This window comes from Bos taurus, chromosome 27, assembly GCF_002263795.3.
Source record: "Bos taurus isolate L1 Dominette 01449 registration number 42190680 breed Hereford chromosome 27, ARS-UCD2.0, whole genome shotgun sequence".
In the NCBI taxonomy this organism is placed as follows: Eukaryota; Metazoa; Chordata; class Mammalia; order Artiodactyla; family Bovidae; genus Bos; species Bos taurus.
In genome coordinates, this window is record NC_037354.1 from 39,415,978 (window position 1) to 39,488,066 (window position 72,089).

Below are 72,089 nucleotides of genomic sequence, written 5' to 3' on the forward strand. Positions count from 1 at the left end.
AGAAAAGGCAATGGGACCCCACTCCAGTACTCTTGCCTGGAAAATCCCATGGATGGAGGAGCCTGGTAGGCTACAGTCCATGGGGTCGCTAGGAGTCAGACATGACTGAGCAACTTCACTTTCACTTTTCACTTTCATGCATTGGAGAAAGAAATGGCAACCCACTCCAGTGCTCTTGCCTGGAGAATCCCAGGGATGGGAGAGCCTGGTGGGCTGCCGTCTGTGGGGTCGCACAGAGTCAGGCATGACTGAAGCGACTTAGCAGCAGCAGCAGCAGCGCTGTATTGTTGGCTGCTATAAGTAGCATAGAGATGATTTAAAGTGGCCAGGAGGATGGGCGTAGGTTAGTATAAGGGACTTGGACATCCAAGGACTTTGGACCCTGTGGAGGGCCTGGACCCAATCCCCTGTGGATGCTGGGGGGAAACTACGTGCTGAGAGGTTCTAGGATCAGGACAGGCTAGCCAGACGGATAGGAGAGGCCCCACATGACTGACTGAGAAGTCCAGGCTTTGCCCTGTGACGGTGGGGGCTTTCTGAGTAGGCGTGTTTTATCTTCCTTCTCAGCTTCTTCTCAACCTACCTCAGTCCCACGGATCTAAATTTCAAGGCTCAGCTCGGACCCCACCTTATCATGGTGATGAACCTTGGTCACATCAGCTGATGGACTCTCTCCTCTTTCTCCTCTGCATCCTGAGGTCATTTTTATTATTTACGTCTTTTCTGGCACCATTGCATGTTGCAGAGAGTTGCTGAGTATCTGTCCATCTGTCGATGTTTATCATCTCAGATAGACTTCTAGCTCCTTGAAGAACTCTAGGTACGATCCATGTCCTGTAGCTCTTAGCATGTCTCTTGTGGGTTTGAGGTGTTCCCATGTTTTCCAAACCAATTGCAACCAGGACCGCCTTGTGATAATGAATCCCCAGGGGTAATGGTGTTAAATTGACCTAGCGGGCCACCTGCCCCCATCCTAGTGAGCCTCCAGCCTGGGAACAGCCCAAGCTGGAGCTGGTAGAGCCGGCTCTCATCAGTCCTGCGTCCTCCCATCTTACACCATCGTGAAGCAAAGGAAACCCAGCCTGGAGCAGCTGAGCCACCAGAAACGTCAGCACCATGCTTCGTTCAGTGAAATCACTCCCAGCCTGACTCAACCCCAAAACGTTTCTGAAAATGTGTTTGGCATCAGCAACTGAAATTCCGGTCTCTGGGATGTGCCTGCCACACGGATGTATCTTGCAAACAGCACTCAGGAGAGACCAACTCAAGACAGGCTGTTTATCCCAGGAACCTGGGGGATGCTCTGTCTGGGTCACGTAGGTCAGGCAGGGTCAGGCTATCCTGTCTCCAGACCATGGAGGGATGGATCCAGGGCAGGGTGGCCTTAGCAAGGATGCAGAGGCCAAGGACGGGGTGGTCAGGGTCCAAGGGCAATGTCCTCGCCCAGAACTTGCTCACAACTGCTTTCCAATACAGCAGAAGCTGTGTGGCTGAGAGCTGGCAAAATCACTAATCTCTGGTTCCTAGAGGAACTGGACTCAGTGGACATGAACTTGGGCAAACTCTGAGAGACGGTGGAAGACAGAGGAGCCTGGCGTGCTGCAGCCCATGAACACGACGAAGCCATGGAACAACACAGCGACAACTAGTTGCTAACCAGGGTAAACCAGTGCTTAGACCATGAGTAACCAGTTAGACCATGAGTAACCAGGCCCTGAAGTGTGACGGGAAGAGAGGCCTGGGCCACATTTCCCCCTCCTGCTGGAGACAGAATGTGGTTGTCATCCCGTGACAGACAGGGGCTTTGTAGGTACACCCACCCAGCGTCACTGTCCTGGCTGAGATGATTCTGTGCTGTGTACTCCAGAGTCTGCGGGGGGCTGAGCCCCAGGAGTCAGCCCAGGACCCCGGTAGATGATGACACAGCCTCTGTGAGCGGCTCTCCCCTCTCCACCCCAACCCCCCAACCTTGCTTCCAGCCATCACCTTTCCAGTAAACCATCTGAACTCCATCTCTCTCGCTCCACAGAGCTGAAGGATAGAATCTGGCCCCCAAAACTTTTTTTTTAAGTTTTGGGTTTGCTGCATCTCCTTTGTGGTGCTCAGACTTCTCTTGTCTGGAGCACAGGCTCCAGGGCGCTTGGGATCCCTCATTGACCCCATGGAATATGGGGTCTTAGTACCCGGATCAGGGATGGAACCCACATCCCCTGCATTGGAAGGCAGATTCTTAACCACTGGACCACCAGGGAGGTCCCAGCAGAGGCAGAGGGGGCGTTTCAGACATTTATTGGTGTCTTCACAAGAGGCAGGTTCTCTGCCTGCCACTTGCCCTGTCTGCCTGCATGGCAATGCTCACCCCTGCGGTGAGGCGGCTTCAGCCCTCCTCAGACCGAATGCTCCTGAAGCAATTCCCAACTGCATGGTTGGCAGCCAGTGGACAAGTGAACCCTTCACCCCTCAGAGACACAGCTTTCAGGCGCATCTGGCCCACTTTCCCGAAGGCTCCCCCAGATCCGCGTCTCCTGTGCGCGCAGTGGTAGCCTGACCTCAGGGCACACCTGGGCACTGCCTTCCCTCCCCACCCTGGAGCCTCTGGACCCCTGCCAGTGCCTCCTGAGACCACACACGGTCCACATCCAAATTCTTGCCACAGGAGCTGCTTCTGGGGGAGGCCGGCACAGGACCACGTATGCATTTCACTGGATGCCAGCAGGGAACCGCTGAGTCCAGTAATGGAGTGATGATCATGATCACTTACTCTTCCAAGGGTTTTATGTGTGTGAGCTCACCTCATTCTCAGGTTACCATAACGATCTGAGTGTTATTATCTCTATCACATCAGAGATGAGGAAAGCAAGACATACACTATCTTATCCTTGGTCAGCCACCTGGTTACAGAGGAACCAGGATTCTAGGCAAACGGCCTGGGCACAAGAATCGGTGCTCATTTTCATACAAAGAATCAAGGTTCAGAGAAGTTAATTAACTTGCCAAAGGTCACACAGATGGTAAGTGACAAGCCGGAGATCAGAACCCCACGTCTGTCTGCAGCTATTGCACGTTGTCTGCTATAATTAACAAAATTCCCCTGGAGCTCTCTGAATGCATTCAGCCTGGTTCTCTGAAGGGTCAAGGCTGGACATGTCATCTAGAGCCCCATTCAGAGGTGGTCAGCATCACTCCACCACACAATCCCGTGCTGAGAGGGAAACAAGCCTATAGGGTAGAACAGAAGGAACCTCTGAGCCACCATGTAGTCCATCCCTGTCTGTGCTCCCATCTGGATGTTTTTCAAAATGTGAAATTCCTTAACAAGAAAAAAAGGAAAGATTTTGCTTTTAAAGTTTCTGATCCTTGATCCTACCAGCAAAAATGCTGTTTGATGAATTTATTGTTCTTCAGAAGAGCGGGGAGACAGAGTAAGGTTTGGGCTTTAAGAAAACATCAAAGCCTTCTTTGAAGAACATCAAAGGGCTTCAGCATCCTTCTCTGTATCTCCTCTAAATCACTGACCACATCTGTAAGAAGAAAGCACTTGAGAGTCATAGCACACTGGCACGAGGTGTTATGGCCCTTCTCAGCTCTGTGAATTTAGGCAAACCACTTCACCACTCTGAGCCTGGCTTTTCACAAAATGAGGGTCATAATAGTGAAACGGAGGCAGACCCTATGGGGCCTTCCCAGGATAGACCCTCATATCCTCTGCCTGCCTCTTATTTGTAGAAAAGCTGCAGTCTCCTAGGCCTCTGCTGAGTCACAAAAGCCTGGCTCAAGAATTAATGAATGACCAGCTGGTCATAAAAAAATAGCACTTGGGCATCAATAGAATTGAGGACAGTTTAAACTATAGATCAGACATATAGCAGTCACAGAATCGTTAGTTCCTCCCTGAAGGACATGGATAACAGTGTCTGATACACACTCCTGAGTTGTTTCACAGACACAAAAATCCACACCAGATGAAAGAAGCTGACTGCATGATGACTATGAGCACACAGCCCGAAGACCTACTGGAGCCTGAAGTTGATGATAATTTAACCCCCTGTGACACTGCCCTGCAACCTCACTGTCAACCAGTCAGGGAATTGATCACATACCCTGTGACTTTCCTCCCTCCCCCAGCCTTTAAAAAACCTTGCCTGAAACCCATGGGGTGGGCGAGAGGGGATCTTGAGAAGCCGCCCATACTCCTTTCTTGACTCCTGTAGTAAACACCACACTTTCCTTCTTCACACCCCCATGTCAGTAGGTTGCCTTCCCTGCATGTGGGTGAGCAGACCCAAATGGGGTTGTGTCACAAAAGTGCTGGCTATGCCAGCCTAAGGTGGGATCATGATGGGGCAGGACCTACAAAAGATGTTGTAAGATGCTAGGGAATTGCAACATTGCAAAGCATGTTGTATGTATCTACTTGTAATTCTGGTTTCCCTAGTGGCCCAGAGGGCAGAGAATCTGCCTGCACTGAGGGAGACCAAGGTTCTGCCAATACTAATATAACGAATATTCAGGGAGTACATATGAAGTACCAAACAATGTTCTAGGCTCTGACGACAGGGAGTAAATAAAACAATTCCTCACCACACATCCTGGTATGGACAAAAGAAGCAAAAATTTAATTTGTTAGAGGTGATAAGTCCTGAGGGGAAAGAAAAGAAGGGAATTGGACGGCCAGTTCCAATTTTAGGTAGAGTGGCTAGTAAAGACCTCCCTGAGAAGGTGTCATTTGGATAAAAACTTGAGCTGAGAATTCAGACCTTGAAGGAATAATTCAAAGTGGTCAGGCAGCCTGGGGTTTCAAGAAACACACTTTGGTAAATGCTAACTGGTGACCAGCCAAGCTCACCTTGGCAACAAGCAGAGTCTGGGTCAACAGAAAGAAAAGTGGCTTCAGCTGGCCCTGATTCTGAGACTTGCTATTGTAACTTACGGGGGTCTAGGATGTGTGTGCATGCTGAGTCGCTTCAGTCGTGTCCAATCCAGTGTGACCCCATGGACTATAGCCTGCCAGGCTCCTCTGTCCATGGAATTCTCCAGGCAAGACTACTGGAATGGGTTTCCATGTCCTCCAGGGGATCTTCCCAACCCAGGGATTGGACCCAGGTCTCCTGCATCGCAGACAGATTTTTTACTGCTGAGCCACCAGGAAAGCCTGGAGTCCAGGACCCACTCCCCCAAATATTATATCTCCAGCATATTAATATCTTCAGCTGAAGGACTTTTTTTCAACGGCAGAAGCCAAAATATCACTCTGACTCCACCCCTCGCCCTTCTTCTGGGAAAGCAGGAGATAAATCTGCCCTGTGGAAGGTGCCCCCCTAACCAGAAAGGAGGCCGGCATTCTCATCCCCTGAGACAGGGGATCAGGGGCAGAGACAGCTGCACAAACCTCGTACAACTCACCCTTTTCCTCCTAGTTCCCTTGTCGCTTCCTACTCCTAGCTCGAACCTTCTTGCAGGTCTTTACAAATGTATTACTTCTTTGTCTTCCTGCTCTAGTTATTCCTCCAGGTCTCCCTTGCCTGTGAAGGCTCCTGTGTACATGTAGACATTCAAGCAAATGTGTACGCTTTTCTCCTAATCTGTCTTTGTGAACTTAGTTTTCACACCCATCCAGGGACCCTAAGAGAAGGGAGGAAAATGATCTCTTCCCTTACATAAGCCACTTGCATATCTGGAACCCCCGTTTGAGAAACTTGAGAAAATGACCGAAAAATCTGGCATGAAACTGGCAGCCCGAGAGACCCCTTCTGCAAAACTGGCCACCATCGCAGACTCTTGAACTTCTGTTAGGGCTGAGATCACCACATGGAGCAGAGGGGCTTGTGGAGCTGGCGAATCTCCCCAGTACTGTCTGCACAGGGAAGCCGTGTGCTTTCCAGCAAGCTCCTCCTGACCTGAGAAAGCGGGCAGCATCCCCAGTGCTTTGGAACTGTGACCAGCCTGCAGCCCCCCATGGCATCACAGAGCCACGAGGAGGGCCGCGTGTCAGTATGTCAGGGTGTCAGAGCATCAGGGTGTCAGAAGCGACCCCAAATGGTGAAGCTGGTCCAGATCGCATCTGGGACCCTGGAGGGTCACTTGGATGCAGAGCCTTCGTCTGCAGGAGCTCTACTGGCCTGCATTTTGCACGTGGACATCAGGAAGCAGAGCCTTGCCAATGTTATGTGGCAGCCTGTATGGGAGGGGAGTTTGGGGGAGAAAGGATATGTGTATATGTATGGCTGAGTCCCTTTGCTGTTCACCTGAAACTATCACAACATTGTTAATTGGTTATACTCCAGTACAAAATAAAAAGTGTAAATTAAAACAAAAAAAAGAGGCAGAGTCTTGAGCAGAAGTCCTAGGTGAAGCCTTCAGCCTGAGTTTGACTTTAAGTGTTGGGCACACATTGCTATGCTCAGCTTTCTTTTGAAGCAAGAAGAGGAGGTTGGAAGGGCCTCAGCTGCTCTGGGGTGCGTCCTTGGGGTTCAGAGATGAGATAAGAGACTCACAGTCTGAGAGCAGGACCAGGCTTCTCGCCCCACACGTGTCTCTCCAGAAACCTCCAGCCAGAAGGCTTCAGGGTTTCTCTCTGTACCCTGGGGACTCATATCCTCATCTCTGATGAAAATTTTTCTTGAGGATAAACCATTTGTGTTGTAAGTAATCATTATGTTACTTAAAATGGGTTCTTTTCCTAATCAGTTAAGTGCAGACACAAAATAACTCAAGACCTGTAAGAAAAAGAGAGACATTTGTTACACTTGCGGATCCTAGAGAGGGGTGCACAGCTCACCACTCAGAGGCCACATGGGATGAAGGACGGATTTGGGGCAGCACCAGAGAGCAGCTTCCCTGGAGGCTCAGACAGTAAAGAATCCGCCTGCAAGGCAGGAGACCCGGGTCAAGAAGATCCCCTGGAGGAGGGCATGGCAACCCTCTCCAGTATTCTTGCCCAGAGAACCCCATGGACAGAGGAGCCTGGTGGGTTACGGTCTATGGGGTCGCAGAGTCGGACACGACTGAGTACATTTCACTTCACTTCAGTGAGCAGCAGCTTGAGGCACAATCTTAGTTCCTTGACCAGGGACCAAACCTGGTCACAGCAGTGAGAACGCCATATCCCAACCGCTAGACCACGAGGGCCAGAGTCTAGAGTCTTGGCCCCAGCTCTTGTCTGCATTGGAAAAAAAAAAAAATTAAGGAGACAGCAAGTACACAGGAAAGTAAGGTGTTTATCAGAAAAGAATGTGGACAGATGCGTGGCTGAGCTCAGACAGGTGTGCCTTGGGGAAGTTTAAGTCATTTATACAAGGCAGTCTTTGTTTCCCTCTGGCCAACCGTCTTACTTTTTCTTTGACTCAGGGCCCTCCTCTCTGTGCATATGCATCCTTTAGCAAGATGGATTTCTGCCCAAGGGCCTTTGGGAAGTTATTAATGGCAAAACTTACTGTGGTCTGGAGTCCGCTCCCTTTTTGACCCCCAGGGAGTCTTTCTTTCTGTGCAGGTGCAGTGGAGGTCTCCCCACCCCCAAGGATGGGAAATATGTGACCTCGTGCTGCTTTACCCTCTCAGAGTTAGCCCCTCTACGTCCTTGTCATTGTTGTTAATGTTGTGTAGTCTCTAAGTCGTGCCTGACTCCTTGGGTGTGACTCCATGGACTGTAGCCCGCCAGGCTCCTCTGTCCCCGGGATTCTCCAAGCAAGAATACTGGAGTGGGTTGCCACGCCCTCCTCCAGGGGATCTTCCTGACCCAGGGATCCAACCTGTGTCTCACGTCTCCTGCATTGGCAAGTGGGTTCTTTACCTCTGTGCCACCAGGGAAGCCCTTACTGTTATCTTAAAGCATCCACAGGAGACAAAGCCCAGTGATTTACTCCTGCTGCTGTTGTTATTTCTACTTCAGAGTATAACCAGGAGGCTGGTTGTAACTGTCTACACTGGCCCCCATCTCTGCCTGGCTCAGGACTGGGGAGCCGACTCCACCAAACAGAAGGGAAGCCGAGAGAGAGTGAGGACCCGGAGCAACTGCCTGTCCAGGAGCTCAGGGAGGAGAGCAGGAGACAAGGACAGGAAGGGGTGTCCCTGGTGTATCTGAATAGCACCAGGTCACAGCAGGGGAGGGCAAGAAGGCGAACTCGTGGCAGGGACCCACCTTCTAACACCTACATACCCGGTCGCCTGGGAGAGGTGCTCACAGCCTGCTTAAGGAGGTGTGGAAGTGCCAGGAAAATAGGAGCAATCTCCTTAACAATTTCCAACACAACATCCTTAAGGAGAAGACGTTGTTCACATCTCCCTGAGCCAGACCTCCCACCAGGACAGGGCCATCAAGCAGAAACCTTCCAGGTCCTGCTGGCAAGCTAAAAATCTCTCCATGTGGATTTATATTTCATGCATAAATGAATCAGGCCCTGGGGGCCCCTTCTGGGTCACCACACAATCACTATTTTTACCAGCCTTCTGTCCATCTCATCTGTACCGCTCATTGGATTCTTGCTAGTCAACCTGTTTTCTCCAATCTAGAAACTATTTTCATGCCAAAGGTAGATTAAGGAGGTGTTTTTAAATTTTTAAAATTAAAAAAAAATGTAGATTAATATCCGGTGCTTCTTTAAGTTAGTTATGAGTTAATGAGCACTGAACTGTCATTGACACTAGGCAAGCCCAGTATTAAGTGTGCCGCTTACCTCTTTTCCCACTTAATTATATCTCTGTGAGGTCAGAATTATGAGAGAAAGTGGATATTTTAAATGAGGAACCTGGGGCTCTGAGAGGTAAAGAGCCCACAGAGTCACACAGCCAGAAAGGAGCCACGCCAGCCCCAGTGTGCTGATTTTTGACTCCCTGATCTAGCTGCAAAGCTGTACTAGTTAACTGTTTCTGCATGAACGTTACTCCCAAACTCAGCAGCTTAAGATAACAAACCTCGATGACCTCATTCACCTTCTCAGGACGAGGAGCCAGGGAGACTCAGCTGGGTGGTTCTGGTGGACGGGGTCTCCCTAGATGTTGCGGTCAGGAGGTTTCCTGGGGCTGTGGTCACCCGCTCCTTCCCTGGATTAGAAGATCCCAGCCCACTCACCCGGTGCCGGTGGCAGTTTCACTGCCTCACCACGTGGGCCTGCCCGCGGGGCCGCTGACAAGGTGACACCTGGCTTCCTCTGAGTGAACCGTCCAAGGGAGAAGTTGGCCAAGACGAAAGCTCTAGGGCGTGTCTGAGTGAATCTCAGAACTGACAGGCACTTCTTCTGTTAAGACGCGATTGGCCTCGGAGATCAGCCCCTGTGGAACATGAGGACACGGGCCAGCTGTGGGCTCGTGGGAAGCCACGGATGTGGAACTTCATTGTTGTTTCTTGGGCTAAGTTGTGTCTGATTCTTTGCGACCCCGTGGACAGAGAAGCCTGGCTGGCTACAGGAGCCCACCAGGCTCCTCTGTCCATGGGATTTTCCAGGCAAGAACACTGGAGTGGGTTGCCATTTCCTTTCTCCAGGGATCTTCCCCACCCAGGGATCAAACCCGAGGCTCCCACGTTGTAGCCTGCATTGCAGGTGGATTCTTTACCATTGAGCCATAGGGAAGCCTGTGGGACTTCATCACCTGCCAGCATTTGATGTCAGCACCTGAAAGGGACCCGACAGCCCCCGTGATTCCAGGAAACAGGAAGAGAGGCATGCTATCTAAAATTCTCTCTTTTAACATCATTCAGAGTGCCTCAGGTAACATGTGATACGTGGACGGCAGCTAACTCTTCTTAGGACACACACACTTTTTTTTTTTAACTGAGATCCTTGATGAGTTATAATTTACATATCATAAACCTCACTCATTTACATGCATAATTCAATGTTTCTTTTGCAGTTCATTACATTTACGGAGTTTTGTCACCGGCGCCACAGTTCAGTTTTAGAAAATTCCATGCCCACCCCAGCTCCAAAAGCACCTGTTTGTGGTCAGTGCTGTTCCTGTGCTCAACCCCAGGGTGATCTACTTTCTGTTGCTGGAGTTGCCTTTTCCTAACTCAGATGGTTCAGAATCCACCTGCAGTGTAGGAGCTGCAGGTTTGATCCCTGGGTCAGGAAGATCCCCTGGAGGAGGGCACGGCAACCCACTCCGGTATTCTTGCCTGGAGAACCCCATGGACAGAGGAGCCTGGTGGGCTACAGTCCATGGGGTCGCAAAGATTTGGACATGACTGAGCGACTAACACACATGCAACATACAAATAGATGGAGTCATATAACATATATTCTTTCCCAACTGACTCTTTTTTTTACTCAGCATAATATTTTTGACCCTTAAATACTTTCAATCTCTTTCCAGCTATATTACTTTATATTTATTGGAGTATAGTTGGTGTACAATGTTGTCTTAGTTTCAGGTATACAGCAGAGCAATTCAGTTATACAGAAACATACATCCACTCTTTTTTAGATTCTTTCCCCATATAGCTTATTACAGAATATTGAGTTGGATTCCCTGTGTTATACAGTAGGTCCTTGTTGATTATCTGTCTTGTATATAGTAGGTGTGTATCTGTTAATCTCAAACTCCTAACTTATTCCTCTCCCTACCACGTTTCCCCTTTGGTAACCCTAATTTTTTTTTTTTAAATCTGTGAGTCTGTTTCTCTCTTTTAAATAAGTTCATTTGTATCACTCACCCATTTTTGACCGGAGACAGAAAGAAATAGAGAGCTTGCTTTTCCAGATTCCCTGGACACAGACTCACCATCAGATTTTGTACAGTTTTTCTCATAACATGGAGGACACAATCCAGCTCAGGAACTAAGAAAATGCGATGGTGAAGGAAAGGGATGAATGAACCGTAATGGCAATACACGTTTGTCTGCAAAGGCTCCGAGCCTACTGTCTCTGGGCTGTAAAGGGAAACCAGCAGGTTCCTGAAGAGTGTGAAAGCCTTTGAGCACATCTGGCAAACTTCTCACCTAGGAGGATGGAGGTGAAGGTGGAAAGGGAACAGGCCTGGTGATGCGGAATCTTGTGAGTGAGGCCGTCACCACAGGTCTCCAAAGGGGCCCTCAGAGCTACCAGTGGTAAGGGTGCCCCAATTAGGGGAACCCTTTAGGAGTGAGAGGAAGATCTTTTAAAGGTTTGGGGGAAGAAAAGTTACCCTTGGAGGACATCTTTCTGGCTATATGATGAGGGCCAAATTGATGGGACTGGGACTGTTGGCCAGAAGACCAGCCCAGGTCACAGGTGACATTGCCAAGGTGACGGGTGATGCAGCCCAGGTGACAGGTGACACAGTCCAGGTGACGGGTGACACTGCCCAGGTGACAGGTGACACAGTCCAGGTGACGGGTGATGCAGGTCTGACTGTGACCCACTGTGGAGACATGGAGGAGAGACATCACTGATGAAATATTCAGGGAACAGAGATCATACTTGAGACTGACTTCAAAAATAGAATCTAAAATGCCTTCCAAAGGTTCAACTTGGGGATTTCCCTGGTGGTCCTGTGGTTAGACTCACACTTCCAACACAGGCCGTGTGGGTTCGATCCTTGGTTGGGGAACTAAGATTCTGCATGCCATACATCAGGGTCAAAAAACAAAGCATTAAGAAAGAAAGGTTCAGCTTGAGTAAGAGGAAAAACAATGGCACCACAGAGACAGAAATCTCCAGGTGATGTTTCCACTTCTCTCCTCTGAGCATGTCTAGGCCTCCTCTCCTAGGCTCCTCCTCTGATACTGAGGTTTCTCTGACCTTCAGGATGCCCCCACAAGGCCGGGGAAGAGTTCATGATCCAAACCCCTCACCCTGCCCTGGAAGGTCCCACACCACCACTGGACTGCTCTCTGCCCACTTCACGGCTACTGAACAGCTGAGAATCGGCCAGAGGGAAACCTACCCGGGAGGAAAGCACCTTCACAATTCATCCAGAGAATCCCAGGAATCCAGGCAGGGCTTTTAGGAGCTCGTCAATTCTCTTTTTCTAGCTGGTAGCTAAAGGGTGTAGACAGAGAAGCTAAGGGCATGCCTTTCCATTTCAAATCATTTCTTTTTAAAATTATTTATTTATTTTTGGCTGTGCTGGGGCTTCATTGCGTCACCCGCGCTTTCTCTAGCTGAGGCCAGGGGACGCTACTCTCTACTTGTGGCTCACGGGCTTCTCATTGTTGCAGAGCATGGGCTCTAGGGTGCACGGGCTTCAGTACTTAAGGCTCCCAGGCTCTGGAGCGCAGGCTCAGTAGTTGTCATCCATAGGCTTAGTTGCTCCATGGTACGTGGGAGCTTCTTGGACTAGGGATCAAACCCCTGTCCCTTGCGTTGGCATGCAGATTCTTTACCACAAAGCCATCAAGAAAGGCCTTAGGTCATTTCTTAGTGCTGTGGGAGGAGCATTTTCCTTGACCTTAGGCTGTACTACTTCACTGCTGCTTCAGACCCAAGTCTTTAATTGCTACAGAGGGATCCCTGCCCTTGTCCCAAGGGGTTGGTGGTCTTCACAGCAATTTGCTATCCCAGAAGTGACTCTATCCATCTTACTCTCTCTGATCCAAATGAACATCACAGCTGGCAGCCACAGCAGAAAGTGGCTAATGAACTAGCTCACACCACGGTGTAAATGGCTTTGAATAGGTTTAGCTGTCTCACATGAAGCAAAAAAATTAATCCAAAGAAATGAATATATTATGCGGAGTTTCAGATCCACAGGACTTTAGTTTGAAATGGAAAATACATCTTTTTCTTTTCTGTGTGTGTGTGTGTGCTCAGTTGCTTCAGTCGTGTTCAATTTTGTGACCCCATGGATTATAGCTCCTCTGTCCATGAAATTTCCCAGGCAAGAACAGGAGTGGTTGCCATGCCTTCCCCCAGGAGATCTTTCCTGCCCAGGGATCAAACCCATGTCTTCTGAGTCTACCACATTGCTGGTGGATTCTTTACGAGTCACTGGGGAAGCCCTTCCTTTCTGTTTGTGTGTGTTAAATCACTTCAGTAGTGTCCGACTCTGTGTGACCCTATGGACTTCGGCCTGCCAGGTTCCTCTGTCCATAGGATTTTCCAGGTAAAAATACTGAAGTGGGTTGCCATGCCCTCCTCCATGGGATTTTCCAGACTCAGGGATCGAACCTGTGTCTCTTATGTTTCCTGCATTGGCAGGAGGGTTCTTTACCAGGAGCACCACCTGGGAAATCCTCCTTTCCGTAAGGCTACTCTAAATCAACAGAAACCAAGGCATCAAGTTCCATTGATTGGCTAAGAGGTGGTCTATACAAGATACTCCCAAATGGATCACAAGCAGTGCGTTTTCAAGACCAACCATAGGGCCAATAAGTCCTGAGATAAAACCCTCTCCTATTTCAGAGAATGATCACATCCATATCAGAATGAAAACTTCTCATTTGGTGATGCTTTACATTGAATGCACACTGCAGATAGTGGCAAAAATAAATGGAAGCTTTGTGAAAGAGCAAAATATTTTATGTAACTTTGTTAGTGGTGGACTAGTGATGTAATTTGACATTTTATATGGAAATGCAAACATATTAACTGAATAGGAAGATGGAAGGGAACTGGAGAAAGTGACAAACCTTTTAGGAATGAGAGGGGACTTATGGAGTTCATTATTTTGAGAAAACAGTGGTTTTTCTTTCTCTCAGTTTAAAATATGTCAATTTCCTTTGAGTCGGTCCCTGTTGACAAATTTTCTGCTTGAACATTTCCTACTTGTTGATTCAATTTTGAACTTTTCCTACTTGAAAATATTGCACAGAGTGTTTCTAATTAGGTTTAAAGTACTTCTTAGTTCTGAAATGGAAGGCCATTAGATGTTGAAAACTGTAGCTATTCAGAACCCAATAGGTCAACAAGTAGACCTGTTCCCTTTAACTTTTGGAAGGAGAGTAGCTTAAACATATAGCTGTGTTATGGTCCTCTACATGGAAGAATATAATTTAATGATGGGCTAAAGAACACTTTTTTCCCCACCAAGTTATGTTTTTCTGGCTCAGAATTACCTTCTTTGACATAGAACTTGTTTTTTTCAGTCAAATCATAGACTCCTAAGACAAAAAGGAGCTTACACATATATCTATCCCATGGCAGGGCTTCCCAGGTGGCTCAGATGGTAAAGAATCCACCTGCAATGCAGGAGACCCAGGTTCAGTCCCTGGGTCAGGAAGATCCCCTGGAGGAGGAAATGGCAACTCACTCCAGTATTCTTGCCAGGAAAATTCCATGGACAGAGGAGCCTGGCGGGCTATGGTCCATTGAGTCGCAAAGAGTCGGATACGACTGAGCGACTAACACACTCTCAAAGATCCAGAGAGCACTGCCCTTTCAACTCACAATTTTTTCATTAGCTTACACAGGTGCACAAAACAGATGTTCTCTGAAGGCAGGGGGTTTACTTCTGATGTTCTATTCACTAAAGTGCCTGGTACAGTGTGAAGCACAGTAGAAATTCCACAATCATTCATTGACCCATTAAGTTTAAATGCTAAATCCTCATTTTTGAGAGAAAAGAGTACACACCACAGATGCCAAAAAACAGGTCTATCATACCAATATCCTAGGCCATAGAATAAGTTTCACTTTATACCAGTTATAGTCACTGAGTTCTTGCATTGGTTCTTATAAGCATCATAGCTGATGCGTTGCCTCAGAACTCATAGGCTGAGAGGGTCACTTGCAGCCCACACCCCAGGGAAAAATACATTGTTGTCTAGGTCCAGGGTGTGGCAGCCAGCAAGTACAAAGCAGTGGGCTGCCCTGGGTTGGTGCAGGATCCAAGGGGCTAGCTCCCGAGTCTCTGCTCACACCCCATCTGGCCTGATCCCACTGTGGCTGGAGAAACCTTGAAGAAGAGCAGGAAGCTCGCTGTTCTTTCCATGGAGTGGCTGGTAGGACAACCTTGCCTCCAATCCCCTCTCCTCATTCAACCTAAACCTCATCCTTGCTTAGACAAGCTCTCTTCTCCTGACTACAGAAGAAAGGGAAAATTCATGTTGTATGGATAGAGAGGAAAGCAATTTAAATACTGCATGAGGCGTCATTTTACAAGTTAAATCTCTTATAGTTGAGTCAAGTGATGCTTGAATTTGACCACTTAGAAGCTGGGTGTCAATGGTAGTGGGTTTTGTTTCCAAGTCCGTGGTTCAAACCCCTTGGCTGTTTATCAAGGTCACGGGAAGTGGAGGGGTGCTTTTGATGATACTAAAGTCTGCACCCACGCAACTGCAGATAATGAGTTTACTCAGGCATGTGGGGCTCAGGCATGTGCATTTCTTTAGAAAAGATCCCCAGAGAATTTTGATGAGCATTCAGAGTTGGAAACCATCATTTCAAGATAGCACCATGGGGACAGTGCTTAACTGCTCAGTTGTGTCTGACTCTTTGCAACTCTGTGGACTGTAGCCTGCCAGGCTCCTCTGTCCATGGGGATTCTCCAAGGAAGGATTATTGGAGTGGGTTGCCATTCCCTTCTCCAGGGGATTTTCCCAACCCAGGGATCAAACGTGCATCTCCTGCATTGCAGGCAGGTTCTTTACCATCTGAGCCACCAGGGAAACCCGTGGGGCTTGGACACTGAACAGAGAAAGTACACAGAGCAGAACAAACAAAAGAGTAGGGTTGGGCCAAAATGGAGACATAGTAGGAAATGTTTTGAGACTCCAACAAAGGAAATTACCCTTGGTAGAGGGAGGCACTGTTGGAATTCGGTCAGAAGGATGCCTTGATAGCACCTGGAGCAAGAGGCAGGCTGAGTGGGCTGAGAGGGCTGCAGAGATAATTGGAACAGGTATCATTACAGGACTTTGGGCAATGAGATCCCATTTTGGATGGGAAAATTTCCTTAAAATTTTTTTATTATAGTTGATCCAAAATGTTGTGTTCATTTCAGGCATACAGCAAAGTGAATCATCTACACATATACACATGTCCACTCTTTTCTAGATTTTTTTTCCATATAGGTCATTACAGAGTACTGAGTAGAATTCCCTGTGCTATACAGCATGTCCTTGTTATTTAACTATTTTATATATAGTAGTGTGTAAAAAGTTGGCTTAAAGCTCAACATTCAGAAAACTAAGATCATGGCATCTGGTCCCATCACTTAATGGCAAATAGATGGGGAAACAGTGGAAACAGTGGCTGACTTTATTTTTCTGGGCTCCCAAATCACTGCAGATGGTGACTGCAGCCAGGAAATTAAAAGACGCTTACTCCTTGGAAGGAAAGTTATGACCAACCTAGACAGCATATTAAAAAGCAGAGACATTACTTTGCCAACAGAGGTCTGTGTAGTCAAGGCTATGGTTTTTCCAGTGGTCATGTATGGATGTGAGAGTTGGACTATAAAGAAAGCTGAGCACAGAAGAATTGATGCTTTTGAACTGTGGTGTTGGAGAAGACTCTTGAGAGTCCCTTGGACTTCAAGGAGATCCAACCAGTCCATCCTAAAGGAGATCAATCCTGGTGTTCATTGGAAGGACTGATGTTGAAGCTGAAACTCCAGTACTTTGGCCACCTGATGGGAGAGCTGACTCATTGGAAAAGACCCTGATGCTGGGAAAGATTGAAGGCAGGAGGAGAAGGGGACGATAGAGGATGAAATGGTTGGATGGCACCCCCGATTCAATGGACATGGGTTTGGGTGGACTCCGGGAGTTGGTGATGGACAGGGAGGCCTGGCATGCTGTGGTTCATGGGGTTGCAAAGAGTCAGACATGACTGAGTAACTGAACTGAACTGAAGTGTGTATATGTCAATCCCAATCTCCCAATTTATCACTTTTCCCCACATCCCATAAATTTGATTTAGAAATCTGTTAATCTGCTTCTGCTTTGTAAATAAGTTAATCTTTACCATTTTTTTTAAGATTTCATATATAAGCAATATCATATGATATTTGTCTTTCTCTGTCTGCCTTAGGTTCACTCAGTATGACAATCTCTAGGCTGGACGGGGAAAAGTACAAAAATCAGTCTTTGGGGATGGCGAACATTGAAGAATGAGTCAGAGAAGATGCACCATTTCCAGGCCAAGGAAGGTGTAGACCATGACAGCGATGTTGGAAAGATACACCAACGTTTGCTTCTAAAGCCTTGAGTTCGAAGCCATTCTAAGCTATCTAAATAAAAACTCCCAGTTGGTAGTTGAAGAAAAGAGATTGGAGTCTGAATGAAAGACAGCTTGAGATTTGGATTAAGAAAACATCAAAAGAAGAGCATGGTGATGGGGGTGATGGATTCTCTAAGACAGAAAACCCAAGAAAAACGGAGCCAAGAGCCTCAGGCTCTCGGGCAGCCTCAACAGAGGGAGCCGTAGCAGTGAGCTGCTTCCTGCATGGTTTTATTGAGATTGAAATCTCAGCCTTTCACCCAGAGCAACTCCGCTTCATGCGATCAGTTCAAAATCTTCCATTCAGAATGAAATGCCATCTATACACTTTCCTGATGTTGACCAATTAGCTCTAACCAGACGTTTTGTCAGACAGAAAAGAAAATGTATACATAACAAGGACACCTTTGAAAACTGTGACCTTTCATTTTTCATATTTTATTCATCTTTTTTAGCAGAGAAGGTTAAATGCATTGTTATTCAAACTGTATTACTAATTCATTCAATTCACAGGAAAGACTTTGACACTTAGTAGTTCTAAGGATTTTAAGCATTTTATTTAATTTTTAATTAACCAATTAATATTTTTTCTCCAGAGCTCCTTTTTATTTTAGGCTGTAAAATAATGGAGCAATCCAGGAATGGTTAACAGAGGATCTATGTGTGATGGCATCAACAGGAAATTATACAAAATAATAATTAGCCTGGGTCTGCACATGGCTCAGCTGTCCTGTCATCAATTTTCCTAGCTGAAAAGTAGGACAGCAATAGCTACCTGGCAGAATATTAAGTATAAATTAGTATGCATCTTTCTGATGGCATATACAATAACCAATGTTAGTCAAAAATATGAAAGGTCCTGAGGAAAGACTCATGCTATAGAGTTAAGTGAACACAGGAAGCCACGTTTATCTGCAATATGAGTCCAATTTTGTAAAGTACCAAATATTTTATGCACAAGGGCACTCATCAGGACAAATCATACTTAAAAGATTGTGATTAATTCTAAGTGATGAGACAATAAATCACTTCTATCTATCATTTCTTCTTTTTTAAAGTTTTCTGCAAAGAGCTCGCATTACACTTGTATCCCTGGCCCTGCTCACAGCGCCCCTTGTCTTGCTGTGTCTCACCGTGCACACTGTTCCCTGAACCCGTGGTAGGCAAGGCAGGAGCTGAGAGGCTGGAAGATTCGAGGAGCCCTAGGAACTGCAGACATGTTTATTCTCTCCTGGCTGGCACAACGTAGCAGCAGACATAACATAACACAACATAAGGGCACACAGCCTTCCGGGGTTTTCCGGGTGAAGCCCGTATATACCTACAGAGCAAAAGCAGCCGGGGCCAAGCGAGTACCTTGTGAGGCGCATGCGCAGTGCTTATATGTGCGCTCAGCTGCTACGTAATCATCGTTCACAAAGCGCGGGGCGAAAGGGACAGGCCGCGGGGAGAGAGCATGACCCCGCCATCTTGGCTGATTTGCTCTTTTCCTACGACACGATAAACAGAAAAAAGACACGTTTTATAAAGCCCGTTTTTCAGGGCTCTTGTGAGGGTAAACGATAATTGTACCAAAAGAAAGTATCTGTTCGAGTGCATGACACAGAATATGTGGCTTAGTTGCTGAGTCGTGTCAGAAGCCCATATGATCATTTAAAAACCAAGAAAACGTTAGGGACTTCCATGGTGGTCCAGTGGTTAAGACTCTGTGCTTTCAAAGCACAGGGGAAAGGTTTTGATCCCTGGTTGGGGAGTTAAGATCCCACATGCTGCGTGGCTTAGATGGTAACCAATCTGCCTGCAATGCAGGAGATTCAAATTCAGTCCCTGGGTCAGCAAGATCCCCTGGAGAAGGGAATGGCTCCCTACTCCAGTATCCTTACCTGGAGAATCCCATGGACAGAGGAGCCTGGTGGGCTACAGTCCATGGGGTCACAAAGAGTGGGACCCAACTGAGTGACTAACTTTCACTTTCATGCTGCGTGGAGTGGCCTAAAAATAGATAAATAAAAACGAAGAAACTGTTATTAAACATTACTGAGTACTTAACTATATTTCAGACAGGGCACATAGCACTTTACTTTTTTTTTCTTTTAATTTTCATACTAGTCTTCTGTGATAGGTACTGGCCGTACCATAATTGTAGAGATGTGGCAAGTTCACTGAGAATAAAATCCAGTTCCTTCTTTTACTTTTTAATTTCAGAAAGGGAACATCGTTTTAATAATGGCTTCTTCAGTGAAATGATGGTTAAATTTGATGTCAAAGAGCAGGCCTCTGTCAGCAGGCCCTGTGGGGGAAATCAGAGGGGCCCAGGAAGCTTTCCGTGTGGCCTGCAAAGTCAGATTTCCCTCCATCTCGGAAATGCAGTTATCTGTTCCAACAAAGGAAAGCCAGAGACGCCTATCGGCCTGCAAAGACCTCAGATCCCAGGGATGAGAACAGAATCGGAGGCTGCTTCTTAGACAGCTCTGCCTCGAGCCACGCGACAACAGCAATGGAACAGGACGGACCCAAGATGAGCACAGCCTGAGGAATAAAGGACAGAAGATTCGTGCTGGGCAGGATGGCGTTACTGCGTTTTATCTGTTTCACTAGCAGTAAAGCTGACACCCTTCCCGTGTTTCTTTGTGGTGGCGGTTGACGTCCTGTGTTCTCTTGAAGCATTTAGGACTTAATTAAAATAGCCTAAATAGCCATCGTCTGTCAAGCTTATAATTCTCCTCGAAAATCTCTCTGTTCACTCCTTCATGAATTTCATTATAAGAAAATCAAAGAGAAAAGCTCTGGAAACTGTCACCAGGAAAATAAATGGGGAAAGGAGTGGAGAAGGGAGGAGGGGGCAGCGTCTGCGTTAGTTTGAACGGCAGCAAAGCCATTCATATTTTCAGCTTGCTTCTTTTCAGATGACGGAGTGCTCCAGCAGCTGTCTGTAGACAGCACTAAGTCTGTTTATTCTCCTGCCGCTCCTGTGACTGTTCTTGTTGGCAGGAGAGGACCGGAGGAGGAGAGAGAACTCCGCCTTTTCCTGTTGCTGCCCCGACCCCAAGGGGCAGGAAGGCTTGTAAGCTCTTTGAACTGTGCTCCGTTTCATCTGATGGAGGCTCCTGAGTGGTCCTCTGTGGGCCAGCAAAAGGCCTGTGTCTAAGACAGAGCACAGTCAGGATCCAGAAACTGTGGATACTGGAATTCTCACTGGTGGCTTTATATGTGTCGCTTTCATCCCTTTTCAGTATTAAAAAAGCTGAGAGTTAAAATGGCCTGCTTGTATTGATTTTAACATTATTCCTAGCTTCATTTTGGGGTACTTTCCTAAAGTTTACCTACCTTTCCCCTCACTTTTCCTGATTTACATTCTCTTGTGGCATTTTATGCATTATTATGAGTTATCTTAAGTTATTTTTAGAAAAGAGTGAGATATTTTTAAAAGTTTAAAATATTGCTTGTGGGCAATATGTGTGTGTGTGTGTGTGTTGGGTGGGGGTGGGGGCAGTGGTCCACTCAATATTTGGAAAGAAGGTTGTTCTCTAGGAGTAAAAATTTGCAACGAGACACGAATCTCACTTTCACTGGGATCATAGTTATTCACTGAATTTTTGGCATTGAATATAGATTCAATGGAGAAGGCAATGGCACCCCACTCCAGTACTCTTGCCTGGAAAATCCCATGGACGGAGGACGCTGGTGGGCCGAAGTCCGTACGGTCGCTAAGAGTCAGACACGACTGAGCGACTTCACTTTCACTTTTCACTTTTCTGCACTGGAGAAAGAAATGGCAACCCACTCCAGTGTTCTTGCCTGGAGAATCCCAGGGACAGGGGAGCCTGGTGGGCTGCCGTCTATGGGGTCACACAGAGTCGGACACGACTGAAGCAACTTAACAGCAGCAGCATGGATTCAATATAATCACGGCACTTAGGTAAAAGATGTTTAACACCAAACACTGATCCTGCCGATGAACTGAAGATGTCTAGTTTCTCTGTCTCTTTGGTTGAATCCCAGTCTGTGTTTATCAATTCATTTGAAAATGTACCCTGGGAGGCTTTGCAATGGCCAGACCATGGCCTTCCCTTGGTCTGTCTTTGGCTGGATTTCCACGCATCCTGAGATAACGTTCTGACTGTAATTAGTTCATTTTGGAGTCGACCCTTAGGAGCACCAGAAGGGAAGAAGAGGGGTAAGTCAAAGAAGGGAGGAGGCCTCTGTGGTCACTTGAGCTTCAATCCGCTTGGAAGGCTCTCAAAGACCTTGTGGGGTTGCCTCGGAGCTGTCCCCCCGACAGTACTTATTCTCATGACTTTCCTAGGTGGCTGAAGATTGCTCCCAGGGGATTAACTGCACAGGACATGGTTCAGGCTGAGTAAATTTCTTTGGCCAAAGAAAGCTTTCAGGCACAGAGTTGCTGATACTGGCTGTAGAAGCTCTTGGGGTGCATGGGAATAGTGACCTCCGACAAGATCTGGGGGTGGGCATTGGCTATAGAAAGCTTCAGTGATGCCTGCGTAGAAACTGCATTCTTTAAAAAAAAAAATTATTTGTTATGGGTCTTGGCTGTGGCACGAGGGGTCTTTCTTGCAGCGCACAGACTCTCTAGCTGTGGCTCAGGCTCAGTAGTTGCAAAGCACAAGCTTAGTTGCCCTGCATGTGGAATCTTAGTTCCGTGATCAAGGATCGAACCTGGGTCCCCTGCATTGCAAGGCAGATTAACCACTGGATGACCAGGGAAGTCTGGAGACTGCGCCCTTGCTTTCCATGCATCTGCCTTCTGCGGCTGCCCTATTTATTCACTGCGTTCATTGATTTTGATCCTGATTGTCACATTCAGCTTTATGAGATTGATCCATGTTAAATCACTCAAGAACACTGAGGGGTCTTAGAGTAGTAAGAATACTTTTTAAAAAAGATTTTAAGAGAAAAAGCACTGAAACTGTGGTCATGGCAGATAGCACAATTTTATCAACCCTCCTTCCATGTTAGAGTTGTTTTCATTTGAACTATACATGGTGACTGGGGAGGCTCGGTAACCCGGCTCAGGGCTGCTAACAGGGCTTCTAACAGGCTTCTAGCACAAGAATAGTAATTCAAAGAGAGTAGCAGGCATAGGCAGCCAAAGGCAAAATAAACCCTAAAAATCAAAACAAAAACCTGAAAATGGAAAAGGAATGCATGAATGGTAAAAAGGGACTGGAGGAGGTCTAGATGGAATACAGCCAGTGTCAGCTATGCAGACTCATTACGCTTCAAATAAACATGTATAGGCTCCTTTGTCAGTCACTTACCAAAAGAAGCTGTAGTTGATGCAGACAGGAAAACTGAGGGCATAAAACGATGGTGATCATGAGCTTGGTGCTTTCTGCAAAGCTCAAGCAGTATTCACATGTAATGCTACATGTGAAATGCTCTAAAAAATTGAAAGCGTGGTGTGGTAGCCACACTCCAACACTGTCCCCAGTGACCCCCTCTTCTGCTCTTTTACACCCTTACTTAGGCTGTTCCACTGAATAGAGTTGGCCTGTGAATCCAAGCAGATCCTGCAGAAAGGATGGGGTATCGCTTGTGAGATTAGGTCACAAAAATCACTGTCGCTTCCATCTTGTTCTTGGAGACAACACGCTCTTGAGGAGATCAGATACGGTGTCATGGGAGGAACACACGCAGTTGAGCAGCTGAGCGGTGACCCGTTTGCTAAGGAACCGCGGCCTTTACCAAGAGCCAAAGGCATTCACATATTGGTGAGGAAGGAGCTACTTGAGGAGTGGATCTTCCAGTACCAGCCAGAGCTTTCTTCTGAGCAGTTCTGGCTGACATCTTGACTATAATATTTGATAAGAGACCCTGAAGCCAAATAAGGCCTCTGTATCCCAACACCAAGGTAAATCTCAGAGACAAAGTTTTGGGTGAAATAGAAAATACTTTACCTCTCTGACAGGCCAAGAGGGCCACAGTGGGCTAATTCCCTCAAAACTGCCTTGGAGGGTGCAGTGAGGAATCACAGTGTTCAAGGAGCACGGCTCGATCAGCTCACACACATTCTTCTGATTGGTTCAATTCAGTGCAGTTGCTCAGTCGTGTCTGACTCTTCACGACCCCAAGAACTGCAGCACGCCAGGCCTCCCTGTCCATCACCAACTCCAGGAGCTTTCTCAAACTCATGTCCATCAAGTTGGTGATGTCATCCAACCATCTCATCCTCTGTCATCCCCTTCTCCTCCCGCCTTCAATCTTTCCCAGCATCAGGGTCTTTTCAAATGAGTCGGCTCTCTGCATCGTGGTCAAAGTATTGGAGTTTCAGCTTCAACATCAGTCCTTCCAATGAATATTCAGTACTGAATATTCATCTGATTGGTTGGTGATGAGGTAATTGGGAGTCAGCATCATCAACCTTCTGATTCCAACTGATTTGGGTCTACATGTTTGTGGGCAGCAAACAGGTAAAACTTTTCCCCCTGATGGGGGTTTCTGTATCTGCAAAACAGCTCGAAGACAATGTTGCGTGTGTCCCTTGAGGGGGAGCCAAGGCCCTGCCCCAAGGCTGCACCGTTCTTTCTTCCCCGTTCCTCCCTTGTCTCTACATTCCTGCCCTCCCCTGATTAGCAGGAGTCTGAACCTGCCTCTTGGAGCTCATGGAGGTCATGGAGGCTGGATGAAGCCTGTTTTCTATAACCAAGAAATGGGGCAGGACTTCCCTGGTGGTCCAGCGGTTAAGACTCCACACTCCCAATGAAGGGGGTCTGGGTCTGATCTCTGGTCAGGGAACCAGGCACCACATGCCACGGCTAAAGACCCCACATGCCACAGTGAAGATCAAAGATCCTACACGCTGCAACTAAGACCTGGCCACAGCCAATAAAATAAAATAACTGCTGAAAGAAATGGGGGACATAGAAAGGCTTTCTTGCCCAATAGCCCCACAGGGTCCTGCTAGTTTTCAACCACGGGACAGCCAGACAGCTCAGCTATGCCACTTTGGAAGTTCTGTTCCACAGAAACTGTATGAGACAAGAAATGTTGTTTTAAGCTGCTAAATTAGGGGGTCCATTTTTAAGGAGCAATAGATAACTAACACACGTGGTAAACCACCTACATATATATATAATTCCCAGAAGAATTTGTCCTTTCCATATATATATCTCCCAAGGGGAAGTCTACTGTTTTGAAGCATGAATACCTTCCCTTATCTCTTCCTTCCTTCCTTCTTCTCTCCCTTCCTCCCTCCCTCTCTTTCCTTCATCGTGGACCAGGAAATGAGCCAGGTACCTGAGTATATTGTCCCAGTTCTCTAGAGGCTTCATCTGAGGCCTACAGATTTCCTGAAAATCCCTGGGCTTGCCTCAGGTTTATCAGCTTCTGCTCTCAGTATTCATGGAGAATACAAAGCTGATTGGAAAAGCTATTTGCACATCTAGCTAAAAGCCTGAGCAAAAATGAAAAATGTTAAAACGAAGGCAGGCTCTCTAACCAAATACACTTAAACACATGATTCTGTCAAAAACCAGTGAATCTGTCTCAAAAATGATACCCCCACACTGACCTAATGGCACCAGGGAAAAGCTAAGTCACTGCCGTGTATCCAGTGTCGGGTATCTTTTTTTTTTTTTTTTTTTCCCTTTTTGACAAGGCTGTTCAGTTTTGACTTTGTACATGTTTTCAGAAACAGTAACTCCCTCGTGGATGGAGGTAATTGTGTGCAGTACCCAACACGCTCTCTGTTCAGAGTCTACTCCACACAAACAGGCACTTAGTGCCTTTTATTTGGATGAGGATCCAGCTGCAATACTATGGAAACTCACGAGCACAGTCCAATATGCGAAGCCAGAAGCTCTGATGCTCTCTTTCCCAGAAGAATTTGTTCTTTTCAAAAACAGTGTTAGTGGTGAAGCCATAAAAACACTAATCTGTCTAGTTTTTTTATTTTTTCAACTTATATACTTCTTTTATTTCCCACTTCAGGGAATGTAGTACTAGAACTGAGCTCAAATGTCCTGCTTTGGGCCTTCCCAGGTGGCTCAGTGGTAAACAATCTGCCTACAAGACCGGAGACAGGGATTCAATCCCTAGATAGGAAAGGTTCCTTGGAGAAGGAAATGGAAACCCACTCCAGTATTCTTGCCCGGAAAATCTCATGGACAGAGAAGCCTGGTGAGCTACAGTCCATGGGGTTGCAAAGAATCAGACACAACCGAGCAACTGAGCACTGACACATGCTAATCACTAGTGATCGTCAGCCGTCCTGTGTGACTTTTTTGCCATCTGTATATCTTTAAATCTCTCACCCATTTTTTTGACTGTCTTGTTTTGTTATTATTTAGACAGTCGATTATATATTCTGCTTGAAAGTCCTTTAATAGATGCATGATTTGTAGAAACATATCTTTTTATTCTTAAGAATGACATCCAGAGAGATAATCCTTACTTTCAATGAAATCCAGTTTTATACATTTCTTTTACGGATTATGATGTTGGTGCATATAAGAAATCTTTGCCTAACCTAAAGTCACAGAGAATTTTTTCAGTGTTTCTTTTATTTGTTCTATAGCTTTAGGTTTTACATTTAGTCTAACTTTTAGTCTATCACCTCCTTGAGTTATTTTTGTGTATGGTTTAAAATAGAAATCAAGGCGCTTTTTTGGGGGGACATCAATTTTGGTTTGCATTTTTGAATGTTAAAATTTTCAGGTCCTTTTATCGAAGAACATAACCTCTCCCCGCTGTATTGCCTTTGCATCTTTATCAAAAATCAGTATATCCTATATGTGCAAGTCTACTTCAGGACACTATATTTCGCCCCACTGATCTATCTGTCTAAATTTATGCCAGCATCATACTGTCTTGAAATCATGTACTACAACCTATCTAAATTTGTCATATTTTGTCAAAGTTGTTTTTAGCTAATCTAGGTCCTTTGCATTTTCAAGCAACGATTTGAATCAGCTTGCCAATTCCTATTAAGTGTCTTCTGGGTGACTGAATGACTGAGCACACACATTTGGATTTTATTTGGTATAACACTGAATGGATAGATAAATTTGAGGGGAAATGACATCTTACACATATTAAGTCTTCTAGTCCTCAATAAAGGTACATCTCTCCATTTGCTTAATCCATCTTCTTTATTTTCTTGCAGCAATATTTGTAGCTTTCTATGTACAGGTCTTACATATTTTATATCACACTTATCCCTATTTTATATAGTGATGGCATTGCAAATTGTATTATCAAACTTCAGCTCCAGGTAGTTTATCAGCAGTATATATTAAATATATGGTATACTGGTCTTTGTTTTAGTATGCTGATCTTTGATCCTGCAATTTGCTAAATTTATCCCTTGGGTCTAGGAACATTTTTGTATATTCTTTGAGATTTTCTTCAGAATTAATTATGTTGAAAGTGAAAATGAAAGTGTTAGTCAGTAAGTCGTGTCCGACTCCCCATGGACTCACCAGGCTCCTCTGTGCTTGGAAGTCTCCAGGCAAGAATACTAGAGTGGGTTGTCATTCCCTTCTCCAGGGGATCTTCCCAATCCAGGGATTGAACCTGGGTCTCCTGCATGGCAGGCACACCTGAGCCACCTTATGTGTGTATAAAGACCGTTTTTCATCTTCCTTTTCAATCAGGATGCCTTTAAATTTTAAAAATAGTAATTTTAGATTTACAGAAGAGTTTCAAGGATTACACAAAATTTTACTTGGTGTTCCTATAAAGTTGACATCTTACATTTGTGATGCCTTTATCAAAAATAAGAAGTAACCTTCAACACAATACTATCAACCAAACTAGATATTATTGCAAAATGTTTCTCTTACTTTTTGATAATTTTCCTTGTTGAGGAGTCTACTGTCCCTGGCACTAATATCGCCATTCTTATAATTTGTGTTTTGTACAATATATGCTTTCTATTCTCAATTTTTACCTGTGTGAATGAGTATATTTTAAATACATTTTATATAGAAAATATACAGCTGAGTTTTGCTTCTTAGCTTAGTCTGATAATCTCTGGCTTTATCTGAACTGTTAGGTGACTACACTGTTATCTACATTAAAATGTAGATTAAAGGGTCAAAAGTTGAGTTTACACCCAGCATTTTACTATATTTTCTCTTTGTTCCATCTGTTTCTTCCCAGTCTTTCATTCTTTTGAATTAATGCTTATATTTAGTAGTCCCTTTCTGTTGGTTTATTAGCTACATGTCATTTAAAAAAATGATTTAATTGTTGCTAAGAGTTTAAAATGTAGAATGCATTTCTTTTGCTAATAGAGCTCCCTATATATAATAGTGTGTTATCTCACTTATGAGACCCATACCTCAGTGAACCCAATCCTGTCACCCCTCCAGTACTTTGTTTAATAGTTCTCATAGTTTTACGCATATACATACTATAATCCCACAGCATGCTGCTATTGGGCTTCCCTGGTGGCTGCTCAGTGGTAAAGAACCCACCTGCCAAAGCAGGAAATGCAGGTTCAGTCCCTGGATTGGGAAGATCCCCTGGAGAAGGAAATGGCAATCTACTCCAGTATTCTTGGTTGGGAAATTCCATGGACAGAGGAGCCTGGAGGGCTACAGTTCATGGGGTCAAAAAGAGTCCAAAAGAACTTAGCAACTCAGCAACAACATGTTGCTATTAATTGCTACTATTTTTGATTTAACCAATTTTTTTTTTTAAGGAGAACTTCAACTTATTGAAGATTTGTGTGGATAAAAACTTCTAGGATCTACAAAAATCATCAGGATCATTCATAACTTGTAACCAAATATCTTGAAGATAGTAACAATTAGGTCATCATCTTTGGATTTAACCACATATTTGCTATTTTATCATATCCTTTTATTGATTAGAGTTTCTATCTACTATCATTTTATCATCAGCCAAACATCTTTTAGTATTTCTTTTAGTGAGGGTTTACTGATAAATTAACTCGGTTTACTTTGACCTAAAAAAATATTTATTTTGGCTTTATTTTTGAAGTATATTTTCCCTGAACACAGAATCCTAGGTTGACAGATTTTTTTCCCTTCCTTTAAACAGAGTAAAGAGGTTGTTTCATTATCTTGGCTCTTGCATTATTTATGATGAAAAGTATGCATTTATTTTTATCTTTTTTTCCCTTTGTATATAATGTGCTCTTTCTCTCATAGGTGTGCGTTTAAGATTTTCTCTTTATCTTTTATTTCAGCAATTTGATTATGATGTGCTTTGGTATAATTTACTGTGTATTTATTCTAGTTGGTGTTTATTGAGGTCATGGATCTGTGGGGTTTACTTTTCAACACATTTGAAAACTTGTTAGCTTTGGTCATTCTTCAGATATATTTGGTGTTTCTTTCTTCTTTCTGGGACTTAAGTTACTTATACGTAAACCACTTGATAATGTCACAAAGACCTATGTGGTCCTGTTCATTTATTTCAAGTATTTCTCCCTCTGAACTTCAGTTTGGATCGTTTCTACTGCTCTGTCTTCAAGTTCCATTGACGTTTATGGTCAGCATCCAGCCTGCAGTTAAGCCCATACAGTGAAACTTTCATTTCAGAAATTGTAATATTCAGCTCTAGAAGCTTAATTTGGTTCTTTTTCATATTTCTATTTCTCTTTTCAATATGATCACAATTCCTTTAGCTTTTGGGGCATATTTATAATAAATATCTACTCTTCCTGTGTGCTAATTCCATCCACAGGTGTATCCAATGATAGCAAGCATCTTTTAAGCAAAACAAAGTCAGTATATGAGGCAGAAACAGACTAGTAGTTTGTAGTGAGAACCCTGATGTCAACACGCCAGGCTGGACCACTGACATGCAATTTCCAAGCAGATAATGTTTTCCTCTGTATCTGTGCCATTGACTGTCACGTGAATATGAGTCGAAAGGGCCCTCTCTGGTTGGAGTTTCTTTTATTCTGATTTTAAATACAAATATTTATTCCCCATCCCCCTTGCTCAAGTAGTTTTTTATTTAACTGTGACTGCTGCTGCTGCTAAGTTGCTGCAGTTGTGTCCGACTCTGTGAGACCCCATAGACGGCAACCCACCAGGCTCCCCCGTCCCTGGGATTCTCCAGGCAAGAACACTGGAGTGGGTTGCCATTTCCTTCTCCAATGCATGAAACTGAAAGTGAAGTTTTTCAGTCATGTCTGACCCTTAGCGACCCCATGGACTGAAGCCTACTGTGACTAGAAGGTCAAAATTTTAGTTACTAAGGATTAAGTTAAAAGAAAAAAAAAAGTCAAAATTTCTCTCGGGCATTAGGTTTTGAAAGTGCCCTCCACTCCCCTCCTGCCCGGGCACAACTTATCTTACAGACCAACCATGAGCTCAGTGTTGAACTTGTTCATGGCTTGAAGGTGCACCCTCTGATGCGATGAAGATGAGACCTGGAACCTGTGATGAGGACTGAGGTGGGTCGAAGTTCATCTGGGAGGTGATTCCTGGAAGCAAGAAGAATGAGGAGCTGGGAAGAGGGAGACAGAGAAGTTACCAAAGGCCACCGAGCGTGTAAGGTGCTTGTCTAGATCTGTGCCCTGGGGTTCGGTCTCGCCAGGGTACCTCTGAAGCACTGAAGCCAAGTCCAGGCTCTGTACCCCAACCCCAAGGTCAATCTCAGAGACAGACTTTGGGGTGAAGTAGGAGGAAATAGCTTCACTGCTTTGCCAAGCACAGGGGGCCTCAGCAGGCTAATGCCCGTGAGACTGTCCTGCCCTGGAGGACGCACTGCGTTGTACAGAAAGGCTTCAAAGAGGATGTGATCAGCTCGCAGACAGTCTTCTGACGGGTAAGTGGTGAGGGGATCAGACGTCAGTATCATCGACCTTCTGGCTCCTACCGGGCTGGGGGCTCCCTGCTTGTGGGCAGCACGCAGTTAACGTCACCTCCTGGTGGCAGTTTTCGTTCTGCTAAAGAGCTCGAAGATATTGCTGAGTATCTGTTGAGGGGGACCAGGGGCTGGCCACTCGGCTTCTCACCTGCTCCTTCCTTGTCTCTGCCTCCCCTTCCTTCCCTGATTTAAGCCTGCCCCTTGGAGCTCAGGGAAGGCCGTGGAGGCTGAAGGAAGTCCGTTTCCTGTAACCCAGAAATGGGGGACATGCCCAGGAATCCCACAGGGTCCTGCTCAGTTTCAGCTTCCCGTGGCGCGTGCCTTAGATTTTCCGGTTTGAAGGACTACCAAGCGTAGGTAGTGTTTTCTGTCAACTCTCTTGCTCCATTAATTGAGGGTTGACTACAGGGCAGTAAATCCTGTTAATTCTGGCCTGGATCACTAGCTAAGAGGGCTTCCTTGCATCTAGAAAGCCCAGAGGCAGAAAAACAGGGGGACAGTATCAGCAGCCAGTGCGTGAGTCCACAGCTACTCAGCTCAGTGGTGGCTGTGACACGGGCTATATGAAACAGCTGCCGTAAATTGAGTGTTTGCGTTATTTTTTAAATGCAGGATTCCTCGTTAAGAGTAAGCTTCCTCCTGATGAGTGTGTTTCTTTCCAGTGAGATGGGGCATCTCTGAGTATAAGCATTTTTCCATTTTTTTAAAGACAGATGAGGATGAAATTTCATCTCTCTCCGGACACAGTGCCATCTGGACTTGGGATTAATGACCATAAAGATAAGACCTTTAAGCACTAATCCCAATGTAATTGGAAATTCAAAAATATAAACATGTGTACACATTCAGGGGCTAAATTCCTTTTATGAGAAATCTGGAGGGACCGTGTTAAATATGAGCTTGTGAGCAGACAAAACAGGTGCCATTAACAACCTACATTTTGAGAACTGCCATACCTGGGTACAAGAGGCTGTACTAGAAATTCCTCCATGCTTAAATCAGGGGAACCTCATCATTTTATTTTAATGGCTTTAATTAATACACAGTAAACTGCATGTGCTTAGGCTATACAGTTTGATCAATTTTAACGTATAAAGACACCCATGAAAACTGTCGCCATAATCAAAATAGTGAACAGATCGATCAGCCCCCAATATCCTTATACTCTTTTGTAGATCTTTTTCCACCCCTCCTTCTTGCCAGGCAACCACTAATCTATCATTTTCTGTCATTGTAGATAAGTTTGCATCTTAGACAAATGTATATAAATAGATTCATGCAGTATGTGCTCTCGTCTGGCTTTTTAAAACATGCTGTAATTATTTTGAGATTAATTCATGTTGCCCTTTTTGTATCAATAATTTTTCTTATTTTTAGGGCTGAATATTTTCCATTGTATCAATACAGTATAATTTGTTATTGGTTCAGCTACTGATGGGAATTTCAGTTTATGGCAATTGCAAGTAAAGATGCTCTAAACATTAATATTCAATACTTTGTGTGAACATATGATCTCATTTCTCTTGGGTAAGAGAGAAATGGCTGGATCACATGGTATGCATCTTAAGAAAATGCCAGATTGTTTTCCAAAGTCGTATCATTTTACATTCTCACCAGCAGTGTATGAGCATTCCAGATGCTTGATGGCATTGCCAACACTTGGTGTGCTCAGAGTTTTTACTGTAAGTGGGTGTGTGGTGACATCTCTTTGTAGTTTTAATCTGCTTTTCCCTGAGGACAAATAATGCTGAGTATATTTTCATTGCTTTCTATATGTCTTCTTTGGTAAAGAGTCTGTTCAAAACTTTTGCTTATTGTTTTATAGCCTTTTTTTCTTATTATATTGGGTTTTGAGAGTTCTTTTTATATTCTGGATACAAGTTCTTTATAAGTATCTTATTTTCAAATATTTTCTCCCCAGCTATGTTTTGTCCTTTCATTTGTAATGTAGTGACTTCTGCAAAGTTCTAAAATTTGATGAAGTTCTATTTTTTTCTGTAATGAATTCATACTTTGCCTATGCCTAACCCTAGATCACAAAGGTTCTCTTCTATATTCTTTACTAGCATTTTGTAGTTTTAGGTCTTATGTTTAGGTATATGATGAATGTTGAATTTTTTTAGTGTGGTACAATTTATGACTCAAAGCTCATTTTTCCGCCGTAACAAGGAAAGTATGGAACAGTGGCAGGAGAAGAATAAGCAATTGAAACCTCAGGCCAGTGACCATTGGTCTCCTTGAAGAATGGGAGACTACTCTTCTCCACTACAGTCTGACATGCTTTGGAGTTGTTGAATCCAATCTTAACCCAATCTGGAAAATAGGTATAGCAGATTGGAGCCCTCCCTGAGCTCGCTCCTATTTAACTCACGGTTGCCCAGCTCGGAGCCACCTCTTTGGCCACCTCCCACCTCAGCACACTCTGCATCCCATCTCGCTGATGTCACAGTCTCGTCTACTCAGCGTTGCAGGAGCAGCCTGGAGTGAGCAGACAACACTCCAGGGCAACCTTCAGCAAAGCGGACTGAGCATCCATGGACAAGGGCTCCAGGCTCACGTCTTCCCGATGAGCGATTCTGGGAGGCATCTGCACTCTTCTCAGGAGGCCATGGAACCACTGGGCTGCTGCCTTCTCCTCCTTCCTTATTCAATCACCTCACTGCCTCATTGTTGCTTCCTGGGATTATCTGCCGAAGAAAACACTCGCACCCAGGTCCTTATCTTGGACTCTGCTCTCAGGGAATCTCAACCCAAGACAGTAGTTAGGTTTATACTCTTATAATCACTCAGGCCAAATAATCTTCCTAATTCATCAAACTCACAAGTGCTGAATCTGGGATTTGAACACAGATCTATCTGCTCTGGGGACCTGGGGCCATTCCTCAGGACCAACCTCCCATCCATCAGCATAGAATTTTGCACCAAGGAGGAAAGCATCTTGCCTTTACACCAGCAGGAACTTTTCATTGTGACACTGTTGCCATGGGAATGCCGCGCTGGATTGTGACACTTATCATCTCTCTCTCACTTTCTATTATAAAGTGAGTACTTGGGATTCCAAGCCATGAATATGTGTCCACCAATTGTTAATCTGTAAACTAACCTGCCAACCAGCTTCAGAGCAGAACTGGTACTCTGGCCAGCGGAACTGTTGTTCCCTTTGTTTTTGAAAATACAAAGGGAAGGAAGTGATGAGACAGTCATCGATGATTAAAAGAGGTCATTTACTTTCCATGCCTTGTGGCTTTGGTCCAAAGGCAGAAAGTGAAAAGGAATGGGATCTGCCCTTGCAAGGGATGAAATCTACTAATGATCTCCCATGTTTCCCAGTCTCATCCAGCATTTTTCAGCTAATCCTTTGAAAATATTTTCTGAAGCCAGTCTGAGTTTTTACCTGTGGGAGAGAAATATCCTGTCGGTAAATACCAACATTATGGCCACTGCATGTATTTAAAGACAGAGTGCAGGGTGCCTCATGGAGTTCCGTCAATTGCGTGTAACGGTTTTCAGAAGTCCTCATTCTTCTGGAAGCTACCAACAGACATGCACATTCAGGCCTTCAGTGGAACTAAAGGGGAATTCATAGAAACCAGAACTGCACGAAGGCAACTGAAAAATTGAGCTTCCCAGGTAGCTCTGGGATAAAAATTCTGCCTGCCAATGCAGGAGACTCTGGGTCAATGCCTGTGTCGGGAAGATCCCCTGGAGAAGGAAGTGGCAACCCACTCCAGTATTGTTGCCTGGGAAATCCCATGGACAGAGGAGCCTAGCGGGCTGCAGTCCCTGGGGTCGCAAAGCATCGGACATGACTGAAACGACTGAACAGGAGCACAAACAGGAACAGCAAATTTTAAACAAACTTGTTTGTGCAAATTGGCCCACCCTGGCTGCAGACCTGTCCCTTCATGACAACTCAATTTCAGGAAGCAGCTGCCCATGCAAACTATGTTACTGAATTGGATGAACATCTATTTTCTATTAACTTTAATGAAAAGATTACCTTTAATTGCAATGTGCCAATGTGTTACTATCCATCAAGGCTCTAGTTTAATAGACTTGTTCTGCTGTGATCATGTGTGAGCATCTTCTTTCAAGGAAGGAGCCACATCTCAGTGACTGTTTTTAAAGAGCATCTGGAACAATACCCTGAGAAAATCATACGCTAACAATCCTTATGAAAGGTAATGTTTCTACAATCTGCTTTGTTCAGAAAAAAGTAAACCCAAGAGTAAAGTACTGTTACCAATATCTTGATATCATGGGTTCTGTGATTATTCCATATATCCAGTATTTTTCCCTGTAGAGGATTATATATCCTTGCCTTGTTGCTAGCAGGTTTGCAATATTCCTGGATTCACTGATACTACTGGGTCTCATCACCTGGGCCCCCAAAGATCTAGCAGAATCCTCAGACTTTTCAATTTTTCATAATAGATGATGTCTGCCAGTGAGAAAACCCCTCAACAAAGAAGGCAAGAAACCTACGACACAAATACCCAAGATACAGCATCTTGTTACTAATCCCCACGTTCTGCAACACAAATGTGAGTGGATTGCTCTGCAAAAACGAGTGCTAAGAAAAATAATGAAGAGGCTGCAGAATATGCTAACTTTTTGGCCAAGGGAATGAAGGAAGCCAAAGACAAATGCTTTGGCCCATGAAATGTGAGCAGAAGTGACAGGCGCATTTTCCAGGTGAAATTTTAAGAGCCATCTGAGCTGCTGTCATTTCCTCTTTTCCCTCTTCTGCAAAGCTAGCAGTGTCTCAAAGAGTGCCTGTTCCTTCCATCTGGGTTCCAGAAGGATGACAACTTAGAGCAGAGCTTCAGCTCATCTGAGACAGCTTGTAGGATGTGGGAGTTATTTGTTTCACCTGTGTAACCCGGCCCACACTTGTAACTGAGCCGGACCCTAAGGATCTTCACAGAACAGATCCCAACCCATGCCCTCCACCTGCCTTTTGTGCACAGAAAAACGTTAGTCAAAGAGTAACTTTAATCAGAGAAGTAAGAAATACAGAAAGAAAGGAAAACAGTCAAGCAGGACAAAATAAAGGTACTTTTAGTCATTAAAAAAGTCAAGGACCTTTAGTTCTTCCTTGAGGGCTATAGATAATATTCTGAGCCCTGGCCTTTGAACTGCTTTGCAAATATTCAAACTCCCACCAGGTGGAGAAGCGCACTGCACATTGCCCACAAGCATGCGGACCCCAGGCCGGTTGGAACCAGAAGGCTGATGATGCTGACTCCCCATTACCTCACCACCAGTCAATCAGAAGAACATCCACAGGCTGATCACACCCTGCTCCTTAAACACGATAAGACTACTCACTACCGGCTCCAGGGCAGGACACACAGTCTTGAGGGTGGTAAGCTGTGACCCCTTTTGTTGGCAAAACAATAGAGCTCTTTCTGTCGACTTCACCCAAAACTCTGTCTCCGAGATTTTATCCATCACCTGAGTACAGAAGCTGGATTTCAGCAACACACACTGCTACACCCATAATAATAAAATGTATCCATTCCCTTGGAGAGGTCCCAGCTCTTTAAGCCGCCTTGGCTGGTGGCCCAGCTATAGGAGCAAAGTTGGACCTTCCAGCCCCATCAGACGTCACATAGAACAAGGATAAACCACTTTTGCTGTGGTCGGTCCCAATTTTTGCCCCACAGAATTGTGAGCTTGCAAAATGGTTGCTGTGCAAGGCATTTAAGTCTGGGGTTGTTCATCATGCAGTGATAGGTAACCATGGGATATGACGGTTGTCCGAGGAGTCCCTGACTCCAGGTAATTTCTGTCGTTTCTACGTTTTGCAGTCCTATGCTTGGTTTTGGTTTGTTTTATTGGGATATAGTTGCTTACAACGTTGTGTTAGTTTCTGCTGTACAACGAGGTGAAGCAACTATATTTATACATACATCGCCTCCCTTCTGAGCGTCCCTAACTTCCCTGGCGGCTCAGACAGTAAAGCGTCTGCCTACAATGCGGGAGACCCAGTTTCAATCCCTGGGTGGGGAAGATCCCCTGGAGAAGGAAATGGCACCCCACTCCAGTATTCTTGCCTGGAGAATCCCATGGACGGAGGAGCCTGGTAGGCTGCAGTCCATGGGGTCGCAAAGAGTCAGACACGACTGAGCGACTTCACTTTCCCTCCCCCTCCATCCCACCCCTCTAGGTCACCACAGAGCACTGAGCTGAGCTCCCTGTGCTTTAAAGAGGCTTCCCTCTATCTATTTTGTACGTGGTAGTGTTGCCTTTGTTTTGATAAAATGGCTATCAGCCTAAAACATCACACTTTTCCAGAAGGCACTGCTGTCAAATTCTGATATAATGCATCCTATTTTAAAATTTCTTTAAATTAGAATTTAAGGATTAAGAAAACAGAGCATGGGAAAACTGAAACGCACTGTTTAAATGCCAGATATAATGAGAAACTGCCATGACTTTTTTTAATAATTGTTTTTCTCATCTGAAAAGCACATTTTTGCCCTTAAAATATTTGAAGACTTGGGAGTTTAACATTTCACTGTTGTATCCCTGAAAAGTTTTAAAATATTCACAATTTCTCTTGGATGATAAACTATAAATTGTGTCTTCTGGTTTGGAAGAAAATCACTTGAGCACAAATGAGACATTTGAAAATGTCTCTGGTTTTATTTTAAATTCTTTAGAAAGAAATCCCGTGACACTTCGTATGTGATAAAGAAAGATTATTAAAAGGGTTACTTTCAAAATTCCAGATTTCTTTCATTCCAAGTAATAGTGATGAATGATGTATTAACAGATCAATGTTTTTCTTTGACAAATTGCATCGATGTCTGAATGTTACAGCTTTATCCTGCTTATATTTTGTCAAATTTTTGATAATTTAATACAATTAATGAAGAACTGACATATTGACAATATTTTCAGTTAACTCATATGGCAATAGCTACGAATGTGCTTAATTTGTTGAGGGCTTACATAGCCAGGCATCATAACTGAAAAGTCTTGTATTCTTGTCTCAATTCTTACAACAAACTATAGGTGAGTATTACTAGCTCTATCTCACAGATAAGAAGACTATAGTTCAGAAAAATTGAGTCATTTACCCATGGTCACAAAGCCAGTCACAGGTGGAATCAAGATTTGAGTATAGAACTCTAATTACAAAAAAAAAAAAAAAAAAGCGCACACACAAAATCCCCCACATCACACAACCTGTATTTTAGCTAATAAGCTGACATTCCAGAAAGTTGAGTGCTGTCCTAACCCTTCTTTAAAGGAACATAAAATTTCTTAAAAGATCATTGTACTTGCCTCTGCTGCATCCAACAGAATAACTTTATCCATAAACCTCTAAGTCAAAAGATGAACCTCCCCATTGAAGTACAAAGCTCTCATCACTTGCCTCTTCAAAGGCTGTGACAAATCCATGACATTCTCCATCCTTGTAGAGGTGTGATCACATTCACTCCGATTTGCTTCAGGTAATTTTTTAAACTGTATTTTATTTACTCTGATCACAGAAGTACACATGATAGAAAACTAAATTGAGGACAGAAATATCAACACATCGCTGGCAGTTTAAACTTCCTGAAATCTATTGTCAGGGCTTGGTGTTTACATCCTTCTACATACAGATCAGAGGTTTGATATATGTTTAATTAAAATCAAATTGCATTATACACACTTTTCTGAAACTTGCTTTTTCACTTCATAGAGCTCTTCCTGGTATGAGGATCTTATTTGCAGGGCAGCAACAGAGACACAGACATGAAGAACAGACTTTCGGACACAGAGGGAACCATATGTAACATAGCCAGTGGGAATTTGCTGTATGAAGCCTGGAACGCAAATCCAGTGGATGGGAAGGGATGGGCGCTTCAAGAGGAAGGGGGAATATATACCTACGGCTGATTCATGTTGATGTATGGCAGAAACCAACACAAAATTGTAAAGTAATTATACTCCAATTAGAAATAATATTTAAAAATAGATTTCTTCCTTCTCTCCACAATCCTTTTATTTCATTTGCTTCAATTCTTACTCCACAATAATATCCTCTGTTTCTTCACTCTCTTTCTAGAACAGCCTCTCCAATGCCTTTATTTAAAGGGAATGAGGTGTGAGCCTTGAGTTTTCTGTGCCTCCTCCCCAAGCCAGCTCTCCTCCCCAACCTCACAGACCAATGGTGCTGGAGTTGGCTGACTCCATTCAGCCCGTGTTCCACAGGGATGCTTCCAGACCCGCACTAATGATGCCCAGGACAGACCTCAGCTCCGGGAACTCAGCACCCTCCTGCCACAACTGTACCTAGCTCCTCATCACCGACATTCGCCACGACTCCCCGTTGAATCAAAGCTGAGATAGCTCACGCCAACTCACGGCATCGTTTTGGGAAACTCCCACATCACTTCAGTCCGTTACCCTCTGTGCTTTCCCCCAATCCAATTTATCTTCTCGCGTTAAGCATTTTAATCACACGCTTGTCAGTTTTCTCTGTACCTGCCAGCATTTGGTGAGCACAGCTATACTCCCTCTCAGTGTCTAAGGCAAGTTCCCACAGAGTGGGAAACCACCCAGCTCATTAACTTGTTCTGGGCAAGACTGGGTAAGGTCTTGGGAGTCGCTGTTACAACCCAGGAATTTACTCTGAGATTTTGAGCAAATGAATAACATGACTTGATTCTTTTAATGGTTGCTCTGTGAAAAGTAGAATTTAGGAAAAAAACTTGCATTGAAATGGGGACACTAGTTAAGAAGTATTTGCCTCATGTGGGGCTTCACTTCCCTATATTGAGAACAAAGAAAAGCTGACATGGAGATTTTTCAGTCCATTCAAGGGCCTGTTAACTTAGAAAGGAGTAAATGAATGCCACAGGTCTCCAAGCTAGCTGAGCAGCCAGCAAAGTTGATTGCATAGGACTCACAGGAGAGGGAATGGGCATAGTCCTTTGAAAATCCAATTTACCTTAGAAGGATTATGCCCATTTCTATATTTTCAGAAATACACTGAAAAGAAAAAATTTAAAGTTCAGAAAAAAGATTTATTTAATAGACATTGATTGCTGTACTACTTACAATATTTTTAAAAAGTGAGGAGTAAGTAGTCTAATATTTAAAAAGTAAAAAAAATGGTGAAATAAAGGTATGCAATGATATGTATCAATTAAAGTCATATTTTCAAGACATTTCCAGTAGATGGAGAAATATATATGTTTCTTGGGGTTTTTTTTTTACATCAGACTTTTTTTTATTGAAGTATAGTTGCTTTACAATATTGAACTAGATTCAGGTGTAGAGCACTGGGATTCGGTATTTTTACAGATTATACTCCATTAAAAGTTATTATAATGGCTATCATTCCCTGTGCTGTACAATATTTCCTTTTGCTTATCTCTTTTTTTAAAATTTGAGTATAGTTGCTTCACGATGTTGTGGCAGTTTCTGCTGTACAGCAGAGTGAATCAGTTGCACATATGCACGTATCCCCTCTGTTTTCGATTTCCTTCCCATTTATTTCGGTCACCGCAGAGCGCTGAGCAGGGTCTCCCGCGCTGCGCACTAGGTTCTCACTGGTCATCTACTTCATACCCAGCGGTGTCTACACGCCAGTCCCAGTCTCCCAGCTCCTCCCTCCCTCACCAGCATGGCGTCCATGCGCTCACTCTCTATGTCGCTAGAGAAATACGTATGTCAGAGACCAAGGTGACAATATCTTATTATAAAGTTGTATATTAATGTGAACATGACTGTGTAAAAAAATAAACAATCAAAAGCTGAAAATGCTTTAACATAACAGTAGCTTCTACATCATGATGAGATTTTTCTTTTCCTCTTTATAAGTTTCTGTATTTCCTATGTATTTTACAAACATGCACTGCTTTTCTGTCAGAGAAAGTCAGCCGTCTATACACATCACATTTTCATATGAAACTCAAACATTATTAATAAAGATATGAAACAAGAAATGCTATGATCCATTTTGAGAGAGGACAGTTTTTCAAAATGATCTGGAGGCAACCATTCTGTAAAGGGGACCAAAACAATGGCAAAGATATAATAAATATCATTTCCTCTTTTATTTTAGTTCTATAGGGAAGGTCCAGGAAGTAATTTATATCTGGAATCACAGTTTCCCTCAAAACCACCGTGTAAAGACTTATGTTTATTGAATGTACTTTTAATCTCTGTTAGCCTAAATAAGGAGAAGGCAATGGCACCCCACTCCAGTCCTTCTGGAAAATCCCATGGATGGAGGAGCCTGGTGGGCTGCAGTCCATGGGGTCACTAAGCGTCGGACACGACTAAGCTACTTCACTTTCACTCTTCACTTTCACGCATTGGAGAAGGAAATGGCAACCCACTCCAGTGTTCTTGCCTGGAGAATCCCAGGGGTGGGGGAGCCTGGTGGGCTGCCGTCTATGGGGTCGCACAGAGTCAGACATGACTGAAGTGACTTAGCAGCAGCAGCAGCCTAAATAAACCATTATGATTCAAATTCAAAATTAATCCTTAATGGTGTTAACAATTATAAACCTTTGTTCTAAAACCTGGCTTGGTGTTTAATGAATCATCACAATCACCTTGTAAACCATCTAAAATCTGTGTGGAAGTGAAAGTCGCTCAGCTGTGTCTGACTCTTTGGGACCCCATGGACTGTATAGCCCACCAAGCTCCTTCGTCCATGGAATTCTCCAGAACCCACGGGACTGCGTTGCCGTTCCCTTCTCCAAGGGATCCCTGACCCAGGGACTGAATCCTGGTTTCCTGCATTGCAGGCAGATTCTCTTCTGTCTGAACCTCCAGGGAAGCCCACACAGAAGTAAAGATTCACGGGTCCTTGACTGATAACAGCGCTAGCTTTCCTCACCACTGGAATTTGATTATCTGCTAATACACGATGATCAGAAGGGCCCGCACCGAAGTTAATGATGAAATTCAACTTTTCAGTAGTTCTGTGTCTCCTGTAAGCATGAAAACAGAAGTATTTGGCTCACATAAGAGTACAATAAGGTTACACTTCTTTATCCAGCCCCAAATCTGTTCTAGCTGAAGTCCTGTATGCCAAAGAAAATAATCTTATTTTGATTTGGAGCTCCTTCCAAAGGAGAAAAATAATTGCCAAGAAAATGTAAAGGAAGAGAAAACAAAACAATGGCATCTTAAATGAAGCATGACATGCTGTCTCTGGCCTCTGTACCCTGACGCTGAATTAAATCTCAGAAACTAGAGTTTTGGGTGAATTGTTCCCTTGCTTTGCAGGCAAAGGGGACACAGTGAGCCAATGCCCTCAAGGCTGTGTGTGCTGACCTGGAGGGGGTAGTGATGGTTCGAAGAGGGCGTGATCAGCTCACGGGGATTCTTCTAATTGACAGGGTGCGGCAACTGACTCGCAACCAATTCTGACAAGTAGCTGTCATTTATGAACTTCCATCACCAATCTTTTTAAAACTGCTTTTTAAACCTTACTTTGGCATAGAATTGATTTACAATGCCATGGTAGCTTCAGGTGTACAGCTAGTGATTCAGTTATTCATATAGCTATTCTTTTTCAGATTCTTTTTCCATGTGGGTTATTACAGAATATGGAGTATAGTTCCCTGGCTATGCTGGTTCTTGTTAGTTGTCTATTTTACATATAGTAATGTCTACATGTTAATCCCAACCGTCTAATTTATCCCTCTCCCCCACCCTTTTCCCTTTGGTAACCATAAGTTTGTTTTCTTCATCTCTGAGTCTGTTTCTATGTTGTGAATAAGTTCACTTGTATCATATATATTTTTTTAAGATACCACATATAAGTAGCATCCAGTGACATTTGTCTTTCTCTAAAAAACTAAAAACAGACCTACCATTTGATCCAGCAATCCTGCTCCTGGGCATATACCTGGAGGAAACCATGCTTTGAAAAGACGCGTGCACCTCAGTGTTCACTGCAGTGCTATTTACAATAACCAAGACGTGGAAGCAGCCTGAATGTCCATTAACAGAAGAATGGTGCATATATAGAGAAGTGTGCTATAGATATAAAGAAGATGTACATATACGCAATGGAATATTACTCAGTCATGAAAATGAATGAAATAATGCCATTTGCAGCAACATTAATGGACCTAGAGATTATCGTACCAAGTGAAGTCAGTCAGATATCACCAGTCTTTTACTTAATCAATTTGTCTCAAGAGTGACTAAGCATTTTTCTCTTACTAAGGTACTGAAAGTGAAAGTGAAAGTGTTAGTCACTCAGCTGTGTCCAGCTCTTTGCCACCCCATGGACTGTAGCCCACCAGGCTCCTCTGTCCATGGGATTATCCAGGCAAGAAAACTAGAGTAGGGAGCCATTCCCTTCTCCAGGGGCTCTTCCTGAATCAGGGATTGAACCTGGGTCTCCTACATTACAGGCAGATTCTTTATTGTCTGAGCCACCAGGGAAGCCCCACTAAGGTATTCAGTTCAGTTCAGTCGCTCAGTCGTGTCTGACTCTTTACGACCCCATGAATCGCAGCACACCAGGCCTCCCTGTCCATCACCAACTCCCGGAGTTCACTCAGACTCAGGTCCATCGAGTCAGTGATGACATCCAGCCATCTCATCCTCTGTCATCCCCTTTTCCTCCTGCCCCCAATCCCTCCCTGCTGCTGCTGCTGCTGCTAAGTCACTTCAGTCGTGTCCAACTCTGTGCGACCCCATAGATGGCAGCCCACCAGGCCTCCCCATCCCCGGGATTCTCCAGGCAAGAACACTGGAGTGGGTTGCCATTTCCTTCTCCAATGCAAGAAAAAAAGTGAAAGTGAAGTTGCTCAGTCGTGTCCTACTCTAGTGACCCCATGGACTGCAGCCTACCAGGCTCCTCCGTCCATGGAATTCTCCAGGCAAAAGTACTGGAGTGGGGTGCCATTGTTTCTCCAATCCCCCCCTAGAGGAGGTTAAATTTCACAACAAAACACCAAAAATGTAAGAAAAGAATATAATAGAAGATGAAAACTCCTGTACACTGTCAACAATTTTTTTTGAGTTGCTGATCTTCAGAAATACATTTTTGAAGAATGGCAGCCAAGCAACAGCAAAGTATAAATTATCTCATCATTCACTTCACCATTAGTTTATGAGAGGTAACCACGTTATGCTTAAAACCCATTCTATTTCTAAAAAGTACACAAGATTAATTTCTAATAAAATGATTTTAACTCCAAGGTGCATACGATGTTTGATATCATACAGTGAATGAATAAATACATAATTGTTTTATCTGCTTGTTTATTTGCCACTAAAACACAACCTCATCTGTGTACTCAGTCATGTCTGACTCTTTGCAACCCCATGGACTATATAGCCAACCAGGTTCCTCTGTCCATGGAATTTTCCAGGCAAGAATATTGATTGGGCTGCCATTTCCTCCTCCAGGGGATCTTCCCAACCCAGGGATCTGCATCTCCTGCTTTGGCAGATGGGTTCTTTCCCACTGCACCACCTAGAACACACTGCATACTTGCCTCCAATCTGAAATGTGTCTTGAAGTATGTTGGAACGCATACGATCTGATATCCTGGCTGCTTCTGAAGGTAACGTGGACCAGGACTACATGTGTGTGTGTGTGTGTGTGTGTGTGTGTGTATAAAATGCAAAAGCAAAAGCTTTACAATTGCTTTCTGTCAGACTCCATAGCTTTAGTAGACACTGCTGTATGAGTGGGTGATATGTATCCCATTTATCAAATAGCTTCAATTTAGCAAGCAATGAATTGAAAAACTCCCTTACATGCTGCAGTGCCATCATAGCGTGGATTACTCTGAGAGGAGAAGGGAAGTGTCAGGGCTCCAGAGGGGGATTCTGCAGGTAACATTCCACTTGAAACTTCTGCTCGCCCCAGAAGTCAGTAAACTCTCCGACGTCAATCAACGAGCGTTTGTCATTCGCAGAAGGTGAGTGGAGGAAATCAGCTTTAAAATGCCCTTCATGCTTCTCTCCATCATGCAAATCAAAAACTCACAGTCCACCGGCACCTTCTGATTTGTGCCCCTCAGTTTCCTACCATGCATAAATATTTCTCACCAATTCTGAACAAAAGCCAGGAGTCGAGTTCCTCAGGGAAGGACACACACCCACTGCACTTCAGGTCTAGCTCTTCAGGTCACAGTTTATCTTTCTTGGCCCAATAATTGGTCCAATTAAGAATGTCAGTTATGAGAGCTCATAGAAACAAATTCATGGATCACCAACTATCGGAAACTGGAAGAAACCTCAGGAATTACCTACACCTCACTTTACAGTGTGGGATATGGAGAACTGAAGTGGATTTTGCCATCATGCTGTTGTGGATCCGTCCCATTAGAGGTAAGCTCCACACTGGTGCCTCAGAGAGGTCCTTTACCTCAAGTCATTGCTTCCCAAAACACCGTGGTCACTATTGCCCAGAGATAAGCCAGTGTCTGCCCTTCTTTATCGTTTTGCTGGAAGGAACTCTAGGAAAGGTGCTATAGAATGTCCTTGTTGTGTTTAGTCAAATGAGACTTATAGAGGATCACATGTATTTATTCTATTTCAAAGGGAAGACTGACAGTTTTGGAGAGGGAGGCAACTGAATGACAACAATAATAGGTGGCTCTGTGGTTTCTCCGCCATCTTAAAAGGCAGAGTGGGCCTGGGTCCAAGGTAAGAATCTTTTCAATGTTACAGCCTCTATTAATATAATTTGGAGAAGGAAATGGCAACCCACTCCAGTATTCTGGCCTGGAGAATCCCATGGACAGAAGAGCCTGGCAAGCTACAGTCCATGGGGTCACAAAGAGTCTGACATGACTGAGTGACTAACAACAACATTAATATAATTAGTCAAAGTAATGGTTTACAAATTAAACACGATTCTCCAATAAGCTCAGTCAGATGATCTTGTTTTTCTAACTTACTTATAAACACGATCTCTAAGTCATATAGGGCTTAGGCTTCCCTTGTAGCTCAGTTGGTAAAGAATCTGCCTGCAGTGGAGGAAACACAGATTCAATCCCCGGGTTGGGAAGATCCCCTGGAGAAGGAAATGGCAACCCCCTCCAGTATCCTTGCCTGGAAAACCTCATGGACAGAGGAGCCTGATGGGCTGCAGTCCATGGGGTCGCAAAGAGTCGGGCATGACTGAGCGACTAACACTTACTTACTTACTAAGTCATATAGAGTGAAGTAAGTCAGAAGGAGGAAAACAAATATTGCATATTAACACATATATGGAACCTAGAAAAATGGTACAGATGAACCTATTGCAGGGCAAGAATAGGGATGCAGACACCGAGAAGAGACTTGTGGACTCCATGGGGTATTCAGAAAGGGAGGGGTGGGATGAACTGCAGAGGTTGGAGTTGACATGTACCCCTTCCCATTATAAACTAGATAGCTGTGGGACGCTGCTGTACGGCACAGGGAGCTCAGCCTGGTGCTCAATGGAGGGGCGGGATGGCAGGCTCGTGGGGGAGGAGGGTCACTCAAGAAGAAGGGGACATATGCGTGCATATGGCTGATTCACTTCTTTGTACAGCAGAAACTAATACAACATTATAAAGCAACTACACCCCGATTTTTAAAAAAGAAACATTAATGTGACCAATTGTGTTCACAAGATTATAACAGCACTGAATTTTTCAATATGATTATATCTGCAAGGAAGTTTCAGTAAGTTAGAAGGAAAGTCTGATATGGCACATCTTGCCCCAGATGTAGGGTTGATGATCTCCAATTATTTACTTTAGCTGAGTTTGAGAGAAGACATTTATCTGCTGATAGCTAAAATAAATGGAAATTCTAAAATAAAGCCATTAGGCATTGCTTTCAGAAATATAACCTTCAATGTGGAAGAAAATGTTCCATGAGGGAAAGCAAATAAAAAGCACAATAATATCCTTGGATTAACGTGCTGGTAGGAGAGAATAGTACAGAAATATCCTTTTTTTAAAAAACATATAACTTGTTAAATCCCCTCTCAAGTTAATGCTTAATAGGGAACTGGGGATGTATTGAAGTGTGAGATATTTTTTTTTCCTTTATCTCTTTTTCAAAATCATGTGAATTACTCACTTGACACACACTATAGACTGGGCTTTGGGAAAACCAACTAACAAAAATTACTGACACCAGAAAATTGAGAGATTAAGCATGAGTGTGAAACAACTTATTATTCATTTTTCCATCATATGGTTAAACTATTTCATTTTCCCTTTAAAAATGGCAAAAGAATCAGTCTTATTGGGTTCAGAATAAAATAATTCAATGTCTTTCCAACAATGTGGCGAGTAAGTGATTAAATAGTGAGTGATGCTGCTGCTGGATGAGTCATAAAAAGGAAAGTTCTAAATTGTCTAACCAGTTCTTTGCCCTTCAGCAAAAGCCCAATTCAACAAATCTTTACTGAAATCCTGCCACGGTAAGAGTAACTGTCCTAAATCCTGGGGCAGATTCAGAAAACGTGGCCCCCGGTCTTGAGAAATTCACATTCCTCTGGAGTAGTAGATTATGAACAGAATCCCAGGCAATTTAGTTCTGTGCTCAAGGTCAACAGCACAGTGATCTTTAAAAAACATCATCTTCAATGTATTTCTGAGGATCTCTCAAAGTTGGCAAATCTTCTTGACATATTTTCAATAATGTGACAGAAACAGACGATGTGGTAACAGGAGGGTAATTTTTTCCTTGCTTTAGAGAAGGAAAAAAATACTGTAACAATCAGTACAAAGCACAGAAAAAGAGAAACAGCTGAAACACACAAATCAGGAGATGGGAAATAACCACAGATGAAGAAGATTTGTCTATTGAAAGATAACATCAAACTCTCCCTGAGAGGGATAATTTTCTAAGAAAATATGAGTGGCAAAAGGAGAAAACTAAAATACACCCATCAAAGTAGAAGACGTGAGGAAGGCTGTCAAAACTGCATCCACTCTTCCTCCACCTCCAGAATGCGGCCAATTCTCTCAAAATTCCAAAGAACGTGGTCTAAGGCATTTAGTATCATGGAAATGTGCTTGTAATAAGTCTCAGTTTGTCAAAATAAAAGTAACTTTCAATGACTGCATCCCTGGAATATTGGAAATTTGTTTGGTATATACAGTTACTTTAACTGAATTAGCTCAGACATTCTTTTACAGATGAAAGCAAATTTCTTTTCCAAAATTTTATGGGCTAGACCCAAATCCCCATAAATATTTAATAAAACTTCCATTTTTTGAAATGTAAAAAAAAAAAAAATCCAAAGAACGGTTGGCACTGGGTCCTCAAAGAGACACAATGTCTCTTACCTAATCCCCAGTGCAGCACCTGGCATATATTAAGGTTTAATCCAGGTGTGATCAGAAGAAGTTAGAAACAGAATTTGCTATTGAAAATATTTCACAGAAAAAAGAGAAGCTAGCATAACTCTGATAGAAAAAGCTAAGAGGATTAGCAAGCAAGAAAACTGTTGACTTACTATCTTACTTATCAATATAAAGCCTAAGGTTTTTAATCAAACATGAGCAAATCAATCCCAGGGTCTATGAAAAGGAAAATGTTCCATGACAAAGTAGAGTTTCTATTTTCAGTGAAAGACTAGTTCAGTATTAGGAGCTTTATTTATACAAATGAACTTACAAATGACTTAAGCCTCCTGTGATCATTTCAACATGTTAATGTTTTTGATAATGAATGTTATCCATATCTGGCAAAAACTCTTCAAAAGATAAGGAAAACTAATAGCCGATCCCTTCTCCAGGGGATCTTCCTGACCCAGGTATCAAACCAGGGTCTCCTGCCTTGCAGGTAGATTCTTTACCAGCTGAGCTACTAGGGCAGCCACATGGTGAATTAAAATAAATTAGAATGAGGATGGGTATTTTTAATTTTTATTATCTAACACTATTCTAGAAACCCCCATTGTGATCTGGCAAAACAAAATGAAAACTATAAATATTGAAAATGAGCAAAGTATCATTATTTGCTTATGATTTGATTATTTAGTTGGGAAAAACAAGATAATCAATAGAAAATGTTTGCAAATTAAAAACAAGTGTTTGGTAAAGTGCTAACCACAGAAATAAACTGATACCATAGGTTAATATATATATTAATAATCAACTCAACTAATAAGCTAACAAAGCTAGCTAAAAAAATCAGCTAATCGTTTTTTAAAAATTTGTCATGCACTTCTTTTGTTACCTTTATGTGCTTGTTTTCTTTTTAGGCTGCAGTGGGTCTTCATTGCAGCATGTGGGCCTTTTCTATTTGCAGCACACAGGCTTCTTTTGTTGTGGATATTGGCTTCATGGTGGTGCAGCAAGTGGGATCTTAGTGCCCCAGCCAGGGATCGAACCCTTGTCCCCACATTGGCGGTGGATCTTAACCACTGGACCACCAGGGAAGTCCCTTGACCAATTATTTTAATAAATAATTAGCATATCAGTTCAGTTCAGTCACTCAGTCATGTCTGACTCTTTGCCACCCCATGGACGGCAGCACACCAGGCTTCCCTGTCCATCACCAACTCCCAGAGTTTACTCAAACCATGTCCATTGAGTTGGTGATGCCATCCAACCATCTCATCCTCTGTCGTCCCCTTCTCCCGCCTTCAATCTTTCCCAGCATCAGGGTCTTTTCCAATGAGTCAGTGCTTCACATCAGGTGGCCAAAGTATTGGAGTTACAGCTTCAGCATATACCATATGCATACCATTGCTATGCTAATGCTAAGTCACTTCAGTCGAGTCCGACTCTGTGCGACCCCATAGACGGCAGCCCACCGGTTCCCCCGTCCCTGGGATTCTCCAGGCAGGAACACTGGAGTGGGCTGCCATTTCCTTCTCCAGTGCATGAAAGTGAAAAGTGAAAGTGAAGTCACTCAGTCGTGTCCAACTCTTCACGACCCCATGGACTGCAGCCTACCAGGCTCCTCTGTCCATGGATTTTCCAGGCAAGAGTACTGGAGTGGGGTGCCATTGCCTTCTCCGATGCATACCATTAGCATATATCATAATAAATAAAGTAACATCACCAAAATAATTCAATTCAATTACCAGCAATGGTGCAACATACATCAGGACTGAATTCATAAGGTTTGGGAAGAATAACTATGCATATGAAAATAACACAACATTCCACTGAAGAATATAGACGATGACTTGAATACTGGAAATACTAATTTGCTAAAAATAAAAAGGTAAAATATTTAAAACCAATGTGGGAAAGATTTTATTTTTCTAATTTCTAAAAATAATTTCATTTATTTATGTATGTGTTAGTTTTGGCTGTGCTGGGCTTTGCTGCTGTGTGGGCCTTTCCTGGTTGTAGTGAGCAGGGGCTATTCTCTAGGCGTGGAGCACGGTCTTCTCATTGCAGTGGCTTCTGATTGTGGAACACGGCTCCAGGGTGCAAGGCATTCAGTAGTTGCGGCTCACAGGATCTAGAGCACAGACTCAGCTCTTGTGGCACAAGGGCTTAGCTGCTCTGAGTCATATGGGATCTTCCTGGACCAGGGATCGAACCAGTGTCTCCTGTGTGGGTAGGTGGATTCTTTACCACTGAGGAACCTGGAAAGATGTTTTAATAGATTTTCTACATGTAATAATTTTCACACAGCAAAAGAAATGAGACTAATGAGGCAAGTAAAAAGTAATTTATAAGGTGATAATAGCAAATAGCCAACAAAATTATTGAAAAAAATTTAGTCTTACTTGCAGTTAAATAAATGTTAATAAAATGGATATTATTTTTACAGGTCAATAAGCTATGCAACCATGAAATTAAAAGATGCTTACTCCTTGGAAGGAAAGTTATGACCAACCTAGATAGCATACTGAAAAGCAGAGACATTACTTTGCCAACAAAGGTCTGTCTAGTCAAGGCCACAGTTTTTCCAGTGGTCATGTATGGATGTGAGAGTTGGACTGTGAAGAAAGCTGAGCGCCTAAGAATTGATGCTTTTGAACTGTGGTGTTGGAGAAGACTCTTGAGAGTCCCTTGGACTGCAAGGAGATCCAACCAGTCCATTCTAAAGGAGATCAGTCCTGGGTGTCCATTGGAAGGACTGATGCTGAAGCTGAAACTCTAATACTTTGGCCACCTCATGTGAAGAGCTGACTCATTGGAAAAGACTCTGATGCTGGGAGGGACTGAGGGCAGCAGGAGAAGGGGACGACAGAGGATGAGATGGCTGGATGGCATCACCGACTCGATGGACATGAGTTTGAGTGAACTCTGGGAGTTGCTGATGGACAGGGAGACCTGGCGTGCTGTAATTCGTGGGGTCGCAAAGAGTCGGACACAACTGAGTGACTGAACTGAACTGAAGTTATTAATGATTAAAAATAATACTGCAATTAATCATTTGGGAGTTTTGGGATTATGCATTTTCATATATACCTGAGAATATATATTGGCACAGCCTTTGGAAAGGCACTTTTTAAACACACTTTAAAACTGAATATATATGTCAGCTTTAACCTAGAAATTAAAATCTGGGTGTATATCCTGAAGAAAATAAACCACATCTTCTTTATCCATTTATATGTTGATGAACACAGTATATTTTCATTTCTTGGCTTTTGTGAACAACGCTGCCATGAACATTGTGAGGCAGACATCTTCAAGACAGTGACTTCATTTCCTTTAACTATATCCCCACAAGTGGAATTGCTGGATCATATGGTAATTCTAATGCTTCCCTGGTGGCTCAGCAGTAAAGAATCTGCCTGCAATGCAGGAGATGTAGGAGACACGGGTTTGATCCCTGGGTTGGGAAGATCCCCTGGAGGAGGAGATGGCAACCCACTCCAATATTCTTGCTGAAAAAATCCCGTGGACACAGGAGATTGGCAGGCTGCAGTCCATGAGGTCGCAAAGAATCAGACACAACTAAGGACGCATGCATCACGGTAATTGTATTTTTTAATTTTTTGAGAAGCCTCCATACGGTTTCCCCTAATTCCACAACAGTGCACGAGGATCTGTTTCCTCCGCGTCCTTCGAGCATTTGTTACCTCGTGTCTTTCTGATGGTGGCCACTCTAACAGGTGTGGGTGACATTTCCTTGTGGTTTTAATTTCCATTTCCCTAATTATCAGTAATGCTGAGCGTCTTTTATGTGCCTGTTGGTCATTTGTATATCTTCCTTGAAAAATGTCTATTCAGGTCCTTTGCCCATTTTTTAAAAATTAAATTAAGTGTATTTTTGCTGTTGAGTTTTATGAGTTCCTAACATATTTTAAGTATTAACTACTTTTCAGATATATGGCTTGAAATTTTTTTTCCCCAATTCATAGGTTGTCTTTTCACTTTGTTGACGATTTCTTTTGCTGTGCAGAAGCTTTTTAGCTTGATGTCATCCTACTTATTTATTTTATATTTTGTTGCTTATGCTTTAGGGATGATTTCCAAAAATATAATTACCAAGACCCATGTGTAGAAGCTTTCTAGGATTTTCATGTTTTCAAATCTTACGTTTACGCCTTTACTCCATTTGGAGCTAATTTCTGGGAGTAAGGGAAGATAGTGGTCGCTTCATTCTTTTACATGCTTTCCTCGCACTGTGTGTTGAAGGGACTGTCTTTTCTCCATTGAGTTTTCTGGGCTTTTCCTTGTCAAATATGAGTTCATCATATATACTTGAAATTTTTTCTGGGCTCTTGATTCTGTTCCGTTGATCTATTTGTTTTTACGCCAGTACCACACTGCTTTAACTACTATGGCTTCATAGGTTAGCTCAAAACTCAGGAAATGTGCTGCCTCTGCTTTGTTCTTTTTCCTCAGCACTTCTTTGGCTTTGGAGAGCATTTGGTCTTTAGTGATTCTGTCACTGTTTTTAAAAGAGAAACCAAATTTTAATATAAATATCCATCAATAAAGGACTCTGCTATAGTATTTATGTACAATGAAATTCTCTGCTGCTATTAAACATGGTGATGCATATTTATAGTTATTGAAATCAAAAGATGTCTATGAATAGAGGTGAAGCAAAAGGACTAAAGAAAACTGGAAACAAGTCACAAAATCTTTGTAAAGAAACAATTTCTATATAACTGAAACACTTTCATGTAAAAGCAAGTTCTGGAAGGAGGTAGTCAGAATATTCTTAGTCAGATGGTGGGTCTTTAGCCTCTTCTGTATCTCATCCTATGTTTTCTGAATTTTCCACAGTGAGCATATATGCTATTTTTAAGCTTGTATTTTTAGAGCAGCTTTAGGTGCACAGAAAAATTGAGGGAGAGGTACAGAGGTTTCCCATGTATTCCCTATTCCAACACATGCAAAGCCTATTCCATTTTCCATATATATATATTTTTAATATGGAAAAAGAATGAAGGCTTTAGAAGAAATGTGTTATATGTGGGGGTCAGGGGAACGCTGAGAAGGTGATATGACTGCATGCATTGCTCACTGCAGAGAGAAAGCTGTCCACGGAATGGACACCTATGGTTCTAGAGCAGTTACAATTGTTTTCTGGGTAAGTCATATATCCTTGATGAGCATTTACGTGGTTGAATTTGAAAATGAATAAACCCAGTGCCAACTTTTCTCTCTAGAGCATGTGTGCTCTGCCGGCACCACTGTACACAAGACATCCTTAGACGGCTGGGGTGAAGCTGGCCCATCCGGGAAGCACCTTAGGCGGCTGGGGTGAAGCTGGCCCATCCAGAAAGCAGACAATAGACCTTCCCTTGTTTAAAAAGCCAGGGTGAGAATATAAGTTAGCAAGGTCATTTGGGGAATCCGGCAGTGCTTATTAAAGCTAAATAAACACATATCCTTTGACTCAGTGATTTCACTCCTAGATTTATGCCCAATAGGAATAAATGTTAACATATTCATCCAAAGACCAGTACAAAAGTGGTCATGGCTGCGTCATGGTAAGAGTGAAGAACTGGAAGCAACCACAAAGTCCATCAAAAAAACACAGTGATATATTCACACAGCAGAACACTAAACACTGGAAAGGAACAAACTAGTGCCAAGTGCAACAAAGCAGAGGAATCTCCCGTAATTCTGAGAGAAAGAAACCAGTCTTTGAAACATCATTAATATTTAGCTCCATTTACGTCAGTTCAAAAACAGGAAAAAGCAATCAACAGTAATAGAAGTCAAAATAATATTTGGTTTAGGGATGAACTTATTTTCTAGAAATATCTTGATCTGGGTGGGGATCATGTGGGTATGCTGCTTCTGCTGCTAAGTCGCTTCAGTCGTGTCCGACTCTGTGTGACCCCATAGACAGCAGCCCACCAGGCTCCCCCGTCCCTGGGATTCTCCAGGCAAGAATACTGGAGTGGGTTGCCATTTCCTTCTCCAATGCATGAAAGTGAAAAGTCAAAGTGAAGTCGCTCAGTCGTGTCTGACTCTTAGCGACCCCATGGACTGCAGCCTACCAGGCTCCTCCATCCATAGGATTTTCCAGGCAAGAGTACTGGAGTGGGGTGCCATTACCTTAAACTTGGTGGCTCAGTGGTAAAGCATCTGCCTGCAATGCAGGAAATGCAGGAGATGCAGGTTCGATCCTTGAGTTGGGAAGAGCCCCTGGAGAAGGAAACAGCAACCCACTCCAGTGTTATTGCCTGGAGAATCCCAAGGACAGAGGAGCCTGGCGGGCTACAGTCCATGGGGTCACAAAGAGTCGGACACGACTGAGCACGCACCACCACCACTGAGCTATAGATAAATACTTGTGCGTTGGTTTCTATAAAATTACCCCTCAATTAAAAAGTTTTCTTTTTTAAAGTAACTATTAATAAAAAGGTAAACTTTCCAGGAAGAAAAGTATCAGGTCAGCACACTAAGTGAAACCTGTTTCAGGGTTTTACACAGTCAGCACATTTTCAGGCAGTGGGAAGATTATCGTATCGTCTGAGCACATCTAATGATTACAACTGACCGGGAGTCATTTATAGAAATTGTTCATAAATTTTTAAACATACTGTCTGGATACATTTCTAGAGAGCTTTTAATAACTTCCCAATAGAGGTCCTCTGCTGTGCTTCTCTGAGCTCAGGCTCTGGACATTGAAGCAACTGAAACATTCAGTGCAGGTTAACTAATCTTAGTAACAAAGAAATCCATTGCTTTTGGCCTTTTGTCTTATTTGATATTCCTTTATTTTAGGCCCATCATATTCATTTCGCTCAAACGAGCTCTGAACATGGAATTCCTGCCGGACTCTTGGATATGCCTGCCACTCTGATCTTGCCAAACTCTCTCCACCCGAGGGCTCTGAGTCAGGCCTCTGCTGACAAATTGGCTTGATGTTTTATCTGTTAGAGGAGGAGGAGGAGAATTTGTCAAGGGCGAACTGTAAAAAATGTCACGATCAGTTCTCATAATTTTAAGAACCTTTAAAATGATTTCATTCTATCATTTCTCTACTGAAATATTTTGCTTTCCAGAGAGTCTTCTGGGTAGCAAAAAATGCAAGCTCTGGACTATAAAGTTGCCAAAGTGCATAGCGTAGTTACAAGGTCCTGCATTCTGCTTTTATGCGTATAGTTTATTTTTATCTAACACTGCCAGGAGCTTCCGAAAGAGCCCTGCTCCCCTGAGGGACGGGGACAACTCAGACCTGCTCGTTAATGAAGGGCCTGAGTCTTCTGATTCAATACCTTCCTCTCAGCATAAACTTGAGGTCATTCCAAGTTGAACCCTTTATCAGGTCGCTGAGACCTGAAAATGGTCTTATTTGTTTCGCAGGGTGCGGGGGAGACCATGACTGTTCAGATAAGATGGCTATGCTTTCATCTTTCCTCTCCCTTCCATCTCCTTTTTCCCAGGATGGTATTTGGTATCTGGGTCGTGAGCTGAGAGGGGTCGCCGGTACAACATCCGGAGAGGGGAGTGGTCCCTGAAGTGCTGGGCATCTTTGCTTCCTCGGGTCTCTTTCTGAGCAGACAGCCCCTCGCTGGTGGCTTGTGTGATGGATATTCAGGTGCCATTTACACCTAAAGTTGACGGTAGATCTCTCCCATCTGGGTCAAAGCTCAGTGTTTCCTGGTGGTCTCAACCTCTCTTCTGTTCTTTTTTAAAAAATTTTATTTAAGTATAGTTGATTTACAGGCTTCCCTGCTGGCTCAGTTGGTAAAGAATCTGCCTGCAAGGTGGGAGATCTGGGTTTGATCCCTGGGTTAGGAAGATCCTCTGGAGGAGGGCATGGCAACCCACTCCAATATTCTTGCCTGGAGAATCCCCATGGACAGAGGATCCTGGCGGGCTACAGTCCACAGGGTCACCAAAGAGTCAGACACAACTGAGTGACTAAGCACACATGCACGCAGATAGCTGACTCACAATGTGGTATCCATTTCTTGTGTACAGCATAGAGGTTCAGTTCAGTTCAGTTCAGTCGCTCAGTCGTGTACCACTCCTTGCAATCCCATGAATCGCAGCACGCCAGGCCTCCCTGTCCATCACCAACTTCCAGAGTTCACTCAAACTCATGTCCATCGAGTCGGTGATGCCATCCAGTCATCTCATCCTCTGCCATCCCCTTCTCCTCCTGCCCCCAATCCCTCCCAGCATCAGAGTCTTTTCCAATGAGTCAACTCTTCGCATGAGGTGGCCAAAGTACTGGAGTTTCAGCTTTAGCATCATTCCTTCCAAAGAACAGTTATACATATACAATTGTCCATTCTCTTTTTCAGATTTTCTTCCCATATAGACTATTACAGAATATTGAGTTCCCTGTGCTATACAGTAGATCCTTATTTGTTATCTGTTTTATATGTAGCAGTATGTATATGTTAATCCCAAGTTCCTAATTTATCCCCCCAAACATTTCCCCTTTGGAACCGTAAGTTTGCTTTTGAAGTCTGTGAGTCTGTTTCTGTTTTGTAAATAAGCTCATTTGTGTCATCTTTTTTTAGTTTCCACACATAAGTGATATCACATGATATTTGTTTTGCCTGGCTTTCTTCAAATACTCACTTCTCCAGGCTTCCCTGGTGTCTCAGAGGGTGTCTGCCTGCAGTGCAGGAGACCCGGGTTCGAGACCTGGGTCGGGAAGATCCCCTGGAGAAGGAAATGCCAACCCACTCCAGTATTCTTGCCTGAAGAACCCCATGGACAGAGGAGCCTGGTGGGCTACAGTCCACGGAGTCGCAAAGAGTCGGATGTGACTGAGCGACTTCACACTCACTTACACTTACTTCACTTAATATGATAATCTCTAGGACCATTCATGTTGCTGCAAACGGCATTCTTTCTTTCTTTCTTTTTTTAATGACTGAGTAACCTTCTGTTGTATTTATACCACATCTTCTTTATCAGTCTGATCGATGCTTTGTTTAGTTGCTAAGTCATGTCTGGCTCTTTTTGTGACCCCATGGACTGTAGCGTGCCAGGCTCTTCTGTCCATGGGACTTCCCAGGCAAAAATACTGGAGAGGGTTGCCCTTTCCTTCTCCATGGGATCTTCATGACACAGGGGTCAAAACCTTGTCTCCTGCATTGGTGGGCAGATTCTTTACCACTGAGCCACCGGGAAAGCCCCTGATGGCTACTAGAGGGCATGTATTTTTCCCTTCCCGAGTTCCCTCAGGGCTCACCACCCCACTGTTGGCAGTGCCTACAACAGCGGATGACTGTGCGTCCTTTGCTTACTGATATGGCAGGCAATGTTGTATTTTTCACTCCTCTCCTCTTGTACGTAACATTCTCCTACCCGCAGCAACGAGCCAAACAGCACATCTGCCATAAGGAGGCAGGGTATTTCCTTTACATACCATTTTTTTAAACTTTTTATTTTGTATTGGGGTATAGCCAATTGACAACGTTGTGACAGCTTCAGGTGAGCAGTAAAAGGACTCAGCCACACATACACGTACGCACATGTGTACACATTATAGGAAATCTGGATGGAAAAATGCTCAAGGTATTTGGAAAATTCTGTTTTTCTAATGAAAGCCTAGTTTTAAAGATAATTGTCTTTCTGAAGCACCATATTTTGGTCCAACTAAAGATGAACTCTGTCTTTCAGAAGATCAAGACGAACTTTCTGTTTGCATTCCTGATATAACAACCCACCTCTCTGCTTTCTGAGCCCACTTCTCCACAGCAGCAGGCGGGAAAGGATATGGTCATGGAACTACAAAGTACAGAGGTCATGAATATTTTTGCTAAATTTCCCTTGTAATGGATCGTCTTCATGGAGATCCTCATTCTAATTCTTCCTTTGAGGACTGGTGGCTAAAGAGCTCAAATTACAGAACATGTTGCCTATTATAAAGCAGAAAGCAAATCTATCCCTAGTACTAAAACAGTACTTAAATTACTTAATTACACATTATGGAACCAAAATCCCCATATACTGTAATTATTTTCAAATACTCACTTTCCTGCCAATAGCTATATTTTGCCAGGCTGTGAAGACAAAGCAAATTGGCAAGCTGATGGGAAACCTGTCATTGGCAGCACAGAAAATCTTTCTGTTGCCAGTTCCAGAAGCAGGTGCCTGGGATTTGATAAGATGAGAGAGGAGAATTTATTTGTTGCTATGATTCAGGAATGTCATGGAAAACAACTTTCTGCTGCTTTCATGTTCATGACCATAAATCTCTGCCAGTGAAATGTTTAGAGAGGTGTGCTATCTCAGAGGGTGGTATGGCTACCACCATACCACAACTCTCCAAATTTGGAGGAAAAAATATGGCTTGGCCACACTCTCCCTACAATCTGCTTCAAGCTGAAGCCACTAGAAATGTATCTCAGGGGGCTCCGAGGAGCTCCGGTTCTTTATGTCTCAGCACAGAAAGAATCCAATGAGAGGCAAAGTGATAACTAAGAAATGATGTATTAGAACAGGACACTTGCGGATGCTTGTGAGGTTTACAGGCAGGCAAGATGGTGCCACCACAAAACTTAGTGAGCTGCACTTTTATAATCAGTGGAAAAGTGGGGAGGCGGAGAAGACCACCTTCATCCTCATTCTTAAGTAGACATCACCCTTCCATCACCAGCTCTTTCTCCAAGTCAGGGGGAGTTTTCTTGTCCCTAAATGGTCAAGACAGGACTGTCATGGGGCAATGGAAATGAGCAAAAAGGCAGTAACATACAGAGACTTGGGTTCGCTCCCTGGGTTGGGAAGATCCCCTGGAGAAGGAAATGGCAACCCACTCCAGTATTCTCACCTGGAGGATCCCACGGACAGCGGAGCCTGGTGGGCTACAGTCCATGGGGTCACAAAGCATCAGACATGACTGGGTGACTTTCACTTTCACGTGCTAAAAGGCAGTAAATCATCTCAAGTTTCAGCACAATGTTACTCTTTTCTTATATTTTTGTTGTTAGTGTGCAGAGAGCATATCCTAGGGATCACTAACTTGCTGAGCTCACTTGGCAGGATGCGGGTCTCGTCCCGCCATCGTTTCATTGTTTGGGGACATGCTCCATGCTTCTGTTGCTAAGCAAGCTTGCTTGGCTTTGTGGTTAAGCAAACCTGCTTGCTTGAGTGATTATTAACTTATAGGGTCTCCCATGCTTTTTTCTCTACTTAAATCCTCTAGCGGGATTAACTATTTAACCTCCTACTTTGTCCCTTTGCGCTGTCCCTATCAAGCCCAGCAAAGAACCTAGCAAAATGCCCAGAGAGCTGTGTGTGTGTGTGTGCCTCTGTGTACGTATGTATGTATGTATGTATAAGGCAGGAGGGGATTCAAAACCACACATTCAGAGAAGCTATTTCTTAGACTCGTATAGGGCCTATCTCCTATCTCCTAGAGTCCTTGCTAAACACCCAACATATGTATCCCCAAATACTCCCCACATCTTTTGGGCTGCTCCATAAAATAAATAACCTACAAGAATAAAAGTATTTGGCTTTGAGGGTCTTACGGTACAGAATGTTTAGACACCTTCTCCTCTCATAACCAAGATTTTTATTGCCAAAAATCCTGCATGTACAAACTCAAGCAAATGCACATGACTATTTACAAGATCTGGCTCTGTTTCTTACATTTCTGTGCATATAGGGATGTCCTCTGCCCCTTCAGGAAGCTCCTGCCCCCTAATTACTAACTTCTTCATGTACTACGATTTAAATCATGAACAAGACATCTCCAAGATACACATGGGGCCTATAGGAAGGCTGAAAGCCAATCAGGACACAGACGTGGAGATGCTCTGCGGGGCAGGGACTGTCTTTAGGATCCTTGTACTCTAAGTCAAGGTGAGGGGAATAGCTTTGCTACACGTGGAGGTTTCGCTCTACAAATCTGCACAAGTCCATTTGTGAACACCTAGTCACAGCATACTACCTTGTAGGGAGAATTGAGTAAAGTCCCTAAAACGAGGTTCTTGTGAAGCTAAAGCTTCCTAAGTGATGCCTGTACTTACCCCATCCTAATTGAAGCTAGTTTGAACACTTCCACATAATATGCCTGGGAAGAGTTGTAAGTACAAACCAGCTTTTAATTAAGAGGAAAAGAACCTACGTGTGCTTGGCTGATTGCTGTTCTTTTAGTTTTCTTAGAGTATGTCGTATCAGCATTTAAATGGCTTCCGACTAGTAAGTACTTCTTTCAAGGCTACAGAGACTGAAATTCAGATAAACACATATTAACAGAGTGGGAAGAATAATAAAAGCAAATAATTGTCCTGGTTTAGGATGCATATTGTGAGTGATTCTAAATGCATGGAAATGCAGTTATTACACCAGCGTGGAGGAGCATGGGCCTATTTTATTGAAGTAATTAAATACTCTTATTAAGTTTTGGGGACCTTGGATCATTTTAGGCAATTGAAAATTGGAGGGGAAATGTCGAGCGGGTCTAATGCATGATGAACAACTGGACTTCTTGACATCAGTGTACACAGCTTCTGAGTCTCAGGACCCATTTGCTATAGAAAATGCATGACCTATTGAGTTTGGGGCTGGCGTGCTGAAGTTCAAAGAGATGGCATCAGAGCCAATGTTTCCCTGAAATTGCCATGTGGTTATAGTACCATGCTAACAACAGCAACAGCAGTAATACTAGTGGAGCCTTACTGAATACCTAGTACATGTCAAGCATTATTGTAGGTAGTTCATAGGCTTTAACTCATTTGAACTTGACCACAAGTTCTGTATCACGTGGTTAGAAGCATTCTGGTATCATTCTGACCATGATAACACTCCCTTCTGATCCCCAAATCAGAGGCGTTCACTCATCCCTGGACACGACATGGGCCCTCTTCCTGTAACACCATCTCATGTGTAAGCATCCACTTTGTTTCACGCTTCTCTGGCTCCCGCAGTAGGAGAACACAGGCTGACTGAGACCTTCTTCATCGCACTGCTTAGATCACTTGTGATGATTCCCCCTTCACATACTTGTAGAATAGGAGCTGAGTAACTTAAGGCATGAGAGTGTTAGTCACTCAACTCTGTCTGACTCTTTGTGACCTCATGGACCGTAGCCCGCCAAGCTCCTCTGTCCATGGGATTTTCCAGGGAAGAATACTGGAGTGGGTAGTCATTCTCTTCTCCAGGGTATCTTCCTTACCCAGGGATCAAACCTGGGTCTTCTGAATTACAGACAGATTCTTTACCTTCTGAGCCACTATGGAAGCCCCAATGAGGAAATATTATGTTAGCTATTTTTTTTCTCTCAAATACTATTTCAGGATTAGTTTTCAATATTCTTTTTGATGAAAATTCAGAATCTCTGTTTATAAAACAAGATGTAACTTTGATACCAATTTGTAAAAATGTTTTATATATATATATGTATATGTATATGCTGCTGCTGCTGCTAAGTCGCTTCAGTTGTGTCCAACTCTGTGTGACCCCATAGACAGCAGCCCATCAGGCTCCACCGTCCCTGGGATTCTCCAGGCAAGAACACTGGAGTGGGTTGCCATTTCCTTCTCCAATGCATGAAAGTGAAAAGTGAAAGTGAAGTTGCTCAGTCGTGTCCAGCTCTTAGTGACCCCATGGACTGCAGCCTACCAGGCTCCTCCGTCCATTGGATTTTCCAGGCAGGAGTACTGGAGTGGGGTGCCATCGCTTCTCCAATATATGTATATACATATACATATAAAGAAGAAGTAGATCAGAATATATAACCACGTTAAGAGGGATCATCTCTGGGAGGGAAGATGATTAATACTCTTTTCTGCCTGTCTATTTTTCTGAAACAAAATGTTACAAGGCTATAATAATTGTCAACTGTTAAAAGACTTATTGATTTGAATATAATTCTGTACATGCGTGCTTAGTCACTCAGTCATGTCTGATTCTCTGAGGCCCCATGAACTGCAGCCCACCAGGCTCCTTTGTGGAATTCTCCAGGCAAGAATATTGAAGCAGATTGCCGTTCCCTTCTCCAGGGGATCTTCCTGACCCAGGGATTGAACCTTCATCTCTGTGTCTCCAGCATTAGGAGGAGGATGCTTTACCACTGAGCCACCTGGGAAGCCTGATTATAATCATGGTTTTGTTCGATTACTTTTGCTGAATATTGACTAGCAAGCAGAATAAGTAGGAAAAAACCTGACAAGCAAAAAGTATTTCAAAAAAATTTCTAAGTGGGTCGTTTATCCTTTGGAAAGGATTCTCCCATTTCTGTCTTTCACAAAGATATATTCTGCAACTTGCCTCCAAAACTAAGGTTTGAAAATATTAGAACTCTTTGGCAATCCACATATAGAATCTTGCTAAGTGATACCAGGCCAGGGCCAAAGCAAGAAAAGAAGCTTTCTTGAATACCTTTACTCTAAGGCACACTATAAAATTCTGGCTCCATGAATTGGAGTTACTCAAAATAACCTTGTTCTGAACAATTTGGAGAAGTCAGGATTCTTTAAAACCATCCTTGTCAGGGTTCTTATTGATCAAAGAGTTTCCTGCCCCTCAAAGCTACGTGGCTGCCATGAAGAAAACTTTTCTAACAGAAATCAGCTAAAGTCTGTGCAGAGCTATTTAAGGGTCAGCTGACGCCAAAATAGCAAATTCTGAAGCAGGTTTTGAATCCATAGAAATTAGAAGAGCTTTCTATCTTGTTCCTATAGTCAAGTAAAACTTACTCTTTCTTCTTTATGGCTGCAGTAGCAACTCTTTGCTTAGTTACCTCATGTTGGTGGTTTGGTGGTTAAGTCATGTCTGACTCTTTTTGACCCCATGGACTGTAGCCCGCCAGGCTCCCCTGTTCATGGGATTCTCCAGGCAAAAATACTGGAGTGGGTTGCCATTCCCTTCTCCAGGAGATCTTCCTGGCCCAGGAATCAAACCTGGGTCTCTTGTATTGCAGGCAGATTCTTTACGGACTGAGTTACGAGGGAAGTTTCATAAAAGATTTCATAAAAAGTGAAATATTTTAGTTACTTCATAAGATTTCAACTGTCCACATAATTAACAATGGATAAGATGACAATTACAGTAGAAATATAACCTGAAAGATGAAATAATTTGTCATAGAACAATTTTCTATTTGGTGCAACTAGCCAGGTAGGTAATGCTTAAATTAAACCACAGATATACTTGGTGAATCTGACTTCATCAGATTGGAACTTCTGTTATTCCCCATCTTCTGATTAAGGTTTATTTAATTTTTACATCACCACCAAGATTCCTATAATTTTACTTACTTATTCTACTTGATCATGAATGGTCAAAACTCTCCTTTTCAGTGGAGTTGAAGAGCAGAAAGTGCCTTGGTATTTGTATCTTCAACATAAATACATCTAAATAGTAGAATCTAAAGATTCTTCAAATAGTTTGTTAATGCTAAAAGAATGAAGGAAAACATATACAATATTTTTAAAATTCATTTTTACTTCATTATACAAATGATGGATGTTCATTGTAGAAAAAGCTGAACAAACAGAAGCAAAATTGGACATAAAAGCGTCTCATATTTCCACTACGTTGAACTTACCGCTGTTAGCATCCGGTGTATATACGCTTTTAGATTTTTCCCCATTTTGTAGCTAGATTATGAAAAAATAATTTTATGCTACAATCTGTTTTTTCCTTCTCTGCAACACAGAAAAATCGTCTATATTATAAATGTAATTCTACATTTTTATCCTTAAAGTCTGTTTAACATTCCATTATTTGATAGTAGCAAAACTAAATAATCCCTTATTTTTTGGAGACTGAATACTTTCAACTATTTATTATTATTATAATGCATAATAATGGTGAATATCTTTTCACTAAATTCCCAATCATTTCCTTCTGTTACCTGCTTATAAATATGATTTTTTGCTCAGAAGGTGTACACATTTTAAAACTTTTGTGATTTATTGCCAGGTTACCATTCAAAAGAATAACACTATTTTTTTCTCAACACTGTTTACTCTGAGAGCTATTTATTTAAACCTTCTGCAACACTTAGTATTATCACTCTTAACATTTACATATCATAGTATAAAAATAACAATGAAGTATTTTAAATTTCTTTATTAGTGAAGTTGAAATTTTTCATTTATTTGTAATTAAATTGTATGTATTATTTTGTCAAATGACTTTCCTACTGTTATTTTTTAACTATGGCAACTTGATTCATATTTATTTTGAAGTGGTTTTGTATTTGGGGCTTACCAGATGGCTTGGTGGTAAAGGATCCACCTGCCACTGCAGGAGATGAGGGTTTGATCCCTGGGTCAGCAAAATCCCCTGGAGAAGGAAACATCAACCCACTATACTCCAGTGTTCTTGCCTGGAAAACCCCATGGACAAAGGAGCCTGGCGGATTACAGTCCATGGAATCACAAAAGAGTCGGACACAACTTAGCAATTAAGCAACAACAATTGCTGATATATATTTAGGATATGAATACCTTTCTTGCCATAAATAAAACTAGTACTTTTCCAAATTTTCATTTGTTTTGAATCTTATTAGTGTTTTTACATATCACTTTTTAAAGTTCTTAAACACCAAACTAACTCAAAAAATTGCTAAAATAAGGTTATTCCTATAAGTATTAAGCTGGATAATACCAAAGTCTAACTTGACCTTTTTCTCCTAAAGTGGAAAAACTCTAACATCACCCTGAAAGATTTATATCTGGTCCTTTCCTTTACAACTTGAAAAAAGAATAGCAACAATCATAGTGTTTGACCCTGTAATTCAAGCTGTTATCAGTAAGACAAGAAGATTTCTATAAATTGTATTTTGTCTCAGATTTCTTCAAAGGATACTTGCAGTATTGATGAATCTAGCCAACATGTGAGATTCATGGTAGCAGTTTTAAATCCAGCCTCCAATGTAGAAGCAAGAAGAATTCTGACAAGACATTGATTTGCAGACATCTGGCTAATGACAATGGCTTAGAATCGTGTCTACTTTCTGTTAAAAACAGAAGCTCTTGAGTATAGGTATGAACAAGATGCAATTTAAGCGTGGCGTCTTCTAACAGACTTGGAATTCTTGATGTATTCAGCAAGCAGTGCCATTTAGCCCTGAGAGAGCGAAGCCCACCGTGTGGTCCAGTCTCTCTCAGAGACTGCACGTGCATCTGTAACACAGAGCAACTTTCTCTCCTAGGATAGTACATCGCGTGCACAATGCCTGGGGTCTCTGTTGCTCTTCAACATGATGTTCACAAAAATATACCCCAGTCACCTCCTCTCGATTACCATCAGGGAAAAGAAAAATGAGGCCAAATGGACACATACTCTGAGAGTTACACTGATATTGGCCTATGTTTATTTTTGTGGGGGCAAAAGTGATCAGAGAACCTTTAGGGTATCCATGTGGTCTCATTGTTCAAATGTGCATATGCATAAAGAAATATTTTGCACATCATTCGTGGAGGTACGGGCTTCCCTGGTGGCTCAGATGGTAAAGAATCCGCCTGCAATACAGGAGACCTGGGTTCAATCCCTGGGTTAGGAAGATCCCCTGGAGAAGGCAAAGGCTGCCCACTCCAGTGTTCTGGCCTGTCCATGGGGCTGCAAAGAGTCGGACACAACTGAGCCACTTTCACTTTCGTGTGCACTTAGGACTTCCATTTGAAGTCCATCTATAGGTCCCTAAAGAGATTAGACCTTTCTGTTCTACAAAATGTGATTTCTTATACTTACCTGAGGGTCCAAGAAGCAACAGGAAATGAGCGCAATTCACCAGGAGACCCACAGTCTAGTTCCAAACGTTAGACTGTGATATGAACTATGTCTCTCGTGACTTTGCCAATAGAATGCCTTCCTCTTAAAAAGCAAAACACTTCCAAAGACCGGAATGGACAGCTGGTCCGTTTTGTTGCAGGACAGCTGACAAGCCCTCAGTGGGCGCACCATTGTAATAACACTCAACAGTCTACTCTGTCTAAGGTGATTTATCATTTCCATCACCAGAGAAAAGCCAGTCTTCCTGCAGACGCAGGTGGTGAGTGTGTTCTCACACACAGCTTGCTTGGTGCTCTTTGTGAAGCGTTGACCAGACAGTGAGAAATCAGATGCGTCCTCTTCCTGGGCCACACACAACCCCTTCCCGACTTTCTCTTTCTCTCTCTGTCACTTGCCCACTTTCACTCTTCTCTAACTCTTATCACTCAACTCTCATACATACTTTGATGACAGCCACGAAATAAATGGTGGACTTCAGATGGAAGTCAGGCAGCTTACCTTAATTTGTTATATTTCACATTGTATCTGCTGACCTTTTCATTAAGATCTGGGGAAGCTGGCACAAAGTTAAGAAACACATACCCAACAAGAATTTAAAACATCATATTAATCAGGGTGTAAGATGAGATGGTTTCCCTAACAATTTGGGCTCTTTATTGGGAATAGATCGGAGAAGGCGATGGCACCCCACTCCAGTACTCTTGCCTGGCAAATCCCATGGACGGAGGAGCCTGGTAGGCTGCAGTCCATGGGTCGAGAAGAGTCGGACACGACTGAGTGACTTCCCTATCATTTTTCACTTTCATGCATTGGAGAAGGAAATGGCAATCCACTCCAGTGTTCTTGCCTGGAGAATCCCAGGGACGGGGGAGCCTGATGGGCTGCCGTCTATGGGGTCACACAGAGTCAGACTTGACTGAAGTGACTTAGCAGCAGCAGCTGCGTTGGGAATAGATAAACACACACACACACACACGTTTGTTGGCAATCTTTGGCATCCTTGACTTACAGAAGCATGTCTACCTTTGTCTCAAAAAGGAGTCCTACCTCTGTGCTCATCTCTTGTGTCCAAATTTCTCTTTTTTTATAAGGATATTAGTTATATTGGATTAGGGTCCACACTAATTGCCTCATCTTAATTTAACTAATTATATCTGCAATGATCTTATTTTCAAAGGTGATCATATTTTCTGAGTGCTGGGATTTAAAACTTCAACTAAAAATTTTGGAGGGGTACAATTCCATCCATAAAACTGTACATGCATATGTGACTATACATAACTTGATGGGTTTATATATGTACATCACATATATTCTTCTGAAGAATATATATGGTAACAATCCCATATATATACGGAAAGAAGGAGAGGGAGAGAGAATGCAAGCTAGCCTTATGAAGGTGTTCAGTTCAGTTCAGTTCAGTTCAGTCACTCAGTCGTGTCTGACTCTTTGCGACCCCATGAATCGCAGCACGCCAGGCCTCCCTGTCCATCACCAACTCCCGGAGTTCACCCAGACTCACATCCATCGAGTCAGTGATGCCATCCAGCCATCTCATCCTCTGTTGTCCCCTTCTCCTCCTGCCCCTAATCCCTCCCAGCATCGGAGTCTTTTCCAATGAGTCAACTCTTCGCATGAGGTGGCCAAAGTATTGGAGTTTCAGCTTTAGCATCATTCCTTCCAAAGAAATCCCAGGGCTGATCTCCTTCAGAATGGACTGGTTGGGTCTCCTTGCAGTCCAAGGGACTCTCAAGAGTCTTCTCCAACACCACAGTTCAAAAGCATCAATTCTTCGGCGCTCAGCCTTCTTCACAGTCCAACTCTCACATCCATACATGACCACAGGAAAAACCATAGCCTTGACTAGACAGACCTTTGTTGGCAAAGTAATGTCTCTACTTTTGAATATGCTATCTAGGTTGGTCATAACTTTCCTTCCAAGGAGTAAGCGTCTTTTAATTTCATGGCTGCAGTCACCATCTGTAGTGATTTTGGAGCCCAAGAAAATAAAGTCTGACACTGTTTCCACTGTTCCCCCATCTATTTCCCATGAAGTGATGGGACCAGATGCCATGATCTTCGTTTTCTGAATGTTGAGCTTTAAGCCAACTTTTTCACTCTCCACTTTCACTTTCATCAAGAGGCTTTTTAGTTCCTCTTCACTTTCTGCCATTAGTGATAAAGGTGCTCCCAAGCGATTTGCATCCCAGGATCTGGCTCACACCTCAGTCCTAGAGTCCTTTGAAAATGACCTGAAGTGGTGGGATGAGCCCCAAAAGAAGCAGCTTCCTTAGACACCAGAGGGCTCAAGACAAAAATACTTATTTACCCTCTGACACCCTCTCTCCTCCAGTCCCACAACTCCAGTGTATTTGGGGAGGTCTCCCCTGGACTCTTTCCTCTTTGCATTCTCCAAGGTCCCCCACATCCATCTAAATGAATCATCAGTTAAGATCTTAGACCAACAAGCAGCCTCAGCTCTAAACAGACCCTGAACTTTCCTGCACAGATGCGTGGCCCCTGATGTGCTCAGCTGTGTGTGTGTGCTTGGTCATGAACAGCTCTTTGTGATCCTCTGAACTGTAGCCCACCGGGCTCCTCTGTCCATGGGGCTTCCCAGACAAGAATACTGGAGTGGGTTGCCATTTCCTTCTCCAGGGGATCTTCCCCACCCAGGGATCAAACCCGTGTCTCAGCTCTACACGTCCCTGAAATAGGCCTTTTCGCTCCTCTTCTTCATGGGAGGCAGAAGGGAGAAGAGACTCAGGATGAATTAGAGGCAGACAGATGGTCAAACCCTGAGCTCTGTACTTACAAGCTGTGTGAGCTTGGACAAGTCGCTTAACCTCTCTGAAATGCAATTTACTTCTCAAAGGGTTTAAAAATACAGCCTTCACACAGTCATTTCAACATTGGAAGAAGTGTTGGATGTAAAAGTATATAGTGCCTGGTCATTAGCACCTGCTTAGGGCATGCAGGTTTCTCCTCTCGTCCCATGGAGATAACTGTTTATACAGCCATCATTTGACCTTGTCTAGAGCCCTCTGAAAATCCCGTTTCTGAGCGCATGTTTCGCTTTCTGGGACGCCATTTCCAGTCTTCTGACCTTCATCTGCTTTGTGGTTTGAGGAACTGTTTCGACACAGATGTACTTTCGTCTCAGAATATGGCAAAGTGTCAAGCAATGCATCAAACTCATTTTCCTCAGAATCAATCTGCTTTTCTCCTTTTCTCGTGTTTTGACATATTTCTTCCTGAAAAGCTGAATTACTTGTTTCGTAAAGAAACGGAGCCCAAGAGGAATGGAGCACACCCACACTGCCTGTCCAAACCTCTACAGCCTCACAGCGTAACTGTTCGGGCAGCAGTTAAAGGGAAGGAGAGGCGCCCAGACCTTCCAGTCTCCCACAGGAGGTGGACGCTTTTCCTTCTGGTCACCACAGAAGTCCATCTCTCTTGTGCCATTCTTTCAAATACTAACCCTTCACGTTCATGCTCAGTCACTAAGTCATGTCTGACTCTTTTGTGACCTCATAGAACGTGACCCGCCAGGCTCCTCTGTCCATGGACTGGAGTGGGTTGACATTTCCTCCTCTAGGGGATCTTCCTGTCCCAGGGATTGAACCCATGTCTCTTCCATCTCCTGCTTTGGCAGGTGGATTCTGTACCCAGTGAGCCACCTGGGAAGCCCTGTTGGTTCACATACTTGCTCCAGATAGCAGATACTTCACATACTACTTTTCAAGGCCATATTGTCTCTACAACAACTACTCATCTCTACCGTGGTAGGTAAAATACCGCGGACAAGTCATAAACAAGTGAGAGTAGCTGTGTTCTAATAAAACTTTATTTACAAAACTAGGTAGTGGGGTATATTCGGTCCATGGGTCTGTTTGCCAAATATAGGCTTTATTTAGGAGCTTTATAATTATGAAGTGTGGCCGTTTCTTCATGTTTTCGTCCTTGAGTTTTAAGTTTTTCCTTGGTATTACTACTTTAAGGAAGAGACGCTAGGACTTCCCTGGTGGTCCAATGGTTAAGACTCCGAGCTTCCAATGCAGGGTTTGATCCCTGCTCAGGGAACTAATATCTCACATGACAACCTGGTGTGGCAAAAAAAGAAAAAGAAATAAAGAAAAGAAAGGGACGCTGGTAGAAAGCCAGCTGGATAAGGCATCAGAGTCAAAGATTTTAATAAAAGCAGTGACTCATATCTACTCTGTGACTAAGTGGAGTCGCATAAGCTCTATGGGTTGCAACTGTTTTATTTGTCACATGGCAGCCGTTGCCTCTGATTTCAGCGCTAGTGTAAGATTCCAGTGAGATCGAGTATGTGATGATAGACTGTAAACTACAAAGTAATCCCAAGCTGGCCTTGATATGTAACAAAATGCCTTAGCATAGTAAGGGCCAATAATATCTCATTAGATAGTATTCCTTATGATAACTTGATATGATATGTAAACTATCCCTTACAAAACCTTGGGAATGTTCTTCTGTATTCAGCATCTTATATCACTTCCCTTCCATGGCCCAGGGCAGGAAGAAGACATATATTATGGCAACCCCCTCTGAGTTTTGCCAGCATCGTTTTTCTCTATTTCTTCACCAGCAGAGGTTTTCTTTCCCCCCTTGACCAGTTCCCTAAATTTCAACACCTTGTCTTCTGAAGCCAACTTTTGCAATTCTAATTTGTAGAGAATGTGTAAATCTACCCATCGCCTATTTTCTGTCCTGGTTCAGAGTAGTCATGAAGCAATTTGGAGAACACATATTTTAAAACAAAGTTACATAGATTGCAGATCGTGGATCTTATAGAAGGAACCCTCTATTTCGTTCTCTGTCTCCATGGGATGCTGTAAAGAGACTCTTGAGTGTCTCATATCTCATTTACAGTTTCCCATCCCTGAACTGAATTCCGCAGTTTTTATGGTAATATTAATGTCTATCAGGTTTAGATCCTAAATGGCCAGTGACAGCTTTTCCTTAGAAAGAGAAAGCCAAATGCCCTTTATGTTTTTCTTAATAGACACTCTGCTATTATAATACATATAGTTCATATTCCTACCACAAACACATTTGATTCATCAAATTTAAAACATTTTATTGAGGCATAGTTTATTTATGATGTTGTGCTAATTTCTTCTGTATACCAGCGTGACTCAGTTATACACATATACACATCCTTTTTTATATCCTTTTCCATATGGTTTATCTTAGGATATTAAATATAGTTCCCTGTGCTATACAGTAGGACCTTGTTGTTTATCCATCCTGTATATAATTTGTATCTACTAACCCCAAACTCGGAGAAGGCAATGGCACCCCACTCCAGCATTCTTGCCTGGAAAATTCCATGGATGGAGGAGCCTGGTGGGCTGCAGTCCATGGGGTCGCTGAGGGTTGGACACGACTGAGCGACTTCACTTTCACTTTTCACTTTCATGCATTGGAGAAGGAAATGGCAACCCACTCCAGTGTTCTTGCCTGGAGAATCCCAGGGACGGGGGAGCCTGGTGGGCTGCCGTCCATTGGGTCGCACAGAGTCGGACACGACTGAAGTGACTTAGCAGCAGCAGCAGCAACCCCAAACTCCCACTGTTTCATCAAATTTTTAAGTCTTATAAAATTAAGAATAATAACATTACTTCTGAGTTAACACAAGAGTTGCTGTTTTGGTACAAAAAGAACTGATAAAGTTTTACAGAACTCTTAAGCAGAAAGGGGCTATTCATTATAATTGTCTAGTTCTTTCCCCAGATCATCTCACCCACCATCACACTAAACTCCTGGATTAGAAAACAGGCCAACTGGCTTGAAAGTCATAAAAGCACTGAGCAAATACAAGATAATGATGACATTTACATTTTACTGCAATCAAGGAAAAGAAAAATAAAGGCAAAAGAGCAGTAAGGATATAAAACTAAAAAAAAAAAAGAATAAAAAAATGCTCGGCCAGACTAGAGCAAAAGTTCACATGAGCTGCTATTATCCAGTGCATGAAAATTGCCCTCATGAAAGCAGAGAAAGACTATATGTTTAAAAAAAGAGGAGACACGATTTTAAAACTGCGTGTTCACCTTCACGCATCTTATTCAGTACTCTGACACACTGAGCCAAAATTACAGGGATGAAAGCGTTTCACGCTTCCCAGAGCATTCCTCCAGCATGAAAGCAAAGTGGCTCAAACAGAAATAATAAAGGCACTTCGAAGGGGCTGGTCTAAATCCTGTGAATGTTACCTTATATTTTGTGACTCCAATTAGGGCCAGAAGAACGTGGATGGCGATTTACTAGGTCAAAGGAAACAACTGAAATAAGTCTAAAGGTATACGCTCTTTTGGTCTAGACGTATATGTATGTATCTTCAGTTGGCTTACAAAGTTGTGTTAGTTTCAGGGGTACAGCGCAGTGATTCAATTCAGTGATAAATATTTTCTCTTTCAGATTCTCTTCCCTTATAGGTTATTACAGAGTATTGCATAGAGTTCCCTGTGCTACAGTAGGTCCGTGTTGGTTCTCTATTTTATGTATAGTAGAATGTATATATTAACATAAATAAATTAGGGAGTTGGCATTAACTTATTCTAATTTTTTAAAGGCTTAGATTTTGATCGTTAAAGTCATGTTTTTCCTTTCAGATATTAATATTTGAAATGTTTAAGAGAATAATAGACTATACTAGGCTGTAAGTGTAGTTTGAGATGTTTAAGGGATTCTGTTAATTCAATGTATAAATGAGGTTGAAGTTTAGTTGAAGTTTGTTGCTCAGTCATGTCTGACTCTTTGCGACCTCATGAACTAACTATAGCCTGCCAGGCTCCACTGTCCATGGGATTTCCCAGGCAAGAATACTGGAGTGGGTTGCCGTTTTCTCCTCTAGGGGATCTTCCCAACCCAGGGATCAAAGCCAAGTCTCCTGCCTTACAGGCAGGTTCTTTACTGTCTGAACCAGCAGGGAAGACCTATAAATAGGGTTAATTGTTCCTAAATAGGATGCCTTATAAGATCTGTATCTTTAAATTTTGTAGATAGGTTGATCATTAATAAAAATGTAAGTAGAAATATTCTTGCTGCTACTGCTAAGTCACTTCAGTCGTGTCCGACTCTGTGTGACCCCATAGATGGCAGCCCACCAGGCTCCCCCGTCCCTGGGATTCTCCAGGCAAGAACACTAGAGTGGGTTGCC

At 43.2% G+C, this 72,089-nt stretch overlaps 1 long non-coding RNA gene across 1 annotated transcript; it reads right to left on the bottom strand.

The window, feature by feature from the left end:
* Positions 1-6,303: 6,303 nt before the first annotated feature.
* LOC132344074 (uncharacterized) lies at positions 6,304-32,938 on the bottom strand. Its single transcript, XR_009493181.1, has 8 exons — positions 32,708-32,938; positions 29,380-29,499; positions 18,959-19,067; positions 18,432-18,565; positions 11,860-11,954; positions 11,119-11,334; positions 9,068-9,267; positions 6,304-6,716 (listed from the first exon to the last, which is right to left on the bottom strand). It is a non-coding gene; the product is annotated as an uncharacterized lncRNA (long non-coding RNA).
* Between the last annotated feature and the right edge of the window lie 39,151 nt (positions 32,939-72,089).